The sequence below is a fragment of the Ptychodera flava genome, chromosome 11 (assembly GCF_041260155.1).
Source record: "Ptychodera flava strain L36383 chromosome 11, AS_Pfla_20210202, whole genome shotgun sequence".
Classification (NCBI taxonomy): Eukaryota; Metazoa; Hemichordata; class Enteropneusta; family Ptychoderidae; genus Ptychodera; species Ptychodera flava.
This window is the reverse complement of record NC_091938.1, coordinates 30,400,704-30,466,773: the sequence shown is the minus strand read 5'-3', so window position 1 is coordinate 30,466,773 and position 66,070 is coordinate 30,400,704. Positions and strand designations below refer to the sequence as shown.

General features: G+C 36.8%; 2 protein-coding genes across 4 annotated transcripts in view; both read right to left on the bottom strand.

Moving 5' to 3' along the window:
- Window positions 1-5,423: 5,423 nt before the first annotated feature.
- LOC139144064 (uncharacterized) lies at window positions 5,424-36,302 on the bottom strand. The gene is made up of 15 exons (XM_070714715.1): window positions 36,284-36,302; window positions 28,477-28,688; window positions 27,265-27,619; window positions 27,027-27,078; window positions 26,175-26,302; window positions 24,332-24,495; window positions 23,890-23,969; window positions 23,233-23,319; window positions 21,046-21,130; window positions 14,172-14,402; window positions 13,106-13,477; window positions 12,143-12,325; window positions 10,568-10,764; window positions 9,948-10,059; window positions 5,424-9,340 (listed from the first exon to the last, which is right to left on the bottom strand). Exons 2-15 carry the CDS (start codon window positions 28,684-28,686, stop codon window positions 9,170-9,172), a joined length of 2,427 nt encoding a protein of 808 aa, XP_070570816.1. The 5' UTR covers window positions 28,687-28,688; window positions 36,284-36,302; the 3' UTR covers window positions 5,424-9,169.
- Window positions 36,303-60,831: 24,529 nt separating this feature from the next.
- The window catches only part of LOC139144063 (histamine N-methyltransferase-like), a 14,187-nt gene continuing 8,948 nt past the window's right edge, over window positions 60,832-66,070 (bottom strand). For all 3 annotated transcript variants that reach the window (XM_070714712.1, XM_070714713.1, XM_070714714.1), the window contains exons 2-4: window positions 65,843-66,035; window positions 64,667-64,999; window positions 60,832-61,423 (exon numbers count right to left, since the gene is read on the bottom strand). In XM_070714712.1, the coding sequence (XP_070570813.1) occupies window positions 61,071-61,423; window positions 64,667-64,999; window positions 65,843-66,029 (873 nt within the window). In that variant the 5' untranslated portion in view covers window positions 66,030-66,035 and the 3' untranslated portion in view covers window positions 60,832-61,070. The remainder of the gene's footprint in view (window positions 61,424-64,666; window positions 65,000-65,842; window positions 66,036-66,070) is intronic.

Here is a 66,070-nt window from a genome sequence, read left to right as displayed (position 1 = left end):
GGTCACTATTTTCAATGACGATGGAAATATTCAGTTACTAATAAATGGTTCGCCACACTTAAAAGTTGTGCCTCTGAATCATCTTTCTCATTATTGAATATTGATTAGTATAAATACGAACATCATTTGAATCACCATGATGGTGATGGTGATGACAATTGTTATGATAGTCATTATCATATCATAAATTTCTTCCTTTTTCTCCCTGTTCACATCTTCCTGTAGGTTTGTTCCTTTGTTTACAGCCTGAATCCTTTCGTTGACAACAGAAAGTCTAGATTTTGTTTTCTTCCGGGGTTATTGACGCTACTGCAGTTCATTGTAGCACCCATAAAATAGGGGAAGGTCAACTCAATGAAAATATGTGAAGCCAGGGATGATATAATTGTACAGTGTATCATATCAGATCTTAGATGTGCAAGTATCACTCATGGGGCTGTTTATGTAATGTACTTTCCATTTGCAGATTATAAGACTTTTGTATCATTACCAATAAGATCGATCATTGAAGGAATTGACAGTCTGGCCAATTTGAGGTGAGACTTCCAAAAGTTTGAAAATACAGGATGACCAATTATATGATAATTTGATGTAAAAAATTTGATATTTTAATTGATAAACTCGTTAACGGCAGCTTCTGTGATGCAAATCCCTTCCATTTTGGTTTTCTTGTTTCACGGTTATAAAAATTACAATAAGCAGCTAGACCATGTAAAATTATGAAAGGTATCTAGATTTGCTTTTACAAGACTGATTTAGATTATCATGTTTCAGTTAACAGATTTTTTTTTAGTTTTTCCTTTAATGCTTTGGCTGTTTACTGTAAGAACAGACGGGAAATCTCGCTCTTTAGTCCATTATATGACTTTATACTGTTTTCAATTGTCGTCTTCAAGAAATGTAAAAATTTTGAGAAATGCAGTGTCTTTTGATTATCGTAATGTCTTTCAGCTGTTTAAGGAACAGCTTTGCTCATTACATATTTCATAATTGGCAGTATAGTATAATAATTGTACCTCTATATCATCATGATCATTATAATTGTATTTCTATATCATTATTATCCTAAATTTCTGTACGTGGCATTAACAGGCAAGTTGCACACAGTCAAACTAATATCTGATTTACCAGTGACCACATAACCTGGTCTTTAATTACATTTTCCCAACATTTAAAGTAATACCGGTAAGGGTGAACATAGAAGAAACCATTAGAGCTGAAACACAAATTTTCTTCAGCCCCCCATAGTACAAAGCTTTTGACATTTGGACTAGCATTTTGGTATGTATTAAGATAATCAAAATCCGCCAGAAAGTTCCACATATCATTGAAACGAACTATACGAATCAATCATCGTTTAGTTTCACAGGGCTTTTCATTCTGTATGCCCTATTAGTATATAATCATTACAATGAGTTAAAATACACAGAAAATAGATAATTATGTCAATTTTTTGTAATGAGCAAAATGTTCATTCAAGTTGTAAAATGATCATCTTTCGACAGGAAGTACTTAAAGTAATTATAACTTAAATAAGTAGTGTCTCTTAATGTAACTTCTTATTTTACTGATAATATAATTAATTAAAATAAGTTGACGTCAATTTGAAAAATTAGAGAAAATTATTTTAATCATCATATAGAATTTATGCACACGAGGAATCGTTCAAAACTAGGTAAAAATATTTAGCAATTTTAGTAAAAAATTCCAATCTCTCTTTACGATATTGTATAACATTTCAAGTTTCAAGTATTACATGTAGAAGAATGTAGGCATTTCCTATAAAATATTTTACAATTAGCCCTGTTGCACAATGTAGATTGTATTAAATTTTGAATATACCTTTCCTTGGACTTTTTAATGTTCCAATTAGAAAAAGGAAATGACATGGTTGATTTAATAGGCTAATGCAAATAAGAACTTTTTTTACTGCTGTAAGATATATTTGAAAACATTGCCTAAACTAAAAACACATAAATGATCTTACATAGCCTCTTAAATCACTTTCGTAAATATATTATCAACAACAGATTTGTATAGCATCTATGACCCATTTACTATTTGGGTAAATTAGCTGTCTTATGCACAACTTCATTAAACTTGGGATATGTAATTTCCATGACCCTACTAAAATTAACAATAATGAAATAGTTTTAATGATCTTGCTTGTTTTTTAACATTATATATCGTCATTTATAGGTCAAAGAAAGGTAAACGTAAAGTGGTAGAAGGGGCACATTGCAGTTATGTAATATGAGGAATCTTAAATGATATGATTCATTGCCTACACACAAAAAATACATTAAGTCATCCAATTCCTTGAATAAAATGTCATTTTGCTCAATATATTTTTAAGAAATCCATTAATAGCAACGATTTTGTTCTCATGACTGAGTGTAACATTTATTCAGATAATGCACTCTCTCACCTCTTTCTCTTAGAATTTACTAGTCATTTTGTTTGTCGTTCTGGGACACTCCTGAAATACACAGTGAAAACATACGGTTTACTTCTTTTTGTGTAGATTAAATTTAATTTTTTAAGTGAAATCCAGTGAAAAGTGAAACACAGTTGCAGCCATACTTGATTTATGCAAATTAGGAATATTTCTTGGGCGATAAAATATATTCAAAAATATTGCGTGGACAAAAAATAAGATAAATGCATACATTACTCGAACATAATGTCGCGGTTTTTTTTTCAATTCAATATGCATATTTCTTTTATCAGTGAATGTATTGCACCCATTATCCGTTTATATCTATACAAATTAGGTAATGTTATACCTCTTAGATTGTATTGGACTTTTAGTATGTCATTCTAGGACCTCTCTAAAATACACAGAGAAAAAATAATTCTATTGCTGTCAGAAGAAGCTTAAAATAGTTATTAATTAGGGATATGCAAAGAAAAGCTAAGTGTTGTGGCGGCCATATTGGATTTTTGCAAATGAGGAATGTATTTCTATGGCGACAAAATATTTGCATCAACATTGCCTAAACCAAAAACAAGGCAAATAAGCCAAAAACCTGCATAAATCATGTTTAGCCAAATATTTAAGTAGAAAAATTCTTTCAGCACCAAGTTGTAACCATAATCTTTTTACATTTATGCAAATTAGGCATTGTTTACATTTCTAGATTTTACTAGGCTTTTAGTATACCTTTGTAGGACCTCTTTGAAATACATAGTGAATAAATTATTATAGCTGTCAGAAGTAGCTTAAAAATAGTTATTAATTAGAGAAAAACAAAGAAAAGTGAAGTGTTGTGGCGGCCATATTGGATTTATGCAAATGAGGAATATTTCTATGGCGACGAAATATTTATATCAACATTACCTAAACCAAAAATAAGGCAAATAAGCCAAAAACCTGCATAACATATCATGTTTAGCCAATTATTTTTAGCAGAAATATTCTATCAGCACCAAGTTTGTAACCATAATCTTTTTACATCTATTCAAATTAGGCACTGTTTACAATTCTAGATTGTACTAGGCTCTCAGTATGTTATTCTAGGACTTCTCTACAATACAAATTGAAAACATTTTTCTATTGCTATCAGTAGTAGCTTAAAAATAGTTATTAATTAGAGAAAAACAAAGAAAAGTGAAGTGTTGTGGCGGCCATATTGGATTTATGCAAATGAGGAATATTTCTATGGCGACAAAATATTTCCATCAACATTGCCTAGACCAAAAACGAGGCAAATAAGCCAAAAAACCTGTATCAAAATCATGTTTAGCCACATATTTTAAGTAAAAACCATCTATCAGCGACAATTTTATACCCATGAGCCCCCTTTACATTTATGCAAATTAGGCACTGTTGCACCCCTTAGATTTTATTATACTTTTAGTATGTTATTTCTAGGACCTTTCCAAAATGCATGGTGAAGAAATAATTTCTGTTGCAATTAGTCCTAGGTTGACCCCTTTTTTGGCTTAGATTGACTGGACTATAGGGCATTTATAGGATGTTCCATTACATTGGAAGGCTATTTCACAAATAAAAGTTTTAATTCATATCCTAAACATGTTACATTGACAAAGGGGACGGTTGACGTAAACACATTGAAAACTAAAATATATCAGTTAGGGGCGATAGTTTTTAAGTCGGATAAAACCCTCGTCCTCGGGCTCTTCTGGTATATAAAGTCCAACCCTATGATAAAATGTCTCGGCCTGCGGCCTCGACATTTTATCGTTGGGTTGGACTTTATATACCAGAAGAGCCCTCGTACTCGGGCTTTATCCTATATATATATATATATATATATATATATATATATATATATATATATATCTATCTGTAGGTACAATTACAGTGAAATTTTTTTACCGTAGAATATTGACTGCACCTCGGGGCCAGATATATATTTGGAATCAGACTCTTTTTGTGCTGTCTTTCTATACAACTGGAGCATCCACTTGTGGAACAACTTAAAAAAGCTTATAAAGGGCATCCCTAAAAGCGATATATTAAAACCGAAAGCTGTCAGACCAGCAATATCAGAAATAATGATTTGACCAAAAATGAACAAATTAGCGCTAAATTTGTGTTTGTACATTACATCAGCATTTGAACAAAATTGATCATCGATTGATTGTAGACAAATATTTCAAAGAATGTTGAAAAATGAGCACAAAATATAGAAAAAAATTACAAATTTACATATGCAAAAGTAAAAGTAAGCTTGACAAAACTTAATAAGGACATCATAAAAAGCTGCATATTGAATTTGAAAGCTCTCGGACCAGTTCAGCCAAAAAAATTTGCACATGCAAATTTCCTCCTCATTTGGACAAATACAAGTTATGTCATCCTAAGTGACTTGGAGACCAAATTTGAATGATTTCTGAGCAGTGCTGTGGCAGACAACAAATGGGTTACCTATCTGGAAAGCTCCACCACTAATCAGTATTTACCTCAAAATTATTGTGATTCTTTACTGTTGATGAATACAAATGGCACTGCAGAATGCTGAGATACACCAAAAAGGAGTCTGACCTTGGCATTGCATAAGATAAATATGATTAAATGTTAAGGTAGCATGCACCTTGGGAACAGATATTGAAATCCTTGAACTTGTACAATATTCTTTTGACCTACCACTTGTGGGTGCTCCATTTGAAGCTCATGGAGTAAGAAAAGTTTTCACCAGCATGGTTTGTGAAAATCAAGAATTTTATTTCCCCCATGGAATTTTGAGTTTCAAATATCAGTAAATATTGTGTAATTTTGCATCTCTGGTATCAAAATTTGCACAGTGATCCCAAATTTTTAGTCTTGATTTTGGAAAATATTGATTTAAAGTTTGCTTGATGAAAGGTTTGAGCAAAAGGTTGAGTCTTTTTTTGATCATGAACTGCCTTGAAGGTAAAATTTCGATCATAGAAATCAAAGCTGTCACTACAGGTACTTATGATTGTAAACAGTTCTTTATTTCATAAAGATTTCAATGTATTCAAAATTTGTACATTACAATTAAGTTTTTTTCCTGAAATCTCAAACAACGTATTGGATTTCAAATAGCAAAAATTAAGATGACATATTGATTGATGGAATGATGCAAGAAGATCTACGTTTCTACGATATTTTGAAGAACTTACAACACATACACTTCTATCAGACAGTAATTGCATTACCATCAAATGAAGAGAACAACTATTGTTTCGAACAAAAGGCTAAATGCAATTTCCACTATTTTGCTAACGAGTTACCTGTGACAACTATCTACATGTATATCTATGTCAAATAACACTGGTTTGCTAATCTTCTACATCAGGAGTACTGGATGTTTGTGGAAGAGCAACTTTGTTGCAGTGTCAAGAACAATACATTTAACTTTCAATAATATTTTCATTATTTTCTTGTAAAAATAATTTTCTTCTTCTCCCTTAAGTATGTTGAAATACAAAGTATGGTCATTAGTCTTGCAATGTCATTGCTTAGACTGAAAGACTGAGTCATGTGTAGGTACTCCATCAACTCTACCCCTATGGTACACAACTGAAGGCAGTGTAGGTTACCACATTCAACTCAAAGAAATGAAGTAACCCCCACAAATGACACAGCAGGTTTGTCAAACATGGAAAAAGAAAACGCATAATTTAAATGGTTATCAAGTCTGGTTTTGTAATAACAAAGATGTTAGATAGTGAATATTCATCACTGAGTCTTCATTAATGGTTAAGGTTGGAGACTGCGTAGCTTGCACCCATACATAATTGAGTCTTTCAGTCTACGTCATTGTTGACATGTGAAAACATTCATTTTTCATGATGTCATTACACATTACACAATTGGCTGTGTTGGAAAGCCTAACACAAAGTATCTTGAAAAGATTTGTTGAGAAAAACAACAACATGTATTTTCAAAATCTAAAAAAAACTAGAAATACATCCAAGTTTTAGCTAATGGAGCTAAATTAAACCCTAGATAAACAATCTGTGATCTTAAAATCAAATCATAAGATCTCACATTTAAAATTAACATTTCAGTAGTAGTGAGTTGGAGACAAGTACTCTATTGCTTTGAACATGGATGTGAAAATGACTGCACCTTACTGCCTTTTATAAAGATAACTGCCAAACCTTGAGCCCTTGCATTAAAAACAGCTGCTACACAATTATATACAAATCCAATTTTGCTTGCACTCAAGTAAATTCCCTGCATTAAACAGCCAAAATATAGAAGGAAAATCTGTGACAAGATTGGGTTATGTTAGTATGCGCCTCAGTGACAGATATTCAGACTAAAATTTTTACAATTATTTTCTAATCTACTTCTTGTGTGGGCTAATTTAAAGCTCTTTGAGGAGGAAAAATTTTCACTGCCTTAGTTTTTTGAAATTGACAATTTCATCTTTCCTTCTAGAGTTAGCACAGGGTTGCAGCCATTTTGAATTTCAAATATTGGTACATGTCAGGTATAACAAACTTAGCATGGTAATCTCTGATTTATATTCTTGATTTGCTAAAAGAGTATGGTTGAAAGTCTCATTGAGGAAAGTTTGAGCAAAAGTTTAAGTCTTTCACTTTCGAGGCACATACTAACTTAAAGGATATGAGTTGTACAAAAACTAATATACTAACAATTTACAAGTATGAAACATCATACATATATGATTCATTCAGGATGAGTTACAAGTCTATATTTTTTTTGCATAGGCAATGCCTACGACTGATTTGTCCTGTACTTTGTACCACTAGTGATTTAGCAAGAATACATAAACTACAGTGCAATGAAGGACTGCTACTAATGCTGTAAACACCTCAACTTGGTCATTGCTTGCGTGTCTGTGGGAGAAGTATGGTTTTCATAACCTAATAGATCATGCTATGATAGATCATACAGTGTGACTTCAATTCATGCAGCAAACTCATTGCTTTTGAAAAGCTAAACTTTTCCGCTTATAATGCTGAATAACAATACATTTGACACATGGAAAGTACTTCAGATTGCGATAATGTATATTTAACCCTTTGGGTGCCAAAGTCAATTTTTTTAGCCTTAATAAAATATGTGCCAATCATTTTTTTTCAGATTTTTGCCAAAATTTTGATAAAAAAGTAGCGCCAATAAAGTGTGATGTCCTTTTGGTCAAAAATTATCATAAATTCTAGAAAAATTCACAAATATTAGTAAAATGTTGCACTAAAATTTTGGCGGGAAAAATTACAGCACTTAAAGGATTAAATAACTGATATAGACATTTCACATGTACCATTCTGCAAAAGTTAAGCACATGATTGAAGGATGCGTAATTTACCTTTTCATCGGTAGTCTTCGGGAAATCAAAATTATTTTCATTGGAATGGATTAACTTACATGCTATGAATAATAGAATCTCACACCCCAAGGACCTGGGATCAGATTTCTCACACGAATTGGGGCTATTTTGTCTCACACGAGACTGTGGTTCGCGTGAGACAAAATATCCCCAACGTGTGTGAGAAATCAGATCCCAGGTCCTTGGTGTGTGAGATTCTTTTTCTCACATGACCACAAAATGCGTTAAATTCACATTGGACACGTACAACATTATTCAAAATCGTGACAACTCTGTCGTCTGCCACTGTACTCTGACCTGCTTACTTTGTAGTTCCAGTCCGTGTGTTACTTGTGTTACACGAAACAGATTGTTTATCATCCAATCAGAGCTCAAGTAATATTTACTGCAGAGTGTGGGACGATTTCTGAGAGTGTGGGATCGATTTTTGCCACACCGTAGATCCCACACTCCACAGTACAATAAATTACCCACAATTCTCTATGATTTGTATTCTTGAGGTTACTTTTCTAAAAACTTTTTCAGTTCTGCATGTAAGCACTAATGTGCAGCATCAGAAAAATTGTTAAATAATATCTAGTAAAAGTACATTTAGATATTTCAGTGAAAAATAAACAACCATAAAAGTCACATTCTTTAGGTACTACAAATGCCTTGCTTTTTGGGCAGCAAGTTATGACGAACTGAAGGGGTCATTCTCTGAAAAAACTTAGCATGCAAATTTATTTTGTCACTTCCATTGCAAAAAATAAATATCCTTTTGTTTCATAAAACAGGTGCAACTAGTCTCCCTGCTGTCCATCACATTATTCTGAATGGCTGAGGACACAATCTGTGGCAAATTTTACAAAAATGCTATCTCCTCTCTCAATTATGCATAATTTTCCAAATTATTTAAAATGAGAATTGAGAAGAATGGTGTGCATAAAAGTACGTTTTCAAAATTTTGATAAATAGTCTGTGGATTTGTCTACAAAGGGAGACATGGTAGACTTCACTCAGGAATCTCCGAGGATACAAATCATAAAGAATTATGGGAAATCTACAGTACTGTGCACTCCCAGTGGCCAGGAATGTGGGAAAAATTGATTGCAATCCTTTTTATCGAGCACTCCAAGATTACAGGACATTTGGCTCAAACAAGGCCACATTTGGCTCAAAGTTTTATTGCATATAGCTGCATTTTATATTTTGGAGCTCTTGTTTAAAGAGTTTTATGGCAAAGTTTAGGGCAAAGTTCATACAAAAAGTGATTGAAAAACACAGCTTTTTCCCCAAATGACATTGTGTTCACAGCCTTTCATGCTGAAGTGTTTACATGATGTACCACACTGGAAACACAGTCAATGTTTTCTTCAGCGGTGGATACATAACTATTCATACATCTTCTGAATGCTTTGAATTTGTTTTTTACAGCCCTGAACTGGACACTGCTTTCCCTTGAACAGTGCAGCACAGTCTTCACAAAACTTGTAATGGCAACATGGAAATACAATGAAAGAGCGTTTCTTGTTTCTGCATTTGACACACATGTAAGTTTGTCCCTGAAAAGATAAAAGCATATATGATATTATCAGTTTTTCATATAATGTAAGTATGTGTTCATGATGGGAAGAAATCTATGAGAAGACCAATATTCATTGCTGTGCTACAAAGTAGATAGACTAATGGCAATAAGTGATGATCTAAAATTATTTCCGCAATTATCACCCATTATTTTTACTAAATGTCACACGCTTTGACCGGTATGCCATCTTCACCTAATTGTAGTATCTGCGCATAGGTAAGTTTCAGCTGTGAATCTTGCAATAACTCTTCTAAATCAAATTAACAAAAATTGCAATTTTCACAGATTTGTAATAAGGCTACAGAGTGGAAACAGAAGGATGAAACATTGCAGGCTGTTAAAAAGTCAAAGGTCGCATCACAAACGATAGACAAATGCTTATTTCAAAATTGAGGATGTTCTTTGAGGCTTCCGGGTAAGTTCTTACATATAGTACATATCTACCATAGCTCAGTGAAATGAAGCTCAGTGTATATTCAGATGCTGTTTGATTTATGCTATCCACATTTGCAATGAAATACTTGCAGAAATGGTATGACAATGGATCAACGCATAACCTTCTACAGCCATGTAGGTCAACTTACCTCCAACTCTGAACAAATGTCATAGCAGGTGTTGACTATCTGGCGGCATAGTGTGTGAGCAAACTCTGCATCTTTCTTCTTTTTTGTCTCCAGAGTGAGAACCTTCTTTGCCCTGTGAAACAAAAACAAAGGATATTTAACTTGACCTAGCTCTGTCACAGTGTGATCATACATTGGTTGGAACATTTCATCATGTACATCAGACAATATATACTTATGAGAATGTTAGAGAGCAAGGAAGACATTAATATGACCTTTGCCTTTATTGACTCAGTCATCCTTACCATAGACAGAAACATGCCCTGGTTATTCATGACATGAAATAAATATGCCTCATTAAGTGTACTTGGCAAGAGGGAGGTAGTATTGTGTATTTCCTTAATAGTGGCACTCTATGTATACATGTCCTATCTCATACTTTCAAATAAACAGCAGTGTACCTTTTCTGGAAAGATTTGTTGACCAAATGTTTACTGCTATATACATCAGTATTGTTGTTTTCAATAAAATAATACTTGAAAAACCTTAAATTCAATCAATATTGAGGTTACAGGTTGCCAATAACTTTGACCTTATTGTGTGGTGAATAGTAGAAGAGCTACAATAAAAAATTTCCATACTTCTCTTCCAATGTCTTCTTATAATGCTGAACTTTCTCCACCATAGCTACATGTCTGTAATCTATACTCTTGGAAAATCTGTCTACATGGCTGTGCTGTTCTTCTAACAGCTTTCGTTTATGAATCAGCTCTCTATCAAGCTCTAGGTTATACTCTCTCAGTTCTTTGATTGCGTCATCTTTGCCTGTCAATTGAGCCTGTTGGAAAACAGTCCATGAGATCATCATTAGACAGTCATTGAAAAACAGTGATCAAAAAGTACAAGTGATTGCTTATCATTACAGCTCTTACCACTTCTGACGTAAATAACCAGTATACAAAACCAACAAAGGGAGAAGTTAGTGAAGGGACTGTATCTCATGTGGGATTACAAAGACCGACATGATATTGTAATATAGGGTTATTCACAAAATACGGCCCTGTATGGACGAGGGTTCAGTGAGTGACGTATTGGATGAGCTGAAGGCGAGTCCAATACGTCACTCACTGAGCCCGAGTCAATACAGGGCCGTATTTTGTGTATAACCCTATTATTATACACCTCCCTCCATTAATGGTCCGTATAAACTAATTCTATGGTAAATTTTGAGGGATGCGGCAAGCGCGATATGAGTGGAACGTGCGCGATTGTTGAAATAAAATTGCTACAAACCCCTGAAAGCGCGTCGCGCGTCTCCCGTATTCGGTACTCCGTGTACTATACAAAATACGGAAAGTTATTGGATGGTCAAATTCCCATAGGTTACGGCAGAAGGTGTATAATAATCACAATCATCTCCACTCATATCTTTTCTCTGTTCATATTATTTATGACAAATTGTAATTTATATCTTCTCTTCTTGTAGATGTACATGTAATCTTTAGGCAGTTCCCTTTATATACACAATACTATACCATCAAAGTGCAAAGTTGAAACCACTGTGCTGTCTGTTAGCATAGTTGCAAAGCTCCTGCTACTCCATTATTTTTCTTTGCAGCTTTCTTTGTGATAGACAGTTATCAAATTGCCATTGTCTTTCTGTAATAACTCTTTAAACATGTTATTTTAATACTTAGGGTCAATATTTGACATCGTAATACTGCATAGTTTTTGCCAACATGATAAATAACTGACTTTTTTAGAGAAATTTTCACAATGATGACCCATTCACTTTTCAAGATCTGATTCTAAAGACTGAAGAAATGTTTGTCACTGTCACTTTGGCAATCTGAGCTGGTGAGTACGGACACATTGCAAAGTATGGTATTCCTGGTATTTTAAATTTAAAATGGCAAATATTCACCTGACGCTTAAATTGGTGATTTGTGCACATGTATACAAAAAAGGGAAAAAAGGGAAAAATTATTCTTCCCTACTCATGGAAAATGAGTCAACACAAGAACTAGATCAGTTATGGTATGATTTTGAGATTCAAAAATTTATACATGTGGTGCCTTCTGCTTCAGTATAATGACAAGAACACCTTAAAGTTTCTACACTGTAATCACCAAGCTAATCACAGTAATTCTGAAAAATGAAACACATTAATGTTGATGCAGATATCCATTATATATCTTCTAGGACATACACTTTACCTTTATTCCGTCCTTGTATTCTTCAAGTTTTTTACTGTACTCTTCTCCAAGTTTTTCCATCTGTAGGTCTGCATCAGCATCTCTAACCATGCTATTCATCAGATCTTTCCTGACCAGTGTACAGTCATGGTTTAATTTGGCTAGTTCCTCCTGGTGATCTTTCTGGATATTCATCCGGTCAATCTTGGGGAGAGTATCAGAAGAAGTGAAACTATGAATGGTGAACAATTGAAGAGATGAGCGTTGAACTGTGGACAACTGTTTTTTTTCCTTTATTTTGAGAAACATGTGGTAATCTGATATTGTAGCTCTGTTTACTTTGATATGATGGAAAATTACTTTTTTCAGTCCACACCGCCTATGGCAAAAGAAATTACCAGTATGTTTGAATTCAAGGAGTCTGGTTTATTTTGCACTGTTCTCTCCCACCATGATTGCAGCAAAAGGCTTGAGCTAGACCTGTTCCTCACATATTTATGCCTTTGACTCGTAAACACGCAAACAACACTTTACAAAATCAGAAGCAGAGATGTAGCATGGCTAGTCATTGAGAAGTCTGTGACATCATCGTACATCAAACCTGATAACAAAAGCAGGAACTCTTTACATACAGTATTATTCAGCCACATTCAAAACATCATAACATGTCAAAATGAGCATTATTTTTCTGTTTTCTTTGTTAAACATATGTAATTATAACTGAATCCTGAGGAAAGAGTGCCAGCACACCATACAGGGTATTTGCACGAGGGCTTGTGGTATATTCTGCTGTCCCCGCAGAATACACTGCCCTCGTGCAAATACCCAGAGTACGGCATACTTATTACTTGCACTGTCTCGCCATAGGGTTCTGTCATATTACTTTAGAAATGATATGGTGAAACCTAAGGAGAAATGAATTTAAACAACAAGAAATGAGAGTAAAGGGGTGGAGATTAGGAACTTAATATCTTGATCTGTTACCTTGATTGTTTTGATTTCTTTTCTCAGTTGCTCTTCCGTCTCAACACAATGAGCATGTACTGTATCATGGTTCAGAACATTACCCCGCTGGTGCACATCCAAGCAGTATGGCGGCACCATTTCATTTTCCCGGCCAGTGAACTGTGAGAGGATACCCATCAAAACCTGATCTGGTGGAAACTCCATAGCGTGTCTACCTGGTTGTGCTTCTATTTGATCTTTTCTCAAGGACAGCAAGGCATTGCAGATGCGGATCTGTCTGCACCAACATTTATTTCGACTCATTTTGCACATCTCTCCATACTTGTGAACCACATCAATCTTTACCATCCACTTGGGGATCTCCAGTCTATTATCCCGCACTGCTGGTTTCTATGAAAAATGACAAATATTTCTAAATCCCTTTCAGGTCAAGCATTTTTATATCAGTATAATAGGTAGGGTATCCAGAAATCGCTTATAACACATGCAATCATGAGAAGTCTGTCAAATTTGCGGAATGTGTTCATGCAAAGTCACTGGCATACATCACAGCCCAATTTACTGAATATGCAAACAATCAGGTTTTCTCGGGGGCCCCTTCCATAGCTTTGAACTCCTGAGAAAAAGTTGATTTCTAACATTGTTGAATATTGGTCAAGTGGCCTTCAGTCTTGCTAAATAACCATTTCTATGCGGTGTTTGTACGGGTCTTCTCTAACAGTGAAGTCTGTCAAGAACATTGTATGGGACATGTATAGTACGTACATATACTCTGTGAAACATATTACATAAAATTCAGCGTGTGACATTGTTGACGTTTTAACTTTTTGGAAAATGATGTCACTCCATTGATGATGCAGATATGGACACAGGACCAGTGAGCTGCTGAGTATGAGAAAATTCTTGGAACCGTAAACCACTGTGGACAAGCGTAATAATGTGTTGCTAAGCAAAATCATAGTTTTGCTTGGCAAGCGGATATAGTAGTACCAAAAAGGGACTACTCAACATGCATTTACAAGTATGATATTTACGTTCACCTTTTTACAATAGGAGGATATACAACCACATTTAAAGAAGTTACCTCTTCATTCTTTGTATCAATAACATCAATCATGTCCATTGTCAGATGAGGATCCACTGTATTTGCAGTTTTCACAGCTTGATATATGACCTTGGTTTCAGCTTTTGTCAGACTTCTCACATGTCTCAGGTTTGACTTATCAGGCCTTCGACTTTCTCTCACCTCTGCAAGGCTTTTGTACTCTCCAGACTTATGCAGTATGCTCAGCAGTATTTCATTGACTTGAATTATCTACATGAAGTATGCACAGAAAACTTGAATTATCTACATGAAGTATGCACAGAAAACTTGAATTATCTACATGAAGTATGCACAGAAAACTTGAATTATCTACATGAAGTATGCACAGAAAACTTGAAATATCTACATGAAGTATGCACAGAAAACTTGAATTATCTACATGAAGTATGCACAGAAAACTTGAATTATCTACATGAAGTATACACAGAAAACTTGAATTATCAAAGTTATGGACATTTTGACATTTTTATTCTTGATGACTAGGAAAGGGAAAACTTATAGTTTAACCTTTCCTTGGGAAAAGTATTGAGCATCTGTTTAACGATGCGACTCAGGTTCAAAGGTCAATTTTAGCAATTTTTTTTTTATTTCAAATTTCGAACCACTGACACATGGTCTTTCTTTTGAGGAAAGGTGTTGGGTCACATCGTACCGGGAAATTCCTGAAATATTACTAAAATGGAAAACTATCAGCTACACCGCGTGCCATTATTTCCCTTTTGTCTTAACGGTCGCGGATTACCGACCACGATATCTTTGATAAACACTCAGAGATTATGTATAGGCTTTGCGGTATAGTGCGCATGCGCTAGCTTCAACGTTATGCTTAGTCTGGCAGAGACCCTGCGATTCGCGTTCTTCCAAGCGTCAGTCAGTTGCACGCACGCGCCCTTCAGAGACGCGACGCGAATCCCAGGGTCTGGACGTTCTTGCAAGCGACCGGTCGGATTTTTGCCTGATCCGGGTACTTTATAGAACTCTACGCATCCGTCAATCAAAAAAAAATGACAAGTACCATAGCCATATAAAATGTAAAATGACAAATAAAAACATACCGCGTATATAGGTCTACTTGCTACTAGTATAATATTCACTAAGCCCAGTTAGATAGGTTTTTCTTTCGACATCACTACCCTTATGAATATTCATATACTTGCAAGAACTGACAGTCGCTGTGTCTGGCAGCGCGTGCTCACAGCTGCACAGCGTAGCCTTCGAATGCAGGCCCAACTTTGGCGTGCACAAAACAAGGCACAGCGACTGTGGAGAGTCTACGTTATGCTCAGCGTTTTGAACTCCGCATGTATCGGTATCGGTACGGCAAACACGTCGAGCAGACCAAAGCCGGCGCTCGCGCTCCGTACCGTCGAAAAAGCAAGCTAGGTCCACAAAAGTGGACCTGAAAAAGACGGCAACGTGCGCAAAGGTCGATTTAAATGTAAAACAGTCCGACTTTGACTCATACTCCCTGCAATAACAATCAAGAATGCAGTGAAGAGTCAGATTTGGCCGAGGACGACGCAGACGATAACGGAGACAACTATGAAAGTATTTGACACGCTGCTTTTCGAACATATCCTAGGCTATGCTGATAGCATACCCGAGTTTAAAAATTAGCCTGAGCGAGATGAAACTTCTGTTAGTTGCGATAATTTTATCACTCTTGCTGTACATGCTTGGTGTTAGTATCGTGTTCTTTTATATTTTTGAACTCGAGTTTTCTATCGTGCAGTCTTTTCGTGTCTGCTGAGAAACCTTGAACAACACCGTACCCGACAACAAGTGACATTTATGTCAAGGAGTTTCCCAAGCCAGTGCAGGAGTTCATACACTCATAATGTAGATTCACAAGAGCAAGTTCACCGATCTGCTAATTTTTCGAAACGAAATGGAAATATTTTTTTTTATTTCATGCCTTTTCTTTCTTTAAATATAACCCAAAAATTAAATTACGTCAAACGTGAATTGCGAGGGTTCACAAATGATTATTGTGTGCGTGTTGTCTAAACTTATCAATTACCCGCAGACTCCACAGCTGCTAGCTGGACCTCAACACTGAACGTAAAACAAACCCGGCTCAACTTCTAGAAGTGCTGAAACTAGCAATGTTTGCTACATGAGGTCAGTCATCAAAAGTTTGACTAAAAGTAAAAATCTCCGAAATAATAATGTGTGCGCTGGTATTGCGCAAGTCGAGTGACTCCACTAGCTGTGTAGACTAGTCGATACTCTGTCTCTCGGAACACGCTGTCGATGACTGCCTGCACTGTTCTACGCTACGGCGTGATTATTATTAGTTTGATAAAATCGGTACAAGAACACATATAAATTAAAGCTGCAAGCAGCGTTGGCGGGGCCCAAGCGGATAACATGGTTGAAAGATCTTGTACTAATGATATTATGTGCAAAATTCGATCTTGGAAAAGTATGATTTTGAACATCATCTCATAGTTACTGTACGTGTCAGTGGGAATTGCATGTTTTACGTAAAATCCAATATGGCGGCCAAATATGAAGGGTGTAGCACTTGTGGTTTGTGAATATTGACATATACTCATATTTAAGGGCAAAGGTCATCGAGGTCACGTGATATTTTGTCAACAAAATTGTAATGCTAAGTTATCCCTATATACCAAAAATCAGACCTCTAGCTCTATTCGCTGGCTCAGAATTAGATATGCGCATAATTAGTGAGGTACAGGATGTGGTGTCATAAGGTCTCCCATCATACCAAATATGAAGGGTGTAGCACTTGTGGTTACTGAGTTATGGACATATACGTATATTCAAGGTCAAAGGTCATGAAGGTCACGTGACATTTTGTCAAAAAAATTGTATTGCTAAGTTATCCCTATATACCAAAAATCAGACCTTTAGCTCTATTGGCTGGCTGAGAATTAGATATGCGCATAAATAATGAGGTACAGGATGTGGTGTCATAAGGTCTCCCATCATACTAAATATGAAGGGTGTAGCACTTGTGGTTACTGAGTTATGGACATATACTCATATTTAAGGTCAAAGGTCATCGAGGTCACATGACATTTTGTCAAAAAAATTGTATTGCTAAGTTATCCCTATATACCAAAAATCAGACCTCTAGCTCTATTGGCTGGCTCAGAATTAGATATGCGCATAATTAATGAGGTACAGGATGTGGTGTCATAAGGTCTCCCATCATACCAAATATGAAGGGTGTAGCACTTGTGGTTACTGAGTTATGGACATATACGTATATTCAAGGTCAAAGGTCATCGAGGTCACGTGATATTTTGTCAAAAAAATTGTATTGCTAAGTTATGTCTATATACAAAAAATCAGACCTCTAGCTCTATTGGCTGGCTCAAAATTAGATATGCGCATAATTAATGAGGTACAGGATGTGGTGTCATAAGGTCTCCCATCATACCAAATATGAAGGGTGTAGCACTTGTGGTTACTGAGTTATGGACATATACGTATATTCAAGGTCAAAGGTCATTGAGGTCACGTGATATTTTGTCAAAAAAATTGTATTGCTAAGTTATCCCTATATACCAAAAATCAGACCTCTAGCTCTATTGGCTGGCTCAGAATTAGATATGTGCATAATTAATGAGGTACAGGATGTGGTGTCATAAGGTCTCCCATCATACCAAATATGAAGGGTGTAGCACTTGTGGTTACTGTGTTATGGACATATACGTATATTCAAGGTCAAAGGTCATGAAGGTCACATGACATTTTTTCAAAAAAATTGTATTGCTAAGTTATGCCTATATACCAAAAATCAGACCTCTAGCTCTATTAGCTGGCTCAGAATTAGATATGCGCATAATTAATGAGGTACAAGATGTAGTGTCATAAGGTCTCCCATCATACCAAATGTGAAGGCTGTAGCACTTGTGGTTACTTAGTTATGGACATATATGTATGTTTGAGGTCAAAGGTCATGGAAGTCATGTGACATTTTATTAAAAAAATTGTTTTCCGTGGTTATCCCTATATACCAAAAATCAGACCTCTGGCTCTATTGGATTGCCCAGAATTAGATATGACTCTTACATAGGCCAGAATAAGCCATTGATATAGCTTAGCTGCAGAAGTATAGGGGAGGTCAAAGGTCATTGAAAAATCAGAAAATAATACTTTAAAAATCTTCTTCTCAAAAACCGCCAGGTCAATTTCCTTGAAATTTCATATATAGCATCTAGGTAGTATTGCCTATAAAGTTTGCGAAAAGATTTTGGATCGGTCAAATTTTATGGAAATGGGACAGTAAAAAACATTTTCATTTCAAAATTGTAGCCAGGTCACATGACTAATTAAAAATTCAAGGGTCAGGTGCACGAGTACTACCCATCACCTGTTACCCCTGCAAGTTTGAGAAGTTTTTGTTCAGCCGTTCGAGAGATCTAGGTGAGCAAAGAAATGGCAGAAGAAGAAGAAGAGGAAGTCAGTAGAACTTGAGCAATAACAATAGGGTCCCAGCCGGTCGGCTTGGGCCCCTAATAAAGTTTGAAAAAATAACACGAGTCAATCTCTCCCGTCGTAACGAAGGGCGACAAGTTTGCAGTGCGGTGTAAAAGCTAAGAAAATACGACAGACATTTTATGTTGTCAAGAGTTACATGTGTTCGTCTCATCTTGAGGTAGGAAAACTAGCAAGTGACGTCCCGTTCGCACAGTGTCGGCGCTAACATGAACTTGACAATCACTTTTCACAAAGAACATGCATAAATTGCCAATCGCGAGACAGGAAGTAGACAACTTGAGTCAAGAACAAGTGAATGCCCGACGTGATCGGGCGACGACAGCACACAGGTCTCAATCTGATAGACTTTTTTACACAAGTTTCGATGTCTTCGTCTTGACTGTGAACACTGGTAACCAGATTGTAACCGTTGAGTTAACAGTATACAGTTAATATGCTAGTTAAACGTTCCAAAAATGGATTAAATCGCTAAGTACCCCTCTGTGTTTGTTGTGTAAATACCACCCACTGCTGGTACTAAGCATTTGCCAGTTTAGTGTATAATTTCTTTCTATTTTCACACGATCTGCAATCCTAAACATATTCAAAATTCCCAAAACTGACTCTAAATATTTCAACTTATTCCTGGTATAAGAAAATTCGCAGAAAATAGTGCGCGAGTCGGACTTCTTGGTCACAATGTGTGACGCATAGGTCGTTTACACAAACGTCGATTTTCTCAGTTCCGTTTTTGGCAGTGCGTACATTATTCAAATAAGTATAAGTCGGCGGCGCCTGGACAGACTAGCCTGATTTTTCACCTGTGGACAGTGAATGAATATATCTGAAAGAACGTGTCTCAGATTTCCGATAAAGGGCCTGGAAGTGAAGATATCCTGACAAACGTGAACAAAGGCCGATAATTTATGCAAAAAACGTCAGGTTGACACTTTGAAGGTGCATTGTGCAAAAACAAAAGCGAATTTCAAAAATCCGGGACACGGTTTTTTGCCCAGTATACCCAGCCGTCGATTGCCGTAAACAGATCACCAAGGCCGATTGGAGATTTGTACTTACACTTTTTTGAGTAAAAAAACTAAAAAACGCGTGTTTTTGAGTAAAACAGCCGTATGCGCACTGTTTGTGAAAAACTAACAAATTTTCTGAACTCTTCGGTGACCGAGCAGATAAAAAAAGTACCACATGTCGGGTGTGTGACCACGTCTTCTTTGTGAAAATGAGGATTGAAAATAAGTGACAATGAAACTGAGTCGCTACCTTAAAAACTTGCTTCTAGGAGCCCCAGAGAATGTTTGATGTTCAAGCTTTTGTAATTATTATGATGTACCGGTATATCAAGTCCTGTAATTCAGTGTTCTTAGACAATACAAGTACTTATTTTTACACTTTGATTTGAATAAGACAGCAATTTACATTATTAATTTCACATGCATAGGTATCGAAAAGTAAACATTTGACTTTATTGAAATGATTACAGTTTTCTTATGTTTCTAGTGGTAAATACTAACACTACTAGTAATATATTATATAGGGCTCAGCCCTTGGTGTCGCGCCAGGGGTTAAGATTGGCAATGTTATTTGTATTGATTCATGATAAAATGTAATTAATTGTTACTTCATAAACGTATATATGACAACTATGCCCAGTTTCCCTCTGATGAAAGCAGTTCACGTACGTACACGACGTCAAACCCTGCAGCAGTGCAGGTAGGCCTATAGATTTTCTGTAATGTGTAAAAATTTTGGACAAAATTGGCAAGTTTTACAATGATAACAGCCTATTGCGTTAAACAAGGGACGTATCATGCAATCATTATCATGGCAATGGTAACCGCACTGCCCAACTTCCACTTGCCAGCTGAAAACTATAGCGTTCCGTCTAAAAACTGGCAATTTTTGAATTTAATTATTGACGCAGGGGGCACTTTCCTAAAATTCAATCCCAGAACTCTTTGCGTATGCCACCGTTCATATGCACGACAGTTTTCTCCCTTTATCTATATTAACGATATTCTGTATCAGCGACAAGGTGCATAATAACGTTTACTGGCTAATAAAAGAGGTATATTTTATAAATGGCATGTTATATAATAATAATTTGTTTCGTATTTGTTTATTTACGAGTACTCAAAAAAAAACATGGCGGCGCCCATGAAAGAAGGGTACACTTCCGGTTACTCGCATAGTATATTATGAATAAGCGCATGCGTAGTCAGTAAGCCGCTGGCGCGACTATTAAATGAACAATAGAGTTGTAGTTTCACCAGAAGAGTTCTATTTGAAATGGGGGGGGGGGGTGTATGGTTTTTTGTTTAATAGTGTTTAAAATATTACTCTTTATGATGTCATCATAAACATTATCTTGGAAAGTGTAACTTACTGGCAGTCCAAGTTCTTGGTGAACATTGGGTAGATCATTGGCAGGATGTGTGTCTACCACTGGAAAGGCATTTTCAGGTGATTTCCTGTAACAAATAGAAATGCAACAGCATCCATGTCAATCAAATACTTAATGAAACTTTGACCCCCTTTGAGACCATGATTTGACCTGATTCTCTTATTTCAGCTCGTGAACTTGGATCTCCACACTTGGAAACATCGAGTTAAGGCACTTACATCCAATGGTTTGATAATCCAACACAATATATGTTAACAACAGCTACTGGTATTTTGTTCACGTATAAAGATTGCTTTTTTTTCTTTGAGTTCATAACACTTAATGTTCAATGAACCTCAAAATTGACATGTAGTATCTTTCACATTCTTTGTTTGATTTGAAAAGTCATCAATTCAATGATATCAATTCAATGACCATTTATCGTCTGAGTATGCATATTGATATTTTGAAATATCAAAATATCATCCTATGAGTTGTTTGAATTTTTCACACTTTTGGAGACATCATGGGTGCAACAGACATTCACAAAAATCAAAAGCATTACGATTCATAGAACATTTGCATGGCTATCATATACAGCTTTATATTGTAATTAGGGCTTAAATATCTACCAACACTACGTGCTTGATCATGCAAAGTTCAAAACCATTGAGACAGTGCTCTGAAGTTTGTTCTACATTTCTACTTAAGAAGAGAATGTTTTTTTTTCTGTAGTGACTGAATTCAAGTTGATTCATTAACCCTTTTCCTGCCAAGTCCATATTTCACCACCAGGTCAAGATGGTTAAAATTAATGAAACACAACATATTCCATATGATGTATTTTAACATAATACTGTACATTTGAAGGCTATTGAAAACATAATACTGTAAAGTTGATTTTTTTTGGACAAAAGATGCTATAACATACAAAGCCAAGTGGGTGAAAATACGTCATGTTTTGGCTCAATACCGCTTTTTACTGACTTGGCTGATGGGGAAGTGATACAGTTATTACTGTCTGGCAGGAAAAGGGTTAAATGTGACTTTTGCATCCAATTATTGCAGTAACTACAATTAGAGGTTATTACCCAATATTGCCTGTTCCTTGTGTCTTATCAGCATTTGTGTAATTTGTGCTGCGTCAGACACTCGACTTCGTCTCGTCAGACACGAGACGAAGTCTGACGCAGCACAAATGACACAAATGCTGATAAGACACAAGGAACAGGCGATATTGGTTAATAACCGATTTATCATATACCCATGCCCATAATTTTAGGGAATTTTTACTAATAGAACGAAAAACCTTAAATTTTGAGGCTTTACTTTATTACGCCTTGCGCATAAATATCAGAATGTTTATGTGAACAGGCTTCATTCATAAAGTATACGACGAAGATGTCAACATCATGCGCGACATCGCTGCAAGTCGTCCATATCTCAATGAAACCCGAGAAGAAAGACACCGGGATACAAAAATCGTCATACAGAAGGAACATTTTAAGGTGCAATATGCTATTGCAACTGTAACCAATCAAAAAGTGCTCAGCTTTAAATCTATCCTGATTTCGATCGTCATACGGCACAGAGCTCGCGTGGAGAGGACGCCATTTTGTTAGTTTACCCTTAGAGTTGCCATGTCAACAGTCGTCACGCGAGCGCGACATCGCTGTCATGCCACGTGCTCACTACCTGTTCGGTGGAGACCGTGCACAGTGCCGGCGCTGTGCGAACGGCAGAATGTTTGCTAGAACTTCACCAAAAAAATACCATGGGAAAATATTTCAAGACTCAACGTGATATTTCTGTATTTTGCAACCAGAAATACCTGTGTTCCTGGAAGCCCTTCAAGTTTTTACGTCGGCAACATCGCTTCGCAGGCGGGGAGCAGCAGCCATTTTGTTGTTTACGTTGTTTACCAACAAACTGCTAATGTAGTTCAGGAAAACTCTAAAACTGATAATGTTCATCATGCATATCTCGACGTTTACCATGAAATATCACGACTGATATTTTACGGTGAACGTCACTAGGATGTAGCAATATGGGCATGGGTATATGATAATACTATATATTCAATGCTACAAATAACTGAGGAAAATTTACTAGTCCTTTATAAAATTGCTTGCAACTTTGTGGAATTAGATTAGTATTTTACTTGGTACATGTAAACATGTGAGGACTTACTTTCTAAACTCTTCAGCAATTAGCTTTGGTACACGTGAACCTTCACTACATGCATAGTTGATGGCATGCTTTACATCTCTGCAGTTTCTGGTAAAAGAAATGAAAGTAATAAAGTCATTGCAAGAGTGGAACATAGCACACTGCTGCCTGTCTGCTCTGTAAGCCATATTGACACCCACTGAGTCAAAAATAAAGTCCTTATGATTCAGTATATGCTGCAAAAATATTTCCTTTGTCACAAAGACTGTTATAGGAATGATTGGGAAAAAAAATGGAGTTTGAGGATACTCTACAGTAAAAGATTTGGTACTATAACAATCTGGGGATTTGCGTTACGAATGAAATTCACAATCAAGGGTTAGTTTGCATTTCTGAAGTTTTCACACATTTCACTGGTTGTATGCTGTGCTGTAGAAAATTGTACCAGTCAAAAATATGAGATAAACATGAGACATTACAATTTGTCTTCTCATCTTTTGTAATCACAGTTTTCTTTTCCTTCTCTTCCAGGTTTTCATTTCTAAAACATCAAGCCAAACTATGTGTAATTTACATTGCAATCTACTTATTCTCTACACCATTAAGCCAAAGTATGAACAGAACTCCATAATACAATTATATCAAATGTGTGAAGAAGCATAACACAATGACACTTACGGGTGTTGCTCTAGTAATTCATAATATGTAGGTGCCAACTGTGGCTTATGTTCCACTGCTCTTGGCCACATACAGCTAACCTATTGACAAGAGAATTCCTATTACGCACAGAACAATCTGTATTTTGCTTATTATAGTTTACAATACTTGGCAGTATCTGGTGTCTTGGTTATATGTAACATTCTATGAAAACTGTTCCTATTGTGATAAGCTGATTTACTGGTGAAAATCAGTGCTTTTCTTTCAGCAACAAGATGTAAATCAGTCATCATATTTAATTCTTTGTCTAGCAAGTGATTATTTACTCATTGTCTCCGTTTTTTTGTTTTTGATCATATCAATATTAGTTTTCTTTTTTGTGTAATGCTGCTATAGACACGTCTGAAATAAACTTTATAATAATAATAATATTTTGTATTCCCTAAGGGAAGATATGTTTTACCTTGTGGTCTATTTCACTAAGTTGGGGAACTGCATTTCTGTCTCTGTCAATTTTCAAATCAAAGAAGTTAACACCAGTTATCAAGGCATTGTCACTCAGGTTCACAACAAAACTGCCCTTGACAAACAAGTCACCAGTAAATTGTTTATCAAGTAAAAGTGTGCCTGCAATGAAATAAAGTGAGTATGATAAGTGAAAGTAGTGTGTTACCAGAAACAAAACAGAATTGTAATGGTTTGGTCAAAAAACCTACTGAAATTACATCTACCACACTAGGTATGGGATTCCTGCAATATGCCATGATAAACCTGTCAATCACTAACAAGGACAGAGGTGTCTTTGAACAAACATTTAGATTTTCTAAACAGCAAGCAAGGTAGGGTATTTGGTTGCAGATATACGACCTCTGGGGTAAAAAATATCACATTTAGCAAGCACCAAGTGAAGCGAGGTGATTATTTCACCCGAATATGCTAATTTTTACTACAGAGGTCTTATATCTGCACCCAAATACCCAAGCCCACTGTTTATAATCTCATTATAATATGCTTAAGTTAAATACAAACTGACAATGTTGTGATTTAGGACTGCAGTTGGAACGAGGGTTCAGTACCCCAGCCTCACACAAACTCTACAAAGAACATTTAAGAACGTGCATGCACAGTTGATTCCATACAATATGGTAAGGCAACGCATCAATATTGCGATGACACATCAAACTTAAAGAATTGCCACTGCTTAAAAAACTCTTGATTTGTGGGTTCATCAAGCTGCACCTGACTAAACTTTAACAATCACAATCAAATCTCAAACCGTAGACTTGTTTGACATTATGGCACGTTGAGCTCTCAAGCTGGAATTCAAAATTTGTGGGAGCTTAAAAATTTTATGCAGCATGCAAGTCTTTTAGTTGAGAATATACGCCCTGTCTCTACAAATCAAATTGCTGGATTCCAGCTAAGCATATTATAGTAAAAATTTGATACTTTGACGTAGTTACTATTTATGATCTACCCTGAGTGTTTGACCCCCAATTAAACGATGACTTTTAGTCCAATAGTTTTAAACAGAACTAATGACAACACCATTAGGTTTAATTGTCATTAGGAAACCTTTCACAAGTATTAGTCTTACTGCTAAGCTATGGTAGGTAGGTTACCTCTCCATTTTCAAGACAATTTCACACCATTTTGTGCAGGTAAACACAAGGGTCTAATTATCATTGGGAAAACTTTCACAAGTATTACTCTGAGTGCTAAGCTGTGAAACCTTAGTTACCTCTATGCAATTTCAAAGAAAAACCCCTGGTCAAAATGAAGCAAAGAAATTTCTGTGACTCAAAGCTGAAGATTTCTATTCCCTCAATTATTTGAAACACCCCTCTTATGATTGTTGCGGGTGGGACAATCTCCCCTTACTATAACATCATGGATGAAACACTGTTTCTTTTTCAGAAATATATATTATCGTCACTAAGATTTGTCTATAAGATAACTTTTTCACCTGGAAGTTGTTAGAGAATCTCATTGCCAGAGGGAATAGTTATTCACAAGATACCTTTAGTTAATAATTACTGAACTTGAACTGCACTTGCAAAGGGCTAACAAGCAACAGTTCCATAGAAAGTACAGTACATGTCTATCTCAAAATAAGAGAAATGCATGTTATAAATATTTCTGCTTCAGCTGCACCAGTAGACATTAAATTTTCTTCACAATAACAGTCAACAATGCAAATCAAGTGATGCAGATCATGAAGTATAACCTATAAATGTTACATTAGAATTTTCTCTATTATTAAACCAAAAGCAATTGATGTAATGCAAATGATTACTTGGACATACCAATTTCTGTTACAACTTTTTTACTTGGTGGTGTTAGAAAGAGGAAGCGTTTCCGACATATCTCAAACTCTTCTTCATAAATTGATGATATGGATGATGAAGTGTCGTCTTCACACAGCTGAACAGGACTGCAAGTAATCAAGAGACAAGCTGTTGCTATTTTATCAACAGATAAGTCTAAGTATGGATGACTCAGACTGTATCACTTCATAGGGCTGAACAAAGGTGCTAGTAAGATCTCTTTCTAAATGGTGCAGTCTTATTTGAGCAGTGCAATCTACATGTATATTTTGTGAAGGCAAATGCTGTGTTTTCATTGAGGACTGTGACAAAAAATGTTGCATTTCCCGAAGGTTTAGTGATAAAACCCATTCACCTCTCTTGGATTGATTTTTCTTGTCATCAACTTCGTAGCATTCTTCTTCCTTATTTTTGAAGTCACCTTCTACAAATCACAATGCTTAAAATTGCAATGCATATTCATGAATAAAAATAAAAAAGCGAAATACTGATTGATGAATGAGTAAACAATATACATCGTAAACATAAATAAAATTAAGGAAATATGTTTGAAGTAATTCTGGCAATAAATTAAATATAACTGTGGACAGATTATGGGAAGACATCAATGTGGTGTATAGCAATTGCAATCTGGCTAAAACCACTTTCTTTTCATGGTATCTTAAGAGTTGATGCACAACATATTGTGTCGACTGCAGAAATGTCACCATGGTCAATGTGTTGTACAAATCTGATGTTAGATTGTGACTTAACTCACACAGTATAGTACTGTTGTTGTTATTAAATGAGACTACATAGTTTAGTTGAGATAAATGATAGAAATATACTCACCATGGTGGAAATATCAAGTCTAGATGCTCAGAATCTGGAGCACACATCAAATCTACAGAACAAATGTGATAAATAACATGTTTGAAACAATTATGGCCAGTACATATAGTTTCATATTAGAAGAACGGTGTACAATTGCACTAGTTGTAGTACCAGTAAGTTCATTCAAGATTTAATAAATACTTTCATGTTGTTTTAATCGCCCATTAAAATTCTTTGTGTGTAAAGCTAGACTTACCAGATTTAGTAACTAACACAACCAATCCTTGTTCACCTCCGTAGTGTTCATATGGATGCAGAGCAAACTGCCATCTTTCCTTGTTGGTTTCCATGGTAACATATCTACCTTGCCGGACCAGGGCTAAAGCACCAATTTTGAGACCTTCACCAAACTGACCAATTATATTTTGATTATTCCTTGTCTTTGATGTATATCCTAGAATTAATATCTTCTTCTGCAGTGAGATTCCTCTGTTGATAAGTGTGAGTCGTTTGTTGGATTTATCATAGTGTAGAGATCCAAAGCACCTTGAACCTTTGCGGGGCATTGTTACTATGGCTTCATACATAACTTCATCACCATCATCTCTTTTCTGAAAAGAATATTTCCTCCAATTCATTAATAAAACTTTGCTGTTAGAATATATGAACAGTATGTGTTGGCCAATTTTACCTTTCAAATTCGCACAGAAAAATCATACTATGATAGAACGACACATGAGCTTTTGTATCAAATCTTCATCAAACATTTGTCATTTATAAATGCTTTACCAGAAATAAATTATACATTGATAACAAAAAAATGCAAAAATCCTTGCGAAATGTTAAATTTTGATGTTTTCGTTACTTTTTATCTTGTATGTCAATTGGAAGTTCTTGTTCTTGTTCTACTCCCAGGCATGTTGAAACATCCACTATTTAGCTGGTCAGCAAAATGTCTCTGGGTGTAAAATGCACTGTGATTGTTTACATTTGAATTCTAGTCCGGACTAGAATTCACTTGTCAACAATAACAATGCAGTCTGTACATGCACAGTTTGAGTTGACAAGCTGAGTACTGTGTATCTCAACATGCTTTAGAGAGTAGAGCAAGAAATTATGGTTATTTAAAACGAAAATAGTGAAAACATCATCAAAACTAACATTTATTGTCCCTTTAATCAAAACTCTATTTGCGATAACTTTTGATGTGATTGTATTTTTTAAAAAGCTTTCCTGTTGTCTTTGCAAAGTACTTTCAATGCTCCGAGTTTGCAGTCTAAATTTATGTTGCTATAGAAAATAACTGATACTACTACATCAGAATTGCATACAATATTCTAATTTCCATTCTTTCGCTTTCTGATTACTCTGTATCAATGTTAAATCCTCATCCTGTGGTCTTTTTACGAAAATTTCATTTGAGAAATTTTCCAAGTTTGAAGTGTTCCTTTGATAAGACAAGACCTACCAATATAAAATCAACCCTCTGCGTGTTTGGAGTTGCATATTGCTGTTCAAGAAACCTGTCACTTGCATCATATATCCCATCATGCCAGTTTTGTATGAATTCTCGGATGCCTTCCCAATGTGACCAACTCTGTGCATATCTTGCTGTCAGGTTGAGAAGTACAACTTTGCACTCTTTGCTCTGTTGTCGACGGGACAAATCCTGTTCCATGTCTGTGGAATGAAAATATGAAGCCCTTGTCATGCCATGATGGTGTCAATATACACTGGCAAAACATATTGATATTGCTCTTAATGTAGAGACTTTAACCAGGTTCATACATGTATAATACAGGCAAATTTGGCCAGGGCCATATATGTCGGATGAAGAATTGGACCAAAGGATAAAATTTAGTTTCTGTTCAGACATGATCACAACAAAAAAAACCCCACCAACTCAACTATAGTTTTTTTATGTAACTTCTGACTCTTCAAAGTTCAAAATGACAGGCTTGGATAACAACATGATGTTTGTACTGTTCATGTTTTTCATCTGCCTTTTCCACACAAGAAAGGCTAATATGACCGCTATTGGAGACAACTTCACGTCTCTACTGAGTGTACGAGCTGGAATCGGTTACGTTGGCAGTAGGGAAATAATCAGCTCACGGCGTTAAACCACTTGTGCATCTCTCAGTTGTACAAGCATGTGTACGGTGAACTGGGGCAAGAATTAAGGTCTTGTTTGTGGGGTCAAAGTTTGATGGGAATGTTGTTCTGACTTCAAGGGATAATAAGGATGGCATTGAAAAGTGAGAGTAAATATAAGCTTCATGATCAAACTTAGAAATCATCTGGGACCAGGGCTGATCAGATGTTACACATCAGCTCACCAAAATCTGAGCATCAGATTTTGTGTTCGCTCAAGGACCCCCAACCCCCTGATTGGAACAAAATTGGTCTGATGCGCCACTAGGCTAATGCTGAGCGTTCAGAGTGCTTTTACAACACTGACATAAAAGTTATGTCAGTGTTGCTGAGATGCAATTTTGTCTCTCTGAACGGGGAGTATTGTCTCAATTCTCAGTAAGTGAGATCATAATGAAAAGTGCTACTGTTTCATTTTGTGCATATTACATGATGGGGTAGTCTAGCAAATCAAGACAGAGTATTATTGCCTTCACCCATACTCTGTCTAGCCGGAAGGTCTATGATAACGCTGTAGTACATGTAGTACATAGTACATGTATGCAAAACCATTCATTTAAATGTAAAAGGACTCCAGCAGAGACCATGACATCACTGGCATCCCTATGAAAGTCACTCACTGAAAATGATCCTCTCATGATTGGCCTATGATTAAATTTAAATTGGTGTTGCTCATTAATAGTCAGAAAATGATCCTCTCATGTTTGACCTATGATTAAATAGGTGTTGCTCATAATAGTCATTGAGCCCAATTATGGCACACGTTCTTCGGCAAGTTTTTCCTTGCAGTAATTACATTGTAGCTACACACTGAACAAGTCACATGAGACAATCATTTTGACTGATCAATTTTCAAAGGGAGTCATCAGTGAGGTTATGGTCTCTGCTGGAGCCCATTCACTGCATACTACAGCATTATATGGGCAAACGCCAAAAATCTCTGAAGGCAAAAACACTCAGTCTAGATTTACTAGACTGATCATGGGGATATTCAGCTGTGTTCACAACCTGACACTGACTTAACACTTTCATCATGGGAGGGCACATTCTGCGCCGACGGTCAAACTGCGGGAGACGCGTAAATGTGCCAAGAACCTATGCGTTTATATGCGTTCGATATACGTTGGCTCTGTCTGAACTACATCATGTTCGTTGACTTTAATTTCCTCAAGCCTGACGTAGCGTATGAGGTAAGAGGTCAAACCTAAATGAGCATGCGTGCCAAACTTGTAAACAAATGCCGCCATAACTCGGTCATTTCTCCACTGTGATTTGTAAGTATCGTTGATCGGTTGTTGTTTTTCTATCAGAGGGTATTTAAAAATAGCAACACGGACACAGCTTAACAACGACGAAGCCCTTGAGCATGTTTTTTGTGGACGGTGACAGTGAAATTGACACTGATCGCAAAACTGAACAAGACGGAGATAGCGGAAGTCAAATTTCACCCAACAACAACTTGAATACTGAACTTGAATATGTTCCTGAACCAGTTGAGTAAAGACAGAGATGGCAAGGAAGAAAGGAAGGTAGGCCAGATGAACATGCTGTGAGAAGAGTGCGACAAAGGGCCGGTGACTGACATCACAATGATGATCGGGTATCCTGTGGATGTTGTATGACATCAATCTATCAATGACAATGACAATTACACATTGGACTGGCTACCAGTATATAAGCGTATATATAATATAGCTCTCTTTTGAATGTCAGATGATACCTGTTGTTCAAAGAGGAACTTGTAATAAATAGGCATATTCACCTCATTTATGTAGAATACATTTTAGAGTATGTGTTCCCCCTACTGAATTTGAGTTAATAAAACGCATATAGTATTTTTAGAGTGTTACCTTGAAAAGAAATACATTTATATATTCAAAATAACAAAAAATTCAACATTTTTGAATATTTGTGTAAAATCCTATATGGCCGCCATGATCACGTGACCTCCTAGGTGGGGCACATGACCTTTTGTGTATTTTTATGATGCTCTGTTATATTGCAATATTCATGGACAAAATTGTCCTGAATACTCTTATAAAAAAGATACAGCTCATGCATGTAAATCAATATTTATAAGGCCATATTTCCATAGAAAACTGCGCATAGGAATGCATATATAAAAATTAATTGCGCAGTGAAAGTGTTAAGAAGAACATTTATAGAAGTTAAAAACAGCCAATAAACTTCCATAATTGTGACTGCAAATCTTACTCCCTGCTAATAATACTGTGTTACATCTGAAGGTGGCAACAAAGATCTCAAAAGTACTGCGGGCTAGTACTTTAGAGTGCGAAAAGTTTAACCTGGTGGCCTAGCACATGGAGGTAGTTAGCTGTGGGTACCAGTTAAGTGGCACCTTTTCTAACTCGCCTGGAACCCTCTTGCCCGATACCAACTCACCTGATACCAACTCACCCAAAACCAATTTGTGATTTTTATGACTATCTCATCCTGACAAATTATCAACTCAAAATAACGTCCAACCACAGTCTCCATGTGCGATCTGTCAGACGCGATATTCATGATGCAAGATACTTGAAATCAACAACACAATCAGCCAAAATACACACGCAACACATGTATAGGAGATGGCTGTAATGCTATTGCTCGAGTGATATGGTACTGCCTACGACAGCTTTCGCTACTGTGTACAAATGCTGAATATATGACTTATTTGAACTTATTTTGTAATTTTTACATGCAATGTGTTCTTCCATCGTGGTTCTTCATATAAATGGAAGAAAAGTTTACTTTGCCGAAATGTGGTGAATTTTGGCGAAAAATGTCCTGCGTCTCAATAGCTAATTTTTGCTGGGCGCCTGTCACCTCCATGAAACTTTGCAACACAAGGTATGTGGAATCTACGGTATAGCACAAGGTATATTTTTACATGAAGTACATCTCAAACAACGGGTGAGCTGGTTCTGGGCAGGTTGGAAAAGGTGCAAGGTAACTGTTATCCGTTAGCTGTGGGTCAAATATAGCTGTGGAGTTTTCAGATGGGATTCCTCCCTTTTACAGACTGGATTTGACTTTTATGACTTTAACACCTCCATTACGGGAGTTAAAAGTCGTCCTGAACACCACAGCTATGGACCCATAGCTAAGGCTGCTACAATGTAGGTGGAAGTGTAGTATAGTAGCTTCGCCATTTGCAAGTGCTACATGAAGTTCGAGCTCTATTATACGCGTTTGTGAAAACCATCAGTATTCGCAAAGTTGACAGGAGTGGCCTTTGTCAGCGGTGTGGGGCATGGCCTATTCATGTAAGTAATTACAGCCATGATCTACGCTTCACCGCAGAGATACGAAATCAACCACGGGTATTTCCCAGCAGCCATTACTGCTCGCTGTGTTTGCACTCATGTTGACATGTTGTTGCTGCACCGTGCCTCACTAGTCATGCATTTTATAAAAATTTTATACGCAATTTCAGTGAAAATTTATCATATGAGTGGTGATTTTGATCTAATCCTTTCTCTTTGGTATGTTAGGATAAAAGTAATGTACAAGATTTGAGGCGAAGCGTCGCCTTCCTTACCTTTGCAAAGCAGAGTCAATATGTCTGCTGTCCGCTTTACCTGAGTACGCGGAAGTGACCTTTGCAGGTCACCGCTTGATATAGTATCTTGCTTGGTGGCGCTTGTTAAACTTACGGCGGTGCACATTGATAGTCAAACAAGTGTACAAGCAGAGCGGCTATTCGACATACATTCTAGTCTCGTCTCTCGCCGCAGTATTTTTGCCTTCGGAGATTTTTGGCCATGTTCGAAGGCAAAAATTTCCGAAAACATAAATACTCCGGTGCGGCGAGGGATAAGACTACATACAATAGGACTCAGCTAAAAAGCACATAAAAAAACACGTAAAAATAATTATCACAAATCCCCAAACACTATAAACTGACTGCAAAAAATATGTACATCACATTATTGCTCAACAACACACACACAGAGTGCTGTAAGGCAAAAACCAAAACTCAAAGTCGCAAAGTTCAACAAATACTGGATGAAGTTGCAGCTGAGGGACGAACTAAAGTACAAGGAATTACTTTCCTGAATTTCACAAGAGGTAGTTTATTTTGTGAGTAAATTTATACATTAACTTTTCTCTGTCATTCAAATCAAGAAAGCCACGATTATACAAACGAGTGGATGAAAATAAAATATCTCTATAAGTGCTGTGTTTTGGACATCCTATGTCAAAGCAAAGAGAAAATCATCCTCAACTATAGGCCTATATCATGTATATCAACTATGTAGGCTACAGCACATGCGCACGGAACGTTTCGTAGATCGTCGTCGGATGGGAAGTGACTGACACTCTGAGGCCGAAGGCCGAACCTCAAGACAGCCGAGCGGACACAGCTGTGTTCTGGGCGCTGCTCACTGTATGTCTCAAAAGCTGCCTGCATGATTTCCGTTAGCACAGTTATTAATAAAATGCATGTTTCACCATTCAATTACAGACAAGTGGTTTTAAAATTCGCCGAGTGTGTAGGCTAAGTAACAGCAGAGCTAAACGGCCACAGCCGTGCACTGCACTGTTCACTGTAAGCTTATGCCTCAAAATCTGGCCGCACGATTTCCGTTTGCACATTTGTTCATAAAATGCATGTTTCAACATTAAAAATTCAGATAATTGATTTTAAAATTCGTCGTGCGCCTATGACTTATCTCATTAAAACCCTTTTCCTGCCAAGTCCATATTTCACCACCAGGTCAAGATGGTTAAAATTACTGAAACACAACATATTCCATATGATGTATTTTAACATAATACTGTACATTTGAAGGCTGTTGAAAACATAATACTGTAAAGTTGATTTTTTTTGGACAAAAGATGCTATAACATACAAAGCCAAGCGGGTGAAAATACGTCATGTTTTGGCTCAATACCGCTTTTTACTGACTTGGCTGATTGGGAAGTGATACAGTTATTACTGTCTGGCAGGAAAAGGGTTAAGCTTAGGCAGCGACAATTGAAGAGTTAGCTCCACAGTATTGATTTCGATCCCCAAAAAAGTCAATTTTTGGGTGGGACCCACCACCTTATTCCAAGCAATGCTGAAGCCAAGATTGCGAAGCAGCTGAAGAAGAGTGTTTAGGGCGGCAAGACAAGACTGATAATCATCTGCAACGATGAGAATCGTCCAAATACACAACAATTGCATTGTAACCCTTGCGTGCCATAATACGGCGAACAGACTGTGTTAGTCGGTGAAAAATTCCTGGGGCTTTAGTTGCTCCAAAAGGCAGGCGAGTATCGAAAAAACAAGTAGGCTGATTTTGGCCAGAAAAAGTCCATTCAAGCCCTGTCGCTTGATAATTAGAGGGGTGTATTTTGACTGACCTATACGCTGATTTAAGGTCAACCTTGGCGAGGTAACTACCCTTGGAAATGAGCTTTGTTGCATCGTCAATAGTCTGATATGTAAAATGCTCATGAGTGGCATAATCATTAACGGCACTTCCCTCAGGTTGGCTACAGTCATGAATTAAACGAACTTCACTAGAATCAGGCTTTGGGATAGCGCCAAGGGCACTAACAATAGTTGGCTTATTCTCTGTGATAACATAATGACCTTCAGCAATTTCAGCTAAAATCTGTTTTTCAACTTTGGCTCTAGAGTGGACAGTGGCCGACTTATAATTTTTCATATGAGCTGGGCGATAATTAGTACCCTTGTTAGTTATATTAAAACCCTCTTTGATGCCTGCCAAGAGGAAATCTTTATCACAATCATTTTGAAGTTCAGTGGCCCAGATATGATAATTTAAACCCGACGAGTAAGGATTGAAAAAGGGGGGTGTATTTAAACATGGTTCTGACTGCCTAAGTTTTTTGAATGCTCAAACTTTGGGTGAGGCTTACGACAATTGTTTTCCATGCAGACGTGCGCATAAGTACATCTTGTTCCCCATTTACAGTCGCCCTTGTTAAACCCGATACAAATGGGCCGGCCAGAGTTGTTGTCAATCGGCGCTGGTGGCCTATTTGATGGTTTTGTATGAAATTGACTAGTGGTTGCTGACCATGTGATTTTTCACGGAGAGCAATAGTAGTAAGATGAGGAATGTCACTGCCCCACGCAAAATTATGAATGGCCTGAAGTTGCCTGTATTGCTGGTCATACAAGACTACTGACACCCATGTATACCTGTCTGAAAGTTGAGAAATTTTATCCGTATAAGACAAGTAATTAAGCAGACAATTTCCATTCAGAGAACCCTGACGTATTAACTCGTACATGATACGTGCATTAGCACCAATCCACTGTGTGGGAGTTACATTTTCAATGCGAGGTTTTCTTGATGCAGATTCTAAAATTAACTCCCCGTTCTCACTGGTACTAATAATCTGCTTTTCTCTACCATAAGAATTAATAGTTTTCGGTAAAAAATCTACAATATCCAAGTATTTCTCACCTTTACTATTATTACGAGTTTGTATATATACTAATGATTCTAGGTCTGCCCTTGGTTGAACTCGAGACGAAAGGTTCGAAGAATTTTGATTGGGAAGTCCGTTGACTTGTTTATTCAATAACTGGTGAAGTGGCGTTGGTTCAGTTTTCCCTGGAACACTTGGGTCCATCGATGCCATGTGTTGTTGGACGAAGTCTATATCTGGTAGCGATGCCGTAGGCTTTGGGTTGGTATGAGGCGCTGAGACGAAGTTTATGTTATTATCACCGGTGAGAGTGTTTTGTTTTGTTGTAGTCGAAATTCCGCATGTGTCGAGCTGAAGATTTGCTATTGCTGCCTGTAGAAGACGGCGTTGGGCCAGAGGTTCAACCTTCATTTGAGCAATGTCGCTTTCTTGTATAAGTTTTACTGCTGGTAAGCACGTAAAACCAGAATTCGCCAGTAGAGTCAAAGTAGAGGATGATACATAATTCTTCGTTGCCCATTGTTGCAACTCTGCGTCAACCATACACGTAAGACTGTCATCATTTGGTCCGCTATTTGAAATTGGCGCAGCCGGAGTTGTAAGAAATAACGCTGAAGGAGTCCCTGAACTTTTTGGCGTGTTCATGGCTTTCCACGAAGAAAAGGTGCTGGTTAAACAGGGGAGAAAAAAGGGTCAAAACTGCCAATGTCCGAGGTATGACTCACCCTTAACAACAGGTTTTCGTGCACTCTGTACTGTTGGCTAAACAGGAACCGTACGAAGTAATACACACTATTCGGCTGGTTAGTGGTCAGAGGCCGCTGATAGCGGAGCTCTCCTCGGGCATACAGGCGCTTTCTCCTGGAGCAAAAACAGGCTGTTTGCACACTGGCCAGCAGCAGCACACTAAAATATTTTTGTAAAAACTCCCCACAAGAAACTTCTGTTCCCATTATGCAAAAATGCAGCGTGACCAAAGCATATCACATCTGTTGCATACCCATGATCTCTGACATTGAAACCAGCTGCCCTGCATTTAAAATCAGTTAAAAAATTTTAACTTTACCTTCAATTACAGACAAGTGGTTTTAAAATTCGCCGAGTGTGTAGGCTAAGTAACAGCAGAGCTAAACGGCCACAGCCGTGCACTGCACTGTAGTGTAATGATGGGCACTGTTCACTGTAAGCTTATGCCTCAAAATCTGGCCGCACGATTTCCGTTTGCACATTTGTTCATAAAATGCATGTTTCAACATTAAAAATTCAGATAATTGATTTTAAAATTCGTCGTGCGCCTATGACTTATCTCGCCACTGTGGTTCGGTAAAGTCAGAGCAAGGAGACCAGTATAAAGCTCACATGGTCACACATGAAGATAATACGATGATTTATTGTCAGTGTAAAGTTATTTGTTGGTGGCGTCCCTTGCCTACAGTTGGGTTGGAAAGCTCTTAATATTGTTGCATGGCAGGAAAACACGCTTTATGGTGGATAACTGAGACTGTTGAACATTCCACAGAAAGATTCTTCAGGATGTTGTGAAAGAAGGCTGTCTGACAAACACTAAGAATAAGGACTGGATTAAAATGACATTGCTGGATAGGGCATCCATTGAACAACGCTCGGCGTTAAAAACCCAAGCTACCAGAAATTTTACGAGTACAAAACGATAGGACTGTCATGACATTGTACACCGACAGTCAAAGAGAAAGCCTGCATAATGCTATTTTCGCCTTACGAGAGGATGTCGGGATACAGAAACAGCGTAGAGTCTCACATTCTTCAATGATAACACAGTTTATTGCTTATAAATGGATGTTACATATTGTCATATACAGGCTTTGTCAACAAACTAAATATTGTGTGTTTGAGGATGCTGTAGGGAAACAGCAAGAAACTGTAGTTGTTATATTGCATAGAAATATTGCAAAAATCATCAACAGTTGCAGCTTCTGCCCTGTTACGAGGCTCAAGTTTGTTTTTTACGCCAAATCATACATGCTTAGATTGTTTCAAGATAAAAGTCATGAAATGTGACAAAATGGTTCTAGATTCTGTTAAATTATTACAAATATTACAACAATTGGGTGACATAAAAATGGTATTCATTTTTCATTGAATTACCTACAAAAACTTGGAATGGGAAAATGTAAAACGTAAAAGGGAACTAAAAAAATTTCAAGTCACCCTCCTAAAGGCAGAGCAAAATTGTCAAGTCCCCCTTTAGTACCCTAAAAATTTTCGATTCCCCCTGAATTCCTCCAGCCCCCCCCCCCGCCATTTTTTGTGAACGCGGCCTAACGCTATTATGGCTCTGAATGAGAGACTTCCGTCTCTTATTCAATTGTAACAGTGAGGTGGTCATAGCCCTCAATTATAGATTTCAATATCTATCAGAGACAGGCATGTTCGAGATACTTGAATACCGAATGACAAACAGACTGAAAGCAATGGGGGATTGAGGTTTGATTCAATGTTGGACATTGCTCAAACCATGCAGGCTAGACAAAGAGCTCCATGCTCAAACTAAAGAAATACATTAGCTTATTTTTCCACGCTGTAAGATGTTTCTGATAATATCATTACGTACAAATAGCAAATAGAAATCTATCGGAAGAGCAAGTTATAAGATAATTGACTGGACCATGTAGAATCCAAAAAACTCAAATCACGGCATGTTTACTATCGGAATAGGATCTTAGAGCTAGAGAACAAAAAACCTATGAAGTATTGAAAGAATTTTATTGTACAAGTTAAGAGATTCCCGACAAAAGAAAATATTAATAGAAAAATAGATAAGTTTATGACAACATGAATAATAGCCAAAACATGGGACTATGTGCCCAAGGGTAGGTGACCATATGCCCAACGTAAGGAGGGCAAATAGTAATCTAACCACCAGCGTTGACCACATTGCACTTGGACAACGCTGGTGGGTAGGAGACAACGACCATTTAGTCCTATGGAGCTCGCGACGTTATACGACGCATGCAATTTAAGATTATCCCTAAAGGACCTGCAAAGGTAAATTAAAACTATTTGGACGGGAGCTTTTTTTAAGAGTCAAGTTGATGGATTATGCCAACAGAAGACTGGTCTGTTGGCTGACAAATACTAAGACATTAAGCTCAACTTCATTGACGGTGGAAATAAAATTTGCTCTGACTCAACTTGACCAAAGAATGTTGGAATGTTTTGCATCACTTGAAAAGAAAGCCCTTCAATTAGGTAAACAAAGGGTTTGTCTTGGAATTCATGTTCTCAGAGTCCTGCCCCTCCAAAATGTTACCATTATCTCAATCACCTGGGGACTCCAACCTGTGACCCCTTTATCAACGTTTATGAAAAATATATTGATAATATTTCTTTGGTTTGAGCATGGAACTGTTTCTAGCTCTATGGTTTGAGCGATGCCCGACATTGAATCAAACCTCTCAATCCTTTCAGTCTGCTTTGTTGTCATTCGGTATTCAAGTATCTCGAACATGCCTGTCTCTGATAGATATGGGAATCTATAATCGAGTGATTATGACCACCTCACTGTTATGATTGAATAAGAGACGGAAGTCTCTAATTCAGAGCCGTTATTGTTTCACATGCATTGTTACGGAGGTCATCCACTCTGATGTCACATTAGCATAATATCTAGACTTGTCACTTTTCGCTGGCCGACAAGTCAAATGAAGTTGACGCAACAGTGTAAGAGCGTTGACGTAACAGCAAAGAGGGTCTGATCGTGCATGGTATCCACATGTACAGTGGATGATATGACGAGTTTGCATTTTATTTGTATGTAAATGTGGATTGTAGAGATTGAATTCAATGTAGAAGGTGTTATTACCAACACCAGCTCAGACGAAGGGACAACATCTTGAGAGAAGGAACTATCTGGCAATATGTAGCATCTATTTATAACGAATAAACGGTGTTATCTTTGAAGACTTGGAGTCGCTACGATGTTTCTGTATCCCGACATCCTCTCGTATGGCGGAAATAGGATCATGCAGGCTTTCCCTTTGACTGTCGGTGTACAATGTCTCGACAGTCCTATCGTTTTGTACTCGTAAATTTTCTAGTTTTAAACACCAAACATTGTACTGTATCAACAACAGAAAATGGATGCCCTATTTTTGGTGTTTGTAAGACAGCCTTCTTTCACAACATCCTGAAGAATCTTTCCGAGGAATGTGGAACAGTTTCAGTTATCCACCGTAAAGTGTGTTTTGCTGCCATGCAATCAGAGCTTTCCAACCCAATTGTAGGCCAAACTGAAGCTCGGGACGCCACCAATCATTAACAATAAATGTCCGCTGCCGGCTATCAGTGGTGGTAATCTTTGCCAATCAATAAATTGCAGAATTACACAACAGATTTCGCTGAGCAGGAAATGTTCTAAGACTTTCAGAAAAGATCATGTTACTGGTAAACTTTGTGTAACTGTGATTTCGTTTTTGATTTTGTGCCATACCAACTTGCCTAGGAATACATTGGCATTCTGTCATTTTACAGTGAGGAGCTGCTTAAGAATGATCGCGCAAGTGATCTTATTCATAGTGGTTGATATCAACATAAATTAAAAGGCAGAAATTACAGAGAAGGGGTTGTTGGAATTGTGCTCAAATGTTGTATGGGCTCATATTGCCCAAGGTAAACACTGTAAACACTGTATCAAAGGTACGTGATTGATGAAAGTGAAAACACCTTTGTCATAATGTACATCGTAACTTGAACTTTAAATGTTGACGTAATACATCTAGGTATATTGCATGAAATACATTGTTTGGAAACAAGAAAGTTACACAGGAACAGTATAGATGATCCCCACATGCCCTCCCTTTGAGCACGTGAAGGGTTCCCTCTTCTCTGTGGTTCAGGAAAGTCAGAGCAAGGAGACAATGTACATGATCACACATAAAGGTAATAAGATGATTACTAGTAATTAGCAGTAATAGTGTTTGGCAGTATATATAATAATCGAGTAAACAACAACATGCTAAAACAGTCTTTACGCACGAGAAAAGCAGTTAAAGTCACAAATTTTGGTAACACAAGGTGTGTGATAAAATGAACAAGAGATTGTGTAGAGGTGGTATTCTTTGTGTCAAACACTGTGAAATGATCTCATAGGGGCAACCAACACGGCTATTTATGAAAAAGGTGTCCACGAACCATTTGTTTGCTGCCAATCGGCATTAGCAGATGGTGTCAGCTTCAAGTTTTGATTTTTCGTTAAAGTCATAAAAATTACGTCACAGGCGCTGGGCGGAGCTGCGTGGTATAGGCCTAAAAATTATCTTATCAAGGAAGCGTAGTAACTGATTTCAGGGAGTTGTTGTTTTCCATTATTTTTCCATGTCTAGTGCTATGACACAACCACGCTTGATCTGATGTGATTCAAACTTGCGAAAGACATTTAAACCCCATTAAGGTAACATGTACATGTCGATTTGTCTACATGTGATTGTAGGCCATGGACCTACCAATCTTTTGAGCTGACAGAATATGTTGGCCACTTTGAATTCCTTCTATTTGAAAATTTTAAGTGTTACATTTTCTATGTAAGATGTGAATGATAGCCCCATATTCTTAATCTCGATTGCGAAAAAAAAGAATGTTTCAAAGTGCTTTGAGAAAAGTTTGAATCCGTATCATTGAAGACCTCGTCGACACAGAATCCGGTAGATAATCGATGATGCCTTCATCATCTGTCCCAAGATGATACTATTGTAACAAAAAGTGGTCCATGAAAACAAAGGTCCAGTAGAGACAATACATTGATCTGATTCAGGGCCTTGATAATTGATACCATTCGATCAACAAGTCTAGAGATATCAAGCGGTGTAGCGAACTAAAGCATCAAACAATAAATGCGGCACGTTGGTTCAACACAGCTGTGGTCTAGCTGTGCTCTGTGACTTGAACGTTGTTGAGCGTTTTGCTCTTGAAAGGTAGCTTTATCGCTACATGTCTGACCAATAGTAAATAGGTCAAGTAAATATCTAAGTCTATTGGTATAGGCCTACGTCGATGTTGTTGAAGTTTTCATTACCAGAAATGATGATTTTGAGTTGTATGGAAATGCGTCCAATGCAAAAGTTAACCTTAAGAAATCTGAAGGTCTCTTGTCTGGCTGTTGGCGAAATCGTATCGACACTCCATTAAATATCGAACATGGAACTAAAGTGGGTTAAACTGCTAAGTGTGTAAATGTTGGTAATTCCGAGAATTATTTTCAGAGAAATTGGACTAAATTATTGAATATCATTGAAAACAAGGTGAAGTACTGGTCGTCATTTACACCTGTACTGTCCCACAGAGTCCTGTTTTGCTCATTAATCAGCTGACCGCATCAAAATTACTTCACAGATTGGCTTGTACAACTCTCGATGAACCCTGAAACCCTTTTGTTGAGATTTTTCTGGCAAGGACGTCATTGGATTCCATCGGAAAAACGCTCGACTTACCTCTTATTCAAGGTGGCCAAGGCCTAATTCTTAATCTTAAAACTCGTCGTATTTCTTTACGTCTCAGTTACATTCAAAAGTATTTGTATCAGGATGTTCATCACGCGTAGTATTATTTCTCATTTATTTTAGGAGAGTTGGTGGTTTTAACTATTGCAGACATTCACTTCTCACGACTGACATTGACATTCGTGATGCTTATTCGTAAAGGAACCCTACGGAGAATTCCTGACGTTTTAAAAGAACCTCCCTTTCAAAATTGTCTCATCAGGCATCCCATTCATAGGTCTCTTTTTACTGTACCAACTTTGGTCAACTACTATAGATGATCTTTTCAATACTGTGGGGAGACGTTGTTTAGCTTCATTGGATTTGTGCAACAGGTTTGCGATTGATTAACAACGAATTATTTCTGTGTCTTTGCAATATATTTACAAAGCTATTCTTGTTCGTTTTAAATCCGACAATAAATTTCAAAAACCAAAACAATGCGCAGGATTGGATACTGTTTAATCTTTTCCACTGCAATATTCTACATTACAAAAATTATTTTCTGAATAAAATAGAGAACGGTGCAATTTACAAATACTTTATATAATAATGGTTCATCAATTTACATGTTAACCAGAGAGATTAGATACCATCTGGAGGGACATTTGGAGCATTCATATTCAATCAAACCAAACTTTGCTGCGTGTTAGAAGGGGATTAAAATGGCGAGTTATGCACGGATCCTATCAAACTAGTTCATTTTTATTCCGTACTCAGATGCATACTGTTCTCTCTGTAACGATACAGATTCACTCTTACATACTTATCTCGAATTCCCAAACATTCAACCGCTTCTGGATGTAATTTCCTCTACAAAGTCTCCATTAGTTTTCCATGTACAAACTGTCAATATTGCATGGTTTTCATTTATCCTCACGTTGAAAATTCTGTGTTTGTTCATAGACGTGCGACGTCTCTGTTTGTTTACATAAGGCAAAGTTGTCTATTCATTTAGCAAGAAGGAATGGGTTTAGGGAACCAAGGTCCTGTTGATCCATTGGAAATATTTAAAACTAAGATTTACTCCAGACTGAGTCTTGAATGTGAGTATATCGTCGTAGTGAACATTTACATGCTTTTAATAGCACTTGGGCTACATTCATGATGGCCAACTCAATTTTCACATATAAGGAACTGCTATATTTTTTTGCTCACGCGTTCACACACGTGAGCATATGTCGCGGCGATGTCTGTCTGTCTGTCCGTCTCTGTGCGCTCGATATCTCAAAAACGGCTTATCAGATCAGAATCAAATTTGGTACATAGATTCAGTTTGCAAATGGTAAGAACTGATTAGTTTTTGGTGGGTGTGGCTTGCTTACTTTTTGCTCATTTGCATAATTAATGATTTTAGAAAAAACGGCCATACATTGAAAACGACTGCACACAATTTGATGAGACTTGCTGCAAATGTTGATCACACCAAGATACATCAGCAGTGGGAACCATTAAGGGGTGACATGAAAGATAATTGCTAATTTGCATATTTAATGAACTTTCCTAATTAGGGATATCTATCTGATTTGACTTGATCAAAATTGACCAAACTTGGTATGTATATCGAAGATACTATGATTAAACGTTATTGAAAATCATTCAGCATTTTTACTTCAGCCAATTACTAATTTGCATATTTAATGAACTTTGCTAATTAGGGATATATATCTCAATTGACTTGACCATAGTTGACAAAACTTGCTACATATATTGAAGATACTATGATTCAACATTTTTGAAAATCATTAATCATTTTTTCTTCAGCCAATTCCTAATTTGCTTTTTCAATGATCTTTTCTTATTACGGATATATACTTGGATTTACTTGATCAAATTTGGCAAACATACAATGTATATTGATGATTATACCAAGTTAAAGCAATATTGAAAGTCATTTCACATTTTCATGTCACTAATTTATAATTTGCATATCTAATGAGCTTTCACAGTTCGGCATATATGGCTCACAGTACAATAAATTACCCACAATGCTGTTCGATTTGTACCAACGACGTTAGTTTTCTTATAACTTTTTCAGTTCTGTATAAAAGCAATAATGTGAAGTCTCACGATAATTGATTAATTATATTTATTAAAAGTACGTTGAAATATTGTAGTATAAATTTCAAAGAAACCATTAAATAACCATAAAAGTCACATTCTTCAGGTACTACAAATGTCACAGTTTTGGGAAGCAAGTTATTACCAACTTCTCTGAAAATAGTTAGCATGTAAATTTCTTTTGTCTTTTCTATTTGGAAAAAATCAATATCCTTTTGTTTCATAAAACAGGTGCAACTAGTCTCCCTACTTTCCATCACTTTATTCTGTATGGCTGAGGACACAATCAGTGGAAAATTTACAAAAATCCTTTCTCTTCTCTCAATCAAGCACAATTTTCTTAATCCTTTAAAATGGGAATTGAGAAGAAAGGTGTTTTTAAAAGTACGTTCTCAGAATTTTTACAAGTGGTCCAGGAATTTGTCTACACATGGGAGACATGGTAGACTTCACAGGGGAATCTACGTTGGTACAAATCGTGATGTATTGTGGGAAATCTCTAGTACTGTGTGGCTTGAAGGACTTGACCAAAGGTAATTACACTTGCTATATAAAGTGGTAATACAATGACAGCAGTCAAAGAAATTTAATATTTTAATTTCAGCTAATTACATATCTGTATACTTCATGGCCTTTTAGAATTAATGTGGTGAATATTTTTCATTATGTTGATCATAATACTTTCAATGAAGTTGCAAACATGTGGCAAAGGTTCAAATTCACACATAACTGCAATATATAATGAAACACGTGAACATTTTCAGTTCATATCTGGTGTTAATTTTGTTTATTTATTCGTGTATATATTTATTTATTTTCTCATGTTTTCATTGCTTCCTGGCAATGAAAAAAAATTCTTTTGTAGCTCTAGAATATGAAAAGGAACCTCTGTGTAATAAATATGATTGGAAACTACTACTACTAGTTGTTAGTAGTTTATGTTATTGTTTGCAACGCTCAGCTTTAGCAAGTACAACTTAAGATATTCATAAAACGGAAGGAAAACTGAAAAAAAGTCAAGCATAATGCTGCCGCTGAAATCTGTTTGGTTACAATTTGCTAATTCTCTACTGCGAAATCTCTACTGTTTGAAAGTACGTCATGACCAGCATTTTATTTATTTGTTAAAGATATAATCTAAGCAGTCACTACAGTGTTTTGCTAGGTGAATCAATGTCATTCTTTCATAATAATGATGTCGACGTCTTCTGCATCAAAATATAATTTGCCTTTAACTGTGTGGCAACACTGTTCTCTAAGGTAGATCAACAACTTGTCGACGATCTCTTTAGGAATATTCTTCCTAACATCGACCATTTGCAGTATGAAATCAAGAATATGGTTGCCATCTTTCGATTCCTCTCTTAAGCATTCATCGACTTCTATGCCATCCTTCCTGTACAAGGTTTTCATATTCACATTTGGCATTGTGTGCCTTAGTTTCTGCCGGAGCTCAATCGAGCCGTAAGAAGGATCAGCGCGACAGCCATGGTATTTTTCTGCCTCATGTAGAATTTTCTCCCAAGATTCTAAGTGTAGAGGAAGAAACAGAGAAAGAAAGGTTTAAGATTAAGCCTTACATGGAGAACATCTGTCCACTTTTCATTGTAATGTAATTTGAAAAAAGTAATGTATGTATGTATGTATGTATGTATGTATGTATGTATGTATGTATGTATGTATGTATGTGTGTGTGTGTGTGTGTGTGTGTGTGTTGTATGTATGTATGTATGTATGTATGTATGTATGTATGTATGTATGTGTTTGTATGCATATGTGAATGTATGTATGTATGTATGTATCTTGTATATATGTTGTGTGTATGTTTGCATGCATGTATGCATGCATGCATGCATGCATGCATGTATGTATGTATGTATGTATGTATGTATGTATGTATGTATGTATGTATGTATGTATGTTGATAAGTGTGTAAGCATGCATGAGGTGCACAAGCATATTGCTTGCTAATTTCGAGGACAGCATTCACATTTACAATCTTTATGGAGAATCTGGGTACTTTAAGGATTTCGTCTGTATAAAAAGAAAATAGGTGAAAACACCATGTAGCATTCAACTTCATAAAACACTAGCGATTTGCAGATCAAATATGGGAAGAAAATAATCGAAACTAAAATTTAACAGGTATGGAGATCGAAACATACAAGGACAACCAGCGTAATGTATCCATCAAAAAATACGTGTATATAAAAGTGTGATATTATTCCAGATAAGATCAATAACAAAGTTATGACACACTTGATTATGATGCAAATTAGTATCAAGCTCTGACAGGTTTACATCTGAATGGTATCTTAATTTGCAACTTTGTAGGTCTTTGCATATGTACATTTGATTGTTATGAGTTTTTGTACCAGCTCGCATGGTATTTTATTTGAATGGGCGGGCCTAAAATATGAAAAAAAAGTGAAAGTGACGCCTCACTACTCGCTTAAAGAGTCATCCTGTATGAAGTGTCACAGCAAGGTTACAATCTAGACAAAAGCAAGAAGCTTCCATTGGAGAAGTTCATGAAATGATGTCTTCAGTAAAATGATGCAACATTCTGGCCGCAGAAAACTCTCTGTGCACGGTCTTGAGGAGGTTGAAAATTTTCTTTACCACACCTTAGACAGCCGTTCTGTAACTCCTAAAGTTTTTTTTTTTTTATTTATGTGACCATTGCATTGAGTACAGAGAGAAAGAGAGTTTTCAACACCATTTACGTAGATATAGTCACTTTGTTTATAAATATGTTATCACATGTCCAAAATTTATGCCATATATAGCTATTCTGTGATGCAACATAGACTAAAATGCAAAGTGCGGCATCCGGCGGTTTTAGCTAAGGGAGCATTCGTTTTTTACAAGGAGAGGGGGTCGGTGGAAATCGGGGTGGGGGGGGGGTTTGACTTTTACGAAACCGTTTTTAGGGGGGGGGTCAAAATTTACAATCAATAATTTGAGGGGGCAAAATTTTAAAAGGTTTGTATGGCGTTATGGAATAAAATTTGACTGTGGAATTTCACCGAAATGTTGCTTGATCCACCATACATTGTAGTCTGTCAGGAAACTATGAATAATTTCTTTTATAATAATAATAATAATAAGTAAGTAAGACTTGTATAGCGCAGGCCTGATATCCACTATGATAAAGTGCTCACTGGCGCTGAACAATGAGTGGAAATCACGTGTAAGCTTTCTGGAAAAATAATGTTTTGAGTCTGGATTTGAAAATGGTGATACTGGGAGCAATACGGATAGGTAGCTGGTTCCATAGGATTGCAGCGGGGTAACTGAAGGAGCGATCTCCGTAGGATTTGAGTCTAGTTCTTGGTATTTTAAGTGTAAGGCCGTGACTTTAGCGTAGTGATCTAGTAGGACAGTTGATATTGATGAGTTCAGTGAGATATTAATCAGTCCATTAGCGATTTGTATACGAGAAGTAATATTTTGTACCGTATTCTGAAATTTACTGGAAACCAATGGAGGTGCATCAAGATAGGGGTGATGTGATTTCGTTTCCTTGTCTGTGTGATGAGTCTAGCAGCTGAGTTCTGTGCTCTTTGCAGATGACAAATATACGCTTGTGGCAGACCAAACAAGAGTGCATTGGAATAGTCAAGTTGTGAGGAGATGGTGGGGTGGACGACTTTTTTGCAGGCATCTTGTGATAAGTACTTCCGAATAAAGCTGATACGACGTAGATGTGTGTAGATATTCCTGCAAGTTCGAAGAATATGTTGCTTAAAATCGTGTGTTGAGTCAAATGTAAATCCAATATTGCGAGCTGTGGTGGATGGTTGAATTGTACTTGAACCAACTTGAATATTGTTAATGGTGGAGGGAGAGCGGTCAAATCGTGAACGAATGTGAAGTACTTCGGTTTTTCCATCATTAAGGTGTAACTTGTTTAGTGTCATCCAGTTTTTGATATCAACTAGGCAATCCTCAATGGTTGTAACTGCAGATGAAGTGTTTAGTCTAGAGAAAGTTTGGTAGACTTGACTGTCGTCGGCATATTGGTGGAATTTTAGATCATGATGGCGAATAATTTGACCAAGAGGACCTATGTAGAGTGAGAATAACAGAGGACAGAGTACTGTGCCTTGTGGTACACCGAACTTTAAAAGACGTGGTGATGATGAATGACTGTTGATTGTGACTGATTGGAACCTGCGTGACAGATAGGATGAGAACCAGTCTAGGACTGTACCTTGCAAACCGAGATCAGACAGACGAGAGAGGAGAATACTATGATCGATTGTGTCAAATGCTCCAGATAGATCAAATAGAACAAGGATGACGTCATGTCCTCTATCAAGTGATAATGTTATGTCGTTGTGAACTTTGATAAGTACAGTCTCGGTGCTATGGAATATGCGATACGCAGACTGAAGAGGTTCTAACAGTGAGTTGTTGTTAACATAATTTGACAATCTATTTGCAAAAAGTTTTTCGGTAATATTTGATAGAAAGGGCAGGTTAGAGATTGGTCGGTAGTTTTTGAGGACTTCTGGATCTAATGATGACTTCTTTAGTACAGGGTGTTAGGAGGTGGACGGTAAATGATTATGATCTTGGTAGAAACACCATTGCTGCACAGAGTAGTTTCCACAGCCTCAAAACATCTGGCTTGTGATATAGGTTTCCATGATGTAATCTTAATATTTGACTTATAGATAAGAGCAATGCCGCCACCTGTAGATTTGACACGAGGGCAGTGTCTGAAGGTATAGCTGTGTGGTGTTACCTCACTGATGATAGGTTCATCACCTGAGTCTTTTAACCATGATTCAGTAATATCGAGTGCATCGATATTGTGTTCTACTATATAGTCGGATATCTCAGGTGCCTTGTCCCAAATGACTGGGCATTCCAAAGACATAATTTCAGGTGACTGTTACGAGTGATGAGTTTATCTTGTTGTAAAACTGGAACATGAGTAAGATTACCAGGGATCCTCTCAGAGGTAGATTTTAATTTCCTGGAGCCGGCTCCAACACCTCTTTGAGTTGGTTGTTTTGCTTGAATACCTAGTGCCTTGATAGATTGCCATGTATTGGCTGTGCACTTGAGTCCAGAAGTAGAATTTATCTTTATTTGAAGCAATTCATGACTGTTGTAGTTGATTGGATGGCAGGAGAATGTAATGTCAAGGAAGACCAATAGGAGTGGAAGTACACTGAGTAACATCTGGGATTAATGCCGGTAACAGTAACAGAGAGTGTACATACAGCTGGTGAGGTGTTTTCAATAGAAACGATGGATACACTTCACAGTCCTGAATATTTCTGTCACCTACTAGCATAGGCAGCAGTTGAGTGATGTACTTCAATCCACAGAATGAAGGCAAAACAGGAAAAATGATTGAAAGTTCTCTAGTACTTGCTGTGAATCTTGTGTAAATTCACCCACAGTGGTCAGTAAACGTTTATAAGTCGCAATCTGTTGATGACGAAACAGCATGAAGTCATTTAGACGAAATAATCCGACTTTTCCAGAGAGCTTGTTTTAGAGGCAGCCTGTTAGGCGCACATCTGTCACAAATAAATACGAAACTAACTAAATCTGTGTATTTATAGGCTCTTGATTATTGATATTAATGTACTTGATTAGACCTGGGTGTTTACAAGTGCATGTTTGTGCAAGGGATTGGATTTTGGAATTTCACCAAAATGGTGATTCACTATACATGGCAGTCTATGAGGAAACTATGAATATTTTTTTTCCAATACAAAACTAGGTAAATCTGTGTATTTATGTACTCTTGATTATTGATATTAGTGTATTTTATTAGAGTATGGCGATTACAAGTTCATTTGTGTACAAGAATTTTGATTTTGGAATTTCACCAAAAATGTTGATTATACATTGTGGTCTGTGAGGAAACTTTGAATTTTTTTTTCACAGTACTTAATTAGCTAAATCTGTGCTTTTAAAAGTTTGACAATTGATAGAAATGTACATGATGAGAATCTTATGTTTGCAAGAACAGATCTGAAATATAATATTGGAATTTCATACAAGTACTAGTGATTATTTGTAAAGTTCAAAAATATTCTTTAAAAGTTGAAAGGTCAAATGAAAAATTATAAGTCAATTAAGATATTATTGATACGGACTGTGAAATCTGGAGGAGGGTCGCTGTTTTTTGTGCATGAAAATTGAGTTGGGTCGCTCTTTTTCTTGCAAACACTTTTGAAGAGCCCAATTTTTCACTCCAGGGCCATAGGGTGTGCGAAGGGGTAATGAATCAAATCCGACGAATTTTTTTTCTTTTTTTTGGGGGGGTCACATTTTACAATTGATGATTTGGAGGGGTCAAATTTTAGAAAATTGATTTGGACGGCTGGCTAATTACATTTCATTTGTCGCTCAAGTTCCACCGGACCCGTCCCCCGTAAAAAACGAATGCTTCCTAAACACACGATCTTTCAGGAGAACTTTAATAGTATTATTTAGTTATATCAAGTCTACGTTATCAACTGACCAACTTTCTGGCCAAACAAACTGAACCTGGGCTGGTTTTATCCTGCCATCAGTTAGTGAATTCGTGACTGTGAAATGTGTTGTTATATCCAAACCTATCGTTTACAATATACGCACGACCTGCTTCCCTGGCCTTCCTGTATATTTTCAAGGTTCCAATTAACGCAGTTTTTCTTCATTATTGTTGTAAAATTCAAATTGCACTTACCACCACACATTGTAGTGAATAATTTTCCTCCCTTCTTGAGAATTTCATAAAGGTCATGGAATACCTGCCCAGGGTTAGAGATGAAGTATGCACTATGAATAGCAATAATTGTATCAAAGTAATGCGCCCTAGTCTCCCGTGGTTTGCTCAGAAATGCTTCTAAGGCCATTTGGTGAAATGTAAGGCGTACATTTTTCCATTCTCCTCTCTCCTGTTTTGAAGAAGCTAATATTTTGAATTTCTGAATTTGACTCTCCGCGGGCTCTACGACGACATAGTCAACCAATTCAACCCTTCCAGCCAGCGCCTGTATGATATAAACGTCCTTGGTACCTGTAAGTCAACATGAGATGTGTGTTGGATTGTAACATACTCTCGTGGTTCAGAGAGATAAAGGAAATACAAACTGCGTTTGTGTTTTATCCTCACTTGTAGAGCTCGCTCAAAGTACATGTAATCAGATAGGAATTGATTCAAAACGCTGTGTTCTTTTTCCAAATGAAAGAACAAAAAAAGTTCATCGTTTTCATCCAACAGACACTGCACCCAAACCTTTCGTAAATTGAAGTGACAAGCGAAGGATTTTAGAGAAAGAATATGTTGCCATAACTCAAATATTTATGTCGATTTATATCGCTAAAGTGAGGAAAAAGCGTGAAATATGTGCATCATTGAATCTTCATTTATCAGAAGTAATATATACATACTGCATGTAGATATACACAGACGCACACGTTTGTGCCTAACATTGTCAAATCGGCTAAATTAAATATATATTTTGCAATAGCGTCCAGTGAATCACCTTTTTTCTTCACGTTAAAATCAGCTTATTGTTTCTGCTAACGGTGGGCTAACACTACACAGCAAGTCTACAAATTACAATTAGCGCTGATCATCTGGATACAGCAAGTTCGTTATCCGACTAGAGAACTCGGCTGTGTAAAGTTCGCTCCAAGTAAATGGAAATATGTGTACGACATTCTATCAATAACTTTAATCAGAAACATATTAGTACGTGCATGGGTTCATGTATGAGGTAGACTGACAGATAGATATTTTATGCAAAATGGCAAAGTTAGATATAAAGAGACAATGAACATCACACCATCATGTAATACTTACCATCTCCTGATCCGATTGAGAGTACAGATATAGCTGTGTCTTTGCAGAAACTGAAATCTTGGAATGTATTTTTGAACCTCCACAGCATCTCTTCCTGGAATGTGGTTCGTCTGTACCTACATAGCGTCGAATACCTTTCAAAAAACTAGTGTTCGTAGTTCATTAAGAGATTGGTTTCAACTGCCATTGTGTCCTGAAACACATTTTATGTGGGCAAATGACACAATGAACGAGTGGATAATTCAATGCTTGAGAGGGTAATCATATAAACGTATTGCGGTTGATATACGGCACAAACATTCGACTGCTACCATTCTTTAAATATTGAACAGCGTTCACTGCTTCCGATATAATGTATTAGTGTACCACGGTTTCAATACCAAGTGTCTTTGCTTTTTCTGGTTGAAAATCTTTTGTTGGCGTTCTTCCCAGTCCCTAGAGAGCTCTCTGGTTGCGAACGACTTCCAATAACGGGAAAATCTGCTTTGAGAGTGGAGTTGCGAAAGTACGGTTATCATTCACCTAACCAAAACATATGCATTGTTTTGGAGTTTTAAAGTCAGGACCCACTGACCAATTTATTTGGAGTTTTTCTGTCTATGTATCACACAAATTTAATAATATTGTGTACAGCTCTCGAAACTGAAAGACTGAGACTTCTGCTGAATTTTTCCCGGGTAAACTTCGACTCTTTGAGTCGTGACTAAACAAATAGGGCCACCTGTATGAGTATTCAGTCCTAGAGAAACAAAATAGCCACCAGCTCTATGTTCTCTCTACCGCACGCATTGACATTGAATTTTGATGATCACAGAAACAAGACGGTTAGAACTTTCTTTCCTCCAGGAGCTTCAAAATGAGTCAATACGAGCCCTAGACCTCAAAAGTATTGCAAAAATATGGAGCTCGAATACCTGTCCTAAGGCGTATTTTTACCTCTGTCACTTTATTTTAGAGTTTTTAATGAGATTCAGGTTGAAATGACCAGGTTTTTAGGGCAACATAACGATAAGGTATCTAGACAATGTTATAGTCAGCCAGTTCCCGACAAATACCCTACCTATGGTTCAATGATTGTGACCTAAATCCTATTGTCTACTTTAACTCCAGCGATAAGCACAAGTGCAGCATGCAGTGGGCCTACAATGTATTTCTTTTAAATCAGAGAAGAATATTTCGAAGTGCTTCAAAAGAAGTATCGTTCCCTTTACGACACACAGCCCTTTCTTGAACGCTTTAATGAGCATTTTAAAGTGACTCCTACAACCGAATCATAAACAGTGTGACCTCCTACCAATCCACCGCCTCCCAGGGCCCAAGTACCCTAAGCCCCAAGGCAGTACTCTGACCGTGCAAAACTGTGCAATGCTACAAAATACAGCCTACTCCGGAGGATCGGATCTGTGCTGCAACCAACTTTTTTGGTGGAAAGCATATTTTTAATTAATTACGACATGCCTTATGTAATTACGGCATGACATGAAGAGATGCATAATTTGGAAATGAAGACTTGACATTCGTAATAACGACATGACATGATGAATTGCAAAACGCAATTATTTGGACATGGAAACTTTACATTCGTACATGAAGAATGCAAGAATTTGACTGTGACTAGCATCGCGTCCGTTCTATTCCTGAGTAGATCCATTACGAGAGAATAATTCTTTCCGACTTTACGATATTTTCACAATGAGACACATTTTGGGTCAAAATTGGGAGGATTCTACTCAGGGGGAAAAGCTTCCAAAGCTACATGTACTGGTCAATGAACGAATTCAACCTGACCATCATGCTTTTATCATTAAGGTCTCGCTTTTTATATTGATTCTCTTCTTGGATCGATTTGCGCGCCGTGGACTGTTGCACAGGCGTTCGGAGTTGTGTCAATGTGATAATCTCAGAAAGGCTCCATTAGTCCACTCTGTTAACACCTCATGCGTCCTTTTTGTTGCACTTAGTGCATCAGTGTGGAGGAAGCCATATATCCGCGGTTACCTGAAACATTGAGCTAGAAAGGAAAATAATATAATTCTGGAAAACAGCCTATTAAAAGGTCAAAGTTATGGAAATTAATTCTACCCTCCGTCTTATACAAACCTTTCATCCACTGGGCCGCTTCTGTTGCTTTAAAACGCGCCACCAGCACTTCCCTCAACAACTCATGCAACTGAGGAGGGTCCAACACTGAACACTCAACTTCTGGGCCGTGTACGACAAATGTAGGACGCCGCGCTTTGCATGCTCGGCTGAACTGTGAAGGGTTGGTCAGTACTTGTATGGCTGTGAATAGGAGCGGCAAGTAGTAGCAAGTTAACTTAACTTCAGTCCAACATAGAGCTTATTTAGCGACAAGAAATTATAAATTGTGCAAAAACGCATAAAACAGCTTTTTCAAGGCTAAATCCGGCACTTTACACTCCAGCAAACTTTCGGCAGATACAAAAACCTACAATCGTTACAACTGCTTTCCCCTCAGCCTTCACCACCCATTGTAATCCATGGAGACTTTCACTGTAATCCATGGGGACTTTGGACCTGTAAATGAGGCGGAACATGACAAAGCAATGGGTAGCCAGATGAGTCACTTGATGGCTACAAGCTGAACGCTAGCTTCAATTTGCATTTCTGTAACTTTATATACACACGCCACATCTGATTACTCACTTTTATTTGTATCCATACAAAAGTAAGTACAAACTCTTTCATAGTAATATTTACCATCTCAAGTTAAAACAGTTTGGGTGAAAAAATACATGTGTTTCAGTATCAATGAAAGATTCGTACATTTACTGCATGAAACCATTTTTATGAAGGAAAACGAAGCTATAATCGAGTGTAATTTTAAAAGGTCACATTTACAGAGTGTAGACTATCTTCATCGAAGGAATAGAAGTTCAAGCTCATCAGTAAAAACATTGTAAGACTTATTTTCACGATGACGACAAGAATGCACGTGAAACGGTATCACTCAACATACCAGACACAGTGCTGTCTAACTTTATTGCTAGGTTATTGGGGAGGAGGGGAGGGGTGGAAAATTTGGAGTTGCTACAGTGCAATATGACTTAGAACCATGAAGAGTGGACTGAGATCTCTCTAGAAATCTAAAATTACAAAAGCGATGCCGCCTTCCCTACCCTAACCTCATCCCTAACAACTGTTGAAATGGCAACAAATAAGGTTTCAATGAAAATCTGTGAGAAGTATCTGAAATAAATTCAAATATGAGAAAACTGTAAGGATTCATAAGATAGACAAAGCCACAAACACAAACAATACACCCGTTTGTAATGATATAATGTGTGTGCGGTTGTGGATTTTTGAAATGACTTTTCTAAATGAACAAAACCTTTATCTCACATTTATTACATAGTTATCACTCCACTGATTAATTTAAATATAATGCATATTAATGAACAATAATACTATGAGATTCAATCATCCATATCATGATCGCTATTGTTGATGTATTTACTTATAAGATATACAATACTATACAAAAAATTTTATTTTAGAATGTGATCATTACCATGCTAGTAAAAGTTCCAATTCTTCAAAAGTTATATAACAACAAAAAATATAGATATGAACTTTCTCTTCACTTAACTGACTTTATACAGAATAGATACCAAAGAGTTCAAAGTGAAGTGTTAGACTTTATACCTATACAGGCATTCGGAAAATGCTGATGAAATGTTTTATTGATCTTCGCATGATGTTGCCGTATGTATATGTACTATGTTCCAAATAAAACTGATAATTTAAACATCTAACTTTAAGATACAGTGAGATATTTGTCTTCAACTAATGTACTTTACCTGATCCTTTATGTACTTTATATTGGATCACACTAGTTAGCAGCTTACATATCCTGCAGGTTGCATTTGTTAGTTTGTACCACAATTGAAATGAGCAATCTAACACTGTACTTTCAGTTTTGTAGTCCAGTAGTTTAAGGTGGAGCTGCATGTTGCCAACACAGCTTTTTACAGTGGAATTTTTATAATCTAACATAGCAAAGAAACCCCCTCGTACTTTATAGTTTCTAAAAGTAGAGAATCTAAAGTTTACTGTTGTAGCAATAGTTTACTCGAAGGATGAAGGGGTGTATATTTGGGGTAAAAACCTCAATTTTGGCATAAATGACAAAAATTGATTTAAGGCAAAAACCTGATACTATTTTCTGAAATGTAGCATTTCACTTGAAACAAGAGTATAGTTAGAAAAAAAGACTATTTTACTTTCCATTATCTATCCTCATTCTAAAATGTCATGGAATAAAAACTGACACTCAAAAAGTGATTAAAAACATGATTAGAAAAATTAAAATGCCTCTAATTCAAATTGTAAGAACTCTATTGCCAAACAAAATACCCTTTTTGTAGTATGTAAAGAACATATTGTGAAAATTTCAAAAAATTGACCCAGCCAGAGTGGAGTTAAATTCTTTCGAAATAAAATTGGGAGAAAAGAGAAGCCAGGAAATCGGAATGTTTTGTATACACTTGCATAAATTAACAATTCTTTATCACACAACTTACGACTGTTTCACAAGCTAAAAGGTGAAATCAACCAATATTTCCATCTTGGGTTACCAAATAAATTAAAATTGAATGAATATTTTCGAAAAAAAAATTTGAGCAAAATACGCCGTGTTGTGTGCAGCGCCCCCTTAAGTAATTCTGCAGTCTAGTTTGGTAGTTTTGCAATTTAGTTGTATAAATAGGTCATCTAGTTTGGTAGTTCTTCAGTATAGTTTGGCATGTCTCTAGTTTGGTAATCTTGCAGTCAAGTTTGCTTGTAATAAACATATATATCCATTGTTTGTCATTCAATTTCATCTGTGGGTTAATTGATCGGTCAGATCAGTGGCATGAAGTAATAAATGATTTCAACAAATTCATTTGTTTGACATAGCCTTAGCGTCATTGATTGACAAAGCATCTGCTCATTGATTGACACAGCCTCTGCTTCATAAATTGCCAAAGCCTTTGCCTCATTGATTGACATAGGCTCTGCTTTACTGATTGACAAAGCCTTTGCCTCATTGATTGACAAAGGACGTTGTTATGCTGATATTAACTCTCCAATGTTAATTAAGACAGTATAGACACTAGATGTGATCATTGCTTGTAAATATGTAGGTCACAAGGGTTCATGATGATAAACTGGATTGGAGCATGCGATCAGATAATCGGGCGGTGGTGTATTCCACTTGGGAGTAGGGACACATCAGAAAGTCAAAACTCGATGCATGGATCTGCACTTGAATACCGCCACGGATCAATAACAAAGGTGATCGAAGGACATGGTCATTGCGGACCAAGACCAACGAGGGCACGATGAATTCAACGAATGAAAACTTCAAGCAGTATGTGATGGGATACCAGTAAGCCGGTTTACTCTTGTCGCAGCTCAGTTATCCGACGAAGTCAAAAGGGATTGAAGTTAAGCAATGAAGACAACAACGACTGTTGGAGCTCCGTTGACAAAATTCGTAAAGGAATCCCAATGAGTATTCCTGACATTCTAAAACAACTTCTCTTTCAAAATCCTCTCATAATGCGTCCGATCCATAAGTCTCCTTTAGCTGTACCAGCTTTTGTCCATGCTAAAGTTACTACTATAGATGATCTTTTAAATGCTTTGGAGAGACCCTGGTTAGCTTCATTCGATTTGTGCAAGGGGGTTGCGATCCAATATATTTACAAGGCTATTGCTGTTCGTTTAAAATCAAACATTGAAGATCACAGTTTTTTTATAAACTCAAACAAGCAATGCGCCTGATGCTGTTTACTGTTTTCAGCTGCAGCAGTCTACAGATCACAATTATTTTCTGTGTAAAATAGAGAAAGGTGCAATTGACAAATACCTGATAATGGTCCATCATTTTACATGTTTACCAGACAGATTAGAGGCCTTCTGGAGGGACATTTTGAGCATTCCACGTTCCATCAAACCAAACTTTGCAGCATGTTATCGTGATCTCTTCATAAACAAGTCATCGTTGATGACACAGTCCCCACTTGTTAATGGGTACTTTGATTACAGGTCCCTTTAGAGAGGATAGAGTCCTCTTCATTAGGTCTGTGATAAAAATACTTTTGAATGTCTGAGCTGTAGTTCAGGACATGAAAAAATCATAATAAAATGGCCACATGGCGGCCTTATTGGATCGTATCACAGAACAAATCTATGTGCATATGTATGACAGACATACAGCTCTATGGGTTTGCTCAGAATTAGATATATGCATAATTAATGAGGTATAGTATGAAGCATCATAAGGTCTCCCATCATACCATATATGAAGGGTGTACCACTTGTGGTTCCTGAGTTATGGACAAATATGCATATTTGAGGTCAAAGGTCATCGAGGTCATGTGACATTTTGTCAAAATAATTGTATTGCTAAGTTATCCCTATATACCAAAAATCAGACCTCTAGCTCTATTGACTCGCTCAAAATTAGATTTGCGCATAATTGATGAGGTATAATATGTGGCGTCATAAGGTGTCCCATCATACCATATATGAAGGGTGTAGCACTTGTGGTTACTGAGTTATGGACAAATATGTATATTTGAGGTCAAAGGTCACCGAGGTCACATGACATTTTGTCAAAAAAATTGTAGTGCTCAGTTATCCCTATATACCAAAAATCAGACCTCTAGCTCTATTGGCTCGCTCAAAATTAGATATGCACATAATTAATGAGGTACAATATGTGGCGTCATAAAGTGTCCCATCATACCATACATGAAGGTAGCAGCACTTGTGGTTAGTGAGTTATGGATAAATATGTATATTTGAGGTCAAAGGTCACTGAGGTCACGTGACATCTTGTCAAAAAATTTTTATTGCTAAGTTATCCCTTTATACCAAAAATCAGACCTCTAGCTCTATTGGCTTGCTGAAAATTAGATATGCGCATAATTAATGAGGTACAATATGTGGCGTCATAAGCTGTGCCACCATACCATACATGAAGGGTGTAGCGCGCTTGTGGATACTGAGTTATGGACAAATATGTATATTTGAGGTCAAAGGTCACCGAGGTCACGTGACATTTTGAAAAAAAAATTGTAGTGCTCAGTTATCCCTATATACCAAAAATCAGACCTCTAGCTCTATTGGCTTGCTGAAAATTAGATATGCGCATAATTAATGAGGTACAATATGTGGCGTCATAAGCTGTGCCACCATACCATACATGAAGGGTGTAGCGCTTGTGGATACTGAGTTATGGACAAATATGTATATTTGAGGTCAAAGGTCACCGAGGTCACGTGACATTTTGAAAAAAAAATAGTATTGCTAAGTTATCCCTATATACCAAAAAACAGACCTCTAGCTCTATTGGCTTGCTCAAAATTAGATATGCGCATAATTAATGAGGTACAATATGTGGCGTCATAAGCTGTCCCATCATACCATATATGAAGGGTGTAGCACTTGTGGTTACCGAGTTATGGACATATATATATATTTGAGGTCACCAAGGTCACCAAGGTCACGTGACATTTTGTCAAAATATCTGAGATATCTGCGTGAAAGCATTGACTCACGGATGGACTCATGGACGGACATGACCCAATCTATAAGCCCCCTGGACTTCATCCGTTGGGACTAAAAACTGTGTCACTGCATCCTTTTTCCAATATGAATACGATGAGAAACTAAATTTTTATTTTTCTCGGCCTTATACATGGGAGTCTATGGACTGCCTTATACATGGGAGTCTATGGACTGCCTTATACATGGGAGTCTATGGAGACGGCCTTATACATGGGAGTCTATGGAGGTGAAAACTAAAAAGTCCTCTAACACGACCAAATTTGATCGCATTGTGAAACAAATCGACGTGCATCTGTATGGGGTAGGGTACTATCCTTGTGCAAAGTTTGAAAGAAATTGACCTGGGCATCTCTGAGATATCTGCGTGAACGGACGGACGCACGGACGGACGCACACACGCACGGACATGACCAAACCTATAAGTCCCCCCGGACGGTGTCCGTGGGGACTAAAAATGAAGGGGGTTTACAATGGAGCGTTATGCACAGAGCTGTGCTGTTTTTCGTTCATATGGCAACTGTTCTCTCTGTAACGACATTCATTCACTCTAACATAGTTTCCTTGAGTGTCCAAATATCCAACTGCTTCTAGGCGTTTTCTTTAATATAATGTCTCAAGTAGTGTCAACTGGATAAACTGTCAACATTGCATGGTTTTTCATTAATCTCCCTGTTGAAAATGCTGTGTTTCTTCATAGACGTGCAGTGTTTCTATTCCTTTACATAAATATCACAATGGCTAAGTCATCTAATCATTTAGCAAGAAGGAATGGGTTTAGGAACCAAGGCTTTGTTGAGCCATTGAAAGTATTTAAAACCAACATTTACTCCAGATTGAGACTTGAATTTGAGTACATCGTTTTGATATAAATTGTCATGCTTTTAATATCACTTTGGCTTTTAATGACATTCTTTGTGACCCTCGTGATGTCCACCTCACTTTTTCCTATTATAACATATAAGAACTGCTCTGTTTTTGTTCATTGGTAATTTGTATCGTCTTTTTGAAATATTAAGCGGTTTATGATAACATTTTCTTGTTGTTTTCTTTTGTTTTTCATGAAGTTTTCTGTTTGCTGCCGACCATCACTTTGTAGTGATTGTCTTTTTTGTGTATTTATAATATTTCCATTGTTGCCTGGCAATGTAAAATTTTCCATACGTCTAGCATGTAAATATGGACCTCTTTGAAATAAAGATGATTGAAAACTACTACTAGTACTACTAGTACTACTACTACTACTACTACTACTACTACTACTAATGATAATAATAATAACAATAACAATAACTGATAATTATTGATGTTATGTTTGCAACACTCAGCTTTTTGAATCGAGCATTTTATTGCAACTTAATATTCACAAAACTGACAGAAGACTGACAACAAACAGTCAAGCATAATGGTTACATTTTGCTAATTCTCTGAAATCTCTATTGTTTAAAAGTGCGTCATGACAAGCATTTATTTATTTGTCAAAGATTTAATCTTACTGCAGTCACAACAATGTACACCATTTTGCTCGGTGAATTAATTTCATTCTTTCACAATAATGATGTCTTCGTCGTCTGCATCAAAATATAATTTGCCATCAACTGAGTGGCAACACTTCTCCCTAAGGTAGATCAACAATTTGTCGACGATCTCTTCAGGAATATTCTTCCTAACATCGACTATCTGGAGTATGAAATCAAGAATATCGTTGCCGTCTTTCGATTCTTCTCTGAAGCATTCATCAACCCCTATGCCATTCTTTCTGCGCAAGATTTTCATATTCACATTTGGCATAGTTTGACCTAGTTTCTGCCGGAGTTCCATCGAGCCGTATGAAGAAATAGTGCGGCAGCTATGGTGTTTTTCCGCCTCTTGTAGAATTTTCTCCCAAGCATCTTAGAGTAGAGGAAGAAACACAGAACGAAAGGTTTGAAGAAACATTTGTCCGCTGTTAATTATAATGAAATTTTAAAAAGTCATGCATGTATGTATACTTGTGTGTGTCTATATATGTCTATATATATATATATATATATATATATATATATATATATATATATATATATATATATATATATATAATATAAGCGTGTGTTTGTATGCATGGGGTACGCAAGCGCGTTGTATGTAAAATTGAGGAAGGACACATGCATGTACATATGCAAATGTTGAATCTGTATGAGGAATCAGGGTCACCAAACGAACTGATACTTTATGGATGTCGTCAAAGAATCATCACATGCAAACGAAAAGTCCCCCCCCCCCCCATTCTAGCTCGCTCTCTCTCTCTCTCTCTCTCTCTCTCTCTCTCTCTCCATCTCTCCATAATTTTCATCGTATATAAGGAGAATGTAGCTGCCTGAATGCATGTTTTGTATGCAGGAATGGATGAATGCATGCATACACATGTGATGCACCATTGTGCATAAATTATTACTGTTTAGCGTAGGTTTATTTTATCCCTTTCACTTCGGTGCAGTGGAAGTGAACTTAAAATAGTGTACGAGCCACTGTTGTTTATTGAAGAACTAAGTCTGTCATTTCAAAACAAAGGGTGACAATATCATGTAGCATCCATACACATAAATAACTTGTATTTTGCAGGGGAAGATAACCGAAAATGAAATCGGGAATTGAAAAAATAGCGTCAAGGACACTTTCTCGCTACTATTGGTAAGACATTTTATAAGAATTCATGTTTTACCTAAAATTGCACATACTAAACAACAGGCAGTACATATCAGATTTCAAAAATATCAGTCCAGTTATTTCAGAGTAGATTTTTACCAAAAATAGAAGAAATTGCTTCAAAAATACAATTGGTGTTCTGTGGTAATTTGAACAAGGCTATGTGTTCGTAGTTTTATAGCAGGAGCTTTTACAAATGTTCCTTTTTGAGAATAAAAAAGGTATAATTTAATGCAAACAAGAAATCAAAAGTAAAAATCCATTCAAAAGTATCATCACACTCATGATAGTAAGTGTAAAAGGTATAATCATGATATCAATAACACATTACATCGTAGATAGCAACCCATCCAAATTGGCATAACAAAAGTGTGCATACTTTTATGCGTCAAAATATGAAACGTAAAAATCTATCTCAAAATATCCCAATTCTTCTTAACACAAAATATGAAACTAATAGATCCAACAATTTCCAGGTTATCACAACACATTACATGACAGAGAGAAACCCATCCTAATTGCTTCAGTTGGCAAAAAGAAAGTGAGAGCTCAAAAATTGACTAAGTACAATAATTAAACAGCAGTGACCAAGCCGATAATGGAGATTATCTAGCCCAATAGGAATTTTCATTTACACTGGTATCTCAATTAATTAACTTGATATTGCTTGCATTAACGTTTGGGTGCATCCAGCCATCTGGTGTTCCGCTTGATGGGAAATCCTTCCATATCAGACATTTTTATTAGTCCATGATATACTTTCTAAAGTTGGGCAAAAAGCTTACGTAGGTCATCCCTAGTGAGTTGTTTACCAACTTGAAAAGTATTAGATGAGCACTTTTTGAGAGAAAGATTTTTCGACCAAAACTTTTGCAGAACAAAGATTTTGACCAAACATGACAAAAAATTGCTTTAAAATTACAATTTGCATTATTATAATTTCAACAAATGTCTCTAAAGTAATCTCTCTGGACCTGTATATCACATATCGAAGCTTTCTGATGGTCGTTTTCGATTAAAAAAAATTAAGCTTTTTTGTCTCAAAATCACAAACATTGTCTTAAAATCACGAATTTCAAGAATTCTAAGCAAGGGATTCCGTACGGACATGTGTACTAAATATCAAAGCTTTTAAATGAGCGCTTTTGAAGAAGATGATTACAGCTTTTTTGACCAAAAATGGCAATAACTGCCTAAAAATACAAACTGGCATACTTAATCACACTTTCTACAAACGTAAATCAGGTCATTCCTGGGGACCTGTATACCAATTATTAAAGTTGTCGGACCAGCAGTTATTGAGAAGAAGATTTTGGTATTTTTTGCATTTTTGACAATATCATTAAAATGAAAAACGTTGTCCCAATTCTGCCATACACCTTCAAACAAAATATCATAGTAACAAGTGAAGCCCTTTTCAAGTTATCTCAGTGGACGGACAGATAGGAAGATATGCAGACAGAGACAGAAAGTGGGCAAATACCCATACATGCCATCCTTTAAACTTTGTAAGGGAAGCTAATAAAAAATCCTCGAGGACAATAAGTATAATGTGTGCGTGAACAATTTATGTAAGTGTGGTATTATTCGAGATAATATCAATAACAAAGTTATTTCACAATTATGATGCAAATTAGTATCAAGCTCTGACAGGTTTAAATCTGACTGATACTTTTAATTTGCAATTTTGCAGAAGTCTTTGCATTTGTAAATTTAACTTTCATGATTTTGTGTTCTAACTCGCATGGTATTCTAATTGATTGGACGGACCTAAAATATTGAAAACATCAATGAGAAGTGACATCACAATTTGCTGCTGTAACTTTTTATGACAACACTACTCGCTTAAGGAGAGTCATCTTGTTGGAAATGTGTTAAAGCAAAGTTACAAACTAGACAAAAGCGAGAAACTTTCATTGGAAAAATTATTGGAAATGGTGTCTTTCTAATTATGATGCAACATTCCAGCCGCAGAAAATTGTCTTATCGCGGTCTTGAGCAGCTTGAAAACTATCTTTGTTACAACTTTCATAGCCTTTCTGTAACGTTTAAAGTTTAGTATTTGTGTGACATTTGCACAGAGTACCGAGTGAAAGTGAATTTCAACATGTACGTAGATATAGTAATTTGGTTTATGTTCCTAAAACAGTACAATTATGTTTACTGTTTAATGCTTCATATATTATGTCTTTCAAGACGAATTTCAGAATTTATACTTAATCCAGCCTCAGCAATTCAATAAATGACAAACTTTCCGGCTAACAGACTAATTTTGTGCTGGTTTACTGCCATCAATTAGTGAGTTAATGACTATGAAATGTGTTGTTATATCCAAACCTCTATTCCATAATGTACGAACAAACTGCGTGTCTTCCTCGGCATTGCACATACCGGTACATTTCCAATGTTACAATACACGATTATTATACTAAAATATAAAGTGCACTTACCGACAGACATTGTATTGAATAATGTTCCTCCTTTCTTGAGAATTTTATAAAGGTCGTGGAATATCTGCCCAGGGTTAGATATGAAGTATGCACAATGAATAGCAATAATTATATCGAAGTAATTCTCCTTATCCTGCCATGGTTTGCCAAGAAACTCCTCTAAAGCCATTTGGTGATATGTAAGCCGTACATTTTTCCACTCTCCTCTGTCCTGTTTTGAAGATTCTATTGTCTTGAATTTCTGAATTTCACTCTCGGAGGGCTCTACGACAACATAGTCGACGAAATCAACTTTTTTAGCCAGAGCATCTATGATATAGACGTCCTTGGTACCTGTTAATCAAAACGTGATGTGTTAGATTGGTACATTTTGGTCGATAGCTGTTGTGTTTTCAGACAGAATTCCTGTCTTTTAAGGGCTAATTTACATTTTTATGACTTTATCGCCTCAACCACAAAAAACAAAACAAAACAAAAAAACAAAACCAAAATACAAAAAAACGAACACCACAGCTATGGACCCACAGCTAGTTAGATTGTTACATACTCTTGTGGTTCCGAAAGATAAAAGAAAATGGGGTTCAAATGCTTTGTTCTTTTTCCAAATAAAAGGGCTTTGTTCTTTTGTTCTTTTTCCAAATAAAAGTTCGCCCCACGTAAATGGAAATATGCGTGTGACATTCTTTCAGTTTCAATGACCTAAATCAGAGACATATACGTGTATGAGTTCATGTCTTTGATTAGACAGGCATATATACTGGTCTATCAGGTTGATCGTTTACACTTGCATGTTCATCACACACATTTTCTTCAAAAGTACACACAAAATGTATTGATAAGCCAGACATTAAAGTTTCCGACTCTTTTAACCACTGTTTAAAAAACATGAAAGTCTCCTGGATCGTACCAAAGAGGTAGCTCGGAATTGCAAGAAAAACATACCAGGGGTTCTATGGTCTTGGCAGAGACCGAACACTAATTGCCAGAACTCAGGGTGCCAGTTTATGATCTCTTTCACGTAAACAGAAAGACAATTGACTGGACACACATACGAATTGACCACTCACACACAATGATTAAATGAGTCGGCAGCATTAATGTCTTGCTATATTCAAGCAAAATGGCAAAGTTAGATATAAAGAGATAATAGACATCACACCATCATGTAATACTTACCATCTCCTGATCCGATTGCGAGTACAGATATAGCTGTGTCTTTGCAGAAACTGAAATCTTGGAATGTATTTTTCAACCTCCACTGCTGCTCTTCATAGAATGTGGTTCGTCTGTACCTACATAGCGTCGAATACCTTTCAAAAAACTCGTGTTCGTAGTTCATCAAGAGCTTGGTTTCAACTGCCATTATGTCCTGGAACAAATTTTATATGGACAAATGAAATCATG

Coding starts and splice junctions, on each gene's coding strand:
- LOC139144064 (XM_070714715.1), bottom strand. CDS start 28,686: ATGGAACAGGATTTGTCCCGTCGACAACAGAGCAAAGAGTGCAAAGTT. Junction 14,403..21,045: donor ACCAAGAACTTGGACTGCCA/GTAAGTTACACT, acceptor TACTTCATGTAG/ATAATTCAAGTCAATGAAAT. Junction 10,060..10,567: donor AAGAAGACATTGGAAGAGAA/GTATGGAAATTT, acceptor TTTGTTTCACAG/GGCAAAGAAGGTTCTCACTC.